The 60,409-nt window shown below is 50.3% G+C and overlaps 2 protein-coding genes across 7 annotated transcripts; one reads left to right on the top strand and one right to left on the bottom strand.

Annotated features, from left to right (window-relative positions):
• Positions 1-1,218: 1,218 nt before the first annotated feature.
• Positions 1,219-21,628, bottom strand: Dhcr7 (7-dehydrocholesterol reductase). Of its 3 annotated transcripts, none has more exons than XM_038314906.1 (8): positions 21,563-21,628; positions 14,053-14,144; positions 12,729-12,951; positions 10,904-10,994; positions 10,040-10,253; positions 8,283-8,487; positions 6,276-6,407; positions 1,219-2,599 (listed from the first exon to the last, which is right to left on the bottom strand). In XM_038314906.1, the coding sequence occupies exons 2-8, from the start codon at positions 14,136-14,138 to the stop codon at positions 2,135-2,137; spliced, it is 1,416 nt and encodes a 471-aa protein (XP_038170834.1). In that variant the 5' UTR covers positions 14,139-14,144; positions 21,563-21,628; the 3' UTR covers positions 1,219-2,134. The 3 variants fall into 3 exon arrangements, with proteins under 3 accessions (XP_038170834.1, XP_038170844.1, XP_038170850.1); XM_038314916.1 differs by having other exon boundaries at positions 21,465-21,571; XM_038314922.1 differs by lacking the exon at positions 21,563-21,628 and adding an exon at positions 21,528-21,551.
• A 5,580-nt stretch (positions 21,629-27,208) lies between these two features.
• Positions 27,209-54,781, top strand: Nadsyn1 (NAD synthetase 1). Of its 4 annotated transcripts, XM_038314872.1 has the most exons (21): positions 27,215-27,390; positions 29,104-29,164; positions 30,882-30,998; positions 33,432-33,485; positions 33,977-34,066; positions 37,555-37,606; positions 38,148-38,236; positions 38,396-38,513; positions 39,944-40,075; positions 41,638-41,712; positions 42,250-42,374; positions 42,894-42,942; positions 43,374-43,476; positions 44,694-44,862; positions 46,288-46,423; positions 47,102-47,208; positions 50,714-50,845; positions 51,552-51,621; positions 52,051-52,179; positions 52,609-52,785; positions 54,501-54,781. In XM_038314872.1, the coding sequence occupies exons 1-21, from the start codon at positions 27,306-27,308 to the stop codon at positions 54,549-54,551; spliced, it is 2,121 nt and encodes a 706-aa protein (XP_038170800.1). In that variant the 5' UTR covers positions 27,215-27,305; the 3' UTR covers positions 54,552-54,781. The 4 variants fall into 4 exon arrangements, with proteins under 4 accessions (XP_038170816.1, XP_038170808.1, XP_038170800.1 ...); XM_038314888.1 differs by lacking the exon at positions 52,051-52,179 and having other exon boundaries at positions 27,209-27,390; XM_038314880.1 differs by lacking the exon at positions 30,882-30,998 and having other exon boundaries at positions 27,213-27,390.
• The last annotated feature ends 5,628 nt before the right edge of the window (positions 54,782-60,409 follow it).

The following is a 60,409-nucleotide window of genomic DNA, read 5'->3' as shown; positions in this document are numbered from 1 at the left end:
GAGACAGCAGGGTAGATCCTGCTTTTATCTCAAGGGACACAGAACAAATGATCACCCCAGCCACTGTGATCGTGCTCATGGTTTCTAACACTCAATGTGTCTGGGTCTGTCGAATGCCTGATGGGATGTGAGGAGCCTGTCGGGTGGTTCCATCCAGAGCACAGTTCAGCTGGTCCCACACTGGAAGAGCCATGAAGAGCCTGGTTTGAAGCCCTTACTGAGAACTGTAGCAGAGGAGTGGCAGAGGCTGACACGGTTTAGGTCCTGGGCTCTGTGGCTTGTCTTCATTTCAGAGAGCCAAGTGTGGGCTTCATCTGCCGACGGCAGGGTAGGCAGGACAGACAAGCCCACACAGCAGACACGCCCACAGCCCAGCAGTCTTCAAGCGCAAGATGTGACGGCACCACGCACCAAAGCCCCAAACCACAGCTGGGCTCCCAGGCTAAAACAAACTAGAATCATAGTCAAAAGACAAGCACTACCGACATTCCAACCCAGGCCTCCTGTCATATGAGCTTGAAACCTTTCTCCAGCAATAAGGAAGACTGAACTCTGACCTTTAGCCCACACAAATGCAAATGTTGAGGCAATGGGAGGGTGGGTTACCTACTCAAGGCTTTAAAGCCTTCAGAACACAGAGCCAGAGTTCCCATGTGAACAGTGGGACCTGGTATCTAAGTTTACAGCCACCACACCCCAGCCTCCAGTTAGGACTCTGTTCAAGGGACAAATGAAAGTGCCAATGTGTGGCCAATAGAGATGCCTGAAACCCCCGTGTCCACATTCTCAGACAGGCCAGGAGAGCACCAAGTTAGGGTGGTGGAATCTCCGGCTCTCTCTCCAGGAACAGCTGCCAATGTTTAAGCAGCTCTAACCGGAAGCAGATCAATTGTGCCCGGGCTGTGGGCACTACTCACCTCTGCTTCTCCAGAAACAAAAGTGCAGGCTCAGCTGTGTGGCTCCTCCACTTGTTTGGGGCAGTAACCATGCTGGCATTCTGTCACTGGCAAATAGAATGGATTCCTTACCCCAACAAGCAAATGATCCGGGAAGGGGAAGGGATTACAGAGTACAGACATTCACCCCAATGTCAATGAAGCTTTGATAGTGCCCTATGCACCAGCTCTAATACTTCCTGGGGTTCCATCCTATACCATATAACACCCCTACCCCTACCCCTGAACTGGTCAGGCCCATTCAGGAGACAGCACAGTGTGACACATTTTAAAAAGCAGATTTAATACAAAGAATTATCCGCAAGGTGAAGAGGATCCTATCCAGTTTTACAGAATGCCCTGAGTTTGGGGGCCAGTGTCCCTAATGAGACTGGGTGCCCTTTCCAACACTGGAACTCCTGTTGGGGAAGGTGTGGCTGAGGCCACTGGCTGGTGATACATTCTGGGTTGTCTAATCCAAATCTGTTTACTCCTGAACCAAGTGTCTTGGGGTAAACAGAAGCACCTTCTGGAAGAGGGCAGGGGGCGGAGCTGCTAGGTGGGTGGGTATTCAGGGAGTCCTGTACTAGAAACTCTGTCTTACGTCACAAAGACTTTAACAGATTAGCCAGAGACTGTGAAGTGGGCAGTGCCCCTGGATAACCCAGTCCACTGCCTAGTATTCCTGGGGTTAAGAATCAGAAACAAGAACCCAAACAAAAAGCCTTCCTCCTACAATGTCCTCTGAGCCCTTTGCTAATCAAGACTACACACGCCTACAGACAAAAATGGTTTAGGGACCCAGCCCAGCATGGCAGAACAGAAGGGGAAGGTGGCATTATCAAAATCCTTAGATCCCACATTGTCTCCAGTTTAATAGGTTGGCCCAATCCTAGGAGACACGTGGTAAGCCTAAGCCATCTGGGCAGCATAGATTGTGGGCTCCCAACATGAAGACAGACATGAAAGGGCCACGGCTGTCTGCCCTCAGGATGCTGAATAGAGAAAACAGTCAGTCTGCTGGGGACTCAGTGTGAACTCCGCTCCCTAGCTGCCACCAGTCAGACACTGCTGGGCACCAGGCTCTCCATTCTCCAGATGAGTAAACTGATGCCCCTGCAGGGGAAGCCAGGATGCCAGCCCCCCATGTATTCAGCTCCACACTCAATAAAACCTCCCTATGCATCCCAGGATGGTCCTCAAAAGATTCCAGGCAGCAGGCGGTAGGGCACGGCAGCCGTGTATCGCTCCCAGTCGCGGCCATACTTGTTGGCACAGCGGTGTTCATCACGAAGGCAGCGGTGGGTGAGCAGGATAGTCATGTAGATGATGTAGAAGTAGGGGAGAAGGTGGCCGCCACCGCAAGCCAGGCAGTAGGCTAGGCTGCCCATCAGGTCACCAGTGTAGTTGAAGTGACGGGCCACACCCCAGAAGCCTGACACCAACAGCTTGGTGCGGTGTTTCTGCCCATCGGCTGATGTGTAGGAGCACTCGATGGCCTTTGGCTTCTTGCCCCAGATGAGGCAGCGCCCATCTGTCCTGCGGAACAGGTCCTTCTGATGGTTGGTCATTCGGAAGATATAGTAACCCACCAGGCCGAGCAGCAGGATGCCCACAGCATTGGGAGTGGAGAGCTGAACAGGGTGGTACACCAAGTACAGGCCCTGTGGGGAGAGAGGGTAAGAGGGGAGGTGTCACACCAGTTTCCTTTTCTGTTAAGTCACACACAGAGCCAGGCATAGTGGCACACACCTGGAATCCCAGGACTCAGGGGGATGAGGCAGGAGGACCGCAGTTCAAGACCTGCTTGATCGGTTTACTGAAACAGCATCAGACCCGGTTTCAAAATGAATAAAAAGGGAGGGTAGAAGATGTGGCAGTTGTTTAGCAAGCACAAGGTCCAGGGTTCAACTCCAAGGACTGGCAAGCAGAAGGAGACAGGGGGAGGGGAAGGGAGGGAGGAGGAAAACAGGCTGAATACACCCAGCCTCCAAACACCCTTCCTGGTTACAGGGTGTACTGTTTTCTGATTCACTGGGTTCTGCAGTTGCTGCATTCTGGGCCATGAAGACAACCGTGTTTGTATCATCATAAGGGCTAAAAACTGTCTTTGGATCACCATTGGTTGGAGTTGGTAAATCACATACTACTGTACAAAAGTAAACTACATAACACATAAAATAATCTGAATATATCGCAACAACAACTGATTCTATTTATCAACTTGGGTAGACCACTGCACTTATATTTGATCAACCCTAAGTTGTGAAGGAGACTAACATTTACTTGTTTATTTGGTTTTTTTTGTTTTTTTTTTTCGAGACAGAGTTTCTCTGTGGCTTTGGAGCCTGTCCTGGAACTAGCTCTTGTAGACCAGGCTGGTCTCGAACTCACAGAGATCCATCTGCCTCTGCCTCCCGAGTGCTGGGATTAAAGGCGTGCGCCACCACCGCCCGGCCTTACTTGTTTATTTGTATGTGCATGCATATGTACCTGAGCACACATGAAGCAACCAGACAGAAGAAAGCGTCTGGTGTCTTCCTCTGACACACTCCACCTTCTCCTTTGAGGCTGAGTCTCTCCCTGAACCAGGGGCTCAAGTTTCCTTGGCTAGGCTAGGGGTTGAAAAGGCTCAGTCATCCTTTTGTCTCTGCTCTACAGTTACAGGGATGCACGGAATTCCCAGTTTGTCCTCTGGGTGCTGAGATCTGAACTCTGGTCCTCCTGATGGCGCAGTACATCTTAAGCCCTGAGGTTACCTCTCCAGCTGAGATTAACATTTAAACAAGCACTGAGCAAAGCAGATGAACACCCACAATGTGGGGGGACTTTATTCAAAACATTCAAACCAGCTCCCCTTGGGAAAAGGGGGTGCTGCCAGTATGCAGCCTTTTATTTTGAATTGCAACAACAGCCCTCTCCTGGCTTCCAGAACCCCACTGAAAAGCTTGGGGCCTCCCAGGCTCCATGCTCCTCAAGAGACCCCAAATACAAATACAGAATAAGAATACATCTGTATATACACATCTCGAAGCCATATGCCTATGCCCCAGAACACAAAGGCTGGGTTCCAGCATGCCCACATGAACACCAAAACTCCATAGTGCTCAATCCCTTCATATGAGACAGGTATATAGACAGATGTGGTATCCCATACTCAGGCTGAGGCAGGAGGATCGTAGCTAAAGGCCAGCTTCATTTCATGGTGAGTCCCGCCAGCCTTGGCTGCAGAGCAAGACTACCTCAAAGTAACAAAAACAGGTCTGGGGAGCCGGCTCGGCAGTTACAGAGGACCAGATTTGGTTCCCATCATCCATGTGAGGCAGCTTACAACTGCCTGGAACTCCAATGCCAGAGGTTCTAGCGCCCCCTTCTGGATTCTGGGGACACCTGTACTATAGGCATAAACATACGCAAACACACTGACAATGAAAAAGAAATCTAAGATAACAAAAGAACAAGAGACAATGTAGTATTCGTTTACACTACACAGGTTTGTGCACATCCTCCTATAAATGTGGTCACCTCTAGATTAAGGAGATGCCTCATTATCTACAATATACTAAATAACAGAAATGTGTAATTGTGTATGTGAAGCCTATTAAAATGTAAACGCTGGTCAGGTGGTGGTAGAGCAGGAACACGCCTTTAATCCCAGCACTGGGAGGCAGAGACAAGAGGACCTCTGTGAGTTCAAGACCAACCTGGTCTACAAAGTGAGTTACAGAACAGCCAAGGCTACACAGAGAAACCCTGTCTTGAAAACAAAATGTAAATGCTCAGCAAATGATTGCTGGACCACACTATTTAGGGAATACTGACATAGAAAAAACTCCATATTCATTCAGCACACAGTTTTTTATGTTTTGATATAGTCTCATGTAGCCCAAGCTGGCCTTGAGTTCATCACATAGCTGAGGGTGACTTTGAACTCCTGATCCTCCTACCTCAACCTCCCAAGAGCTGGGATCACATGGGTGTTCAAGAAGGCCCAGCAGCAAGTTTTTTAAAAAATGCTTCCAATGCATGTTTGTCTTAATCTATGGACCATTCTATGCAGAAGCCACTGTATCCTGAGGCTGAAACAAGGCCTGCTAGATGGAAAGACTTGTGTAAGCGCAGTCTCTGCCACCAGTTCACACACTGGCACTGCAGATACAAGGGGGTGACCCATGAGCGGGTACCCAATCAGTGGAAACCCTGACAACATGAGCTGCTCAGAGTTGGTGAGGACCTGCAGTCAGAGTAAGTCTGGGGCTGGCACCTGTCCAAGCCCTTACCCTCCACCCCTCCCCTTCGCTGGGAACAACTGCTTTCCCAGCACCCCTGCACAGGTAGCCAGGCCACTTCCATAGCCCATGTCACCATCAACTCTGTGACCAGCTGCCAGAGGCCCACCTCACCGATGGCCACCTGGAAAGACCAACAACAGCCTTCTGTGCTGCTCTGAACTCCTTCCGACCTCTGATGTGCAGTTGCATGCACTACTACCACGGTGCCAACATAGCCAAAGGGTGGGGATTAAGACATCCAGCCCAGCTAGAACGACTGATGGCCACCCTGATGGCTCCATCTTGTCTGGTTGAGTTGGGGGTTCTGCTCTGACTGCAGGGATGACTAAGGACATGCTCACATGGGTGCAATCCCAGGTCATCCCAGGCCAACTACAGGTGGCTACAATGGATCAGCCTAAGATGCTTCAAAAGCCATTCCACACACTCTGCTGCTCAATTTCTGTACAGTTCTCAGCAGTTCTTCAAGCCTTACGTGGGATAACTTTGTCCAGCTGTGACCATGTGTGCATTAAGGAAGGCTGAGCTACAGTTGTTAGGCCAGGTGTGTTAAACACACTTTTAAAAAATGTACTGTGTTCTTGAAACACCACTGAGTACTTTTTCCTAAGATTTATTTACTCATATATTTTATGTATAGGAATGGTCTGTCTTCGTGCACACCAGAAGATGGAATCTGATCCCATTACAGATGGTTGTGAGCCACCATGTGGTTGCTGAGAATTGAACTCAGGACCCTGGAAGAGCAGTCAAGTGCTCTTAACCTCTGAGCCATCTCTCCAGCCCCCTAAGTGCACTTTGTACTTTTGGTACTTCCAATAGAGAGTGGGTGAAGTGGGAACCAGATCCCATGATGGGTCAAGCATATCTGTGACACAAGGAACTTCCCCCTCATGGGAGATGACACCGGTCCAGGGAGCCCCAGGGACTATAACACCCTGGCAAGCTCAGCACGTGTGTCTGCTCAAGGACAGCCAGGAGCAACTGAAGACCACACAGGCAGTGCCCATGAGGCTGGTTGCCCTGTCCCACCACCCTGGCTCCTCACCTGCAGCGTGTAGAGGTAGGGCAGCCATACGCAGTCACCCCAGCCCAGGTACCACCCAAAGTGGTCATGGCAGATGTCGATGGTCTTCAGGTACCAGGTTTCGTTCCAGAAGAAGTCTAGCACGTAGATGGCCTGTGAGACAGAGCCACCACTGTTACCACTTCAGCCCCATGCAAGGGAGGGATGGGGGATGGGCAGTCGGGATACTGCTAAGCAGCTTGGTTACAGAGGGGTTGGGAGCAATCAGTGGGGTGGAGGGGCCACTGCCCATCAGCAGGAAGGGCTCCCACCTATAGCTCCCATAGGTGACATGAGATGTGGAGTTCAGCAGAGGTGACTCAGGATGGAAGGACTCAGGGACTATCCCTGAGTGGTAGACACCAACAAAGACATCCACAGGGTGAGTGTCCCAGAACCATGACACACCTATGGTGTCCAAGGAGACTGAGCTCCATTCACAGAGATAGGCAAACAGCAAAGACCCTGCTCTTCACTTCCCACCTCAAGGGCACATGAGACCATATAAACCTGAGACACAGAGAGTCTTCCAGAGACTCGACTCATTGCTAAAGTGGTAGCCACAATTGCATAAGCAACAGTGTCAGAGCACCCTGCCCTAGCCAATCCCTTATAAAGGGATGTGGCACCTCACACAGGCATGCTGGGATTTGCCCACAACATTTGCCTAGCACAGTCCCAGCATTCCGAGCCTTGGCTGTGACAGGAAGCTGGCCTGAGATGCCCAGACCCCAGTGCTCTGTGGAAAAGTGGGTCTCTTCTGCATCCAGCTCTGTGCCCCAGCAAAGGAGGGGCTTCATGGAGGACCACAGAGAAGATTCCTCCCTGAGGCTATGGTCCTGGCCACTTCACCCACTCCTCGGGTCCACAAGTGCAAATGACCAGAGCCCACCGGTGGGAGGCAGGGACCTACCCCATCCAGTCTGGTCCCACCCCAGCACAGTCAGCCAGCCTGAGCTGTGCCCATGGCTTCCTGCTGGCCTCATCTTCCTCTGCAATCATTCTCACCTGGCACCCTGTAGCCCCACTGGGCATTTTTCTCACTACTTGTTTTAAAATTTTTTTTTTCTCTTTGCACATATTTTTATGTGGTACATGTGTGGGCACATACATATGCAGGTGTATGTGCCTATCTGTGATTGCGTGCGTGCACAAGTAAGTGTGTGTGTGTGTGTGTGTGTGTGTGTGGCCAAAGGTTGAAGTCTTCCACCTTATTCATCGAGGCAAGGTCTCTCAGTCAAACCCAGAGCTCACTGGTATGGTTAGTCTCATCAGTCAGCCTGTTCTTGGGACCCCCTGCCACTGCCTTTTGAGGCAGGATTACAGGTGGGGCCACCAGATCCACCCAGCATTGACTTGGCTTCTGGGGACCCTAACCCTGGCCTTCATGCTTTTAGGCAAGCGCTTCAACCAGAGTCATCTTCTAAGTCTTGTTGCTGTTCTTAAAATAGGATCTCACCTCCTGGTCCAGGTAGCTCTCCAAACTAAATATGTAGCACCCAGGCAGTCTTTAACTCACAACAATCCTCCTGCTGCAGTCTCCTGAGTGATAACTACTTAGAAGTGGATGGAAATCCCCAAAGGGACCTATGTTGGTCCCACCTGGCCACAAACTCCCCAGTTCTCGATGCTCCGGACAGAGGCCTTTCTTCAGTGTCTTAACCTCTCCCACCACACAGACTACACAGGCCACTGTGTACCTGGAGCATATCTATGGTGCCCCTTCTCTAGCTGGTTAACAAAGCCCCCGTACTCCCAGATGCTGAGTGCAGTCCGTAAGGGAGCCCGACTGCAGGCCACACTGTATTGTGTCTACCCTGTCCCTCCTGGGGCTAGCACAGGGGCACAGGCATCTATGTAATGGTAGATTCTCAGCATGTGCCCACTGTTACCCGGAACCAGCTCGGAACAGATGGCATGCTGGGAACTTTCCCAGAGCCCAGCAGGTGCAACGCCCCACCATCCCTGGCTGTAAGCACACTAAGTTACCTGCAGGATATTGACCAAAATCATAGAGTTGGTCACATGGCCATAAAGCTCCTGTTGCTTGGCAGCAAAGGACAGGTTGATAAGGGTCCAGGCCACGATTCCCGGGCGTCCATTGAAGAACAGCTTGAAGTCAAACCACTTCCCAATACGGGGGTTGAACTCAATGCCCATCATAAAGTTGTAGAAGAAATTGCCTGTGAATTTGCTTAAAAAACATCAACAAAAGACATATTAAAATTTATTCTATCTGTATGAGTGTTTTACCTGCATGCTTATGTGTACAGTGTCCTCAGAGGCCAGAAGAGGGCATGAAATGCCCTGGAACTGGAGTTACAGACAATTGTGAGCTGCCATGTGAGGGCTGGGAAATCAAACTCAGGTCTTCTGCAAGAGCAGTCAGTGCTCTTAACCACTGAGCCATATCCCCCTGCCCTCCAAAGACACATTTAGTCAACTAGCGCATCTTGAGACATGTGGCCCATCCAGCTTTATGGACACCAATGTTCAGGTGCCAGCAAGTGAAGGAGGCAACATGGATGTAGCTGTGACCACAAAGTGCTCACGCAGGGAGAACATGGCAGCCCCGCCCTCAGCCCCACATCTGCATTTGTTCTCACGCACAGTGCACCGTGCTCAGCAGAGACACAGAATACAGGCTTAAGAAGCAAGTGCCCCGTGCTCATAGCCTAAGCTCCAAGGCCCATGTTTCCAGCTGCTCTACAAGTTCAGTGACCCCTCTCAGTCTTGGTCACCCGGCCCCACAGCAGACCCCAGACTGGGGCAGAGAATGGGCTGAGATAGTCTGGATGGTGGCCCTTCCTAGGTATAGCCTACTGTGCACACACAGGGATTATTGCTAGCTAGGATAGCAGGTTCTCATGTCTACTTCCCACAGTAGGGCTAAGCAGAAAGAACTAAAACATCACATCTGCCAAAGCAGTGACAGCTCTGGGAGCCACAAAAGGCAGTACAGCAGTAACCTCAGGGAAACATAAGTCACACCGCATTCTCATCTGAGGCTGGTTCCCCAAAGTCAAACCAACAGCTCAGGAGGAGATGCACTGTTCTCATCTGGATCCCCAGATTAAGCTAAAAACTCCAGAAGACCTCACCGAATATCTGTCTATGGGTGAATGGATGGGTGGGTGAGTGGAAAGATGGGTGGAAGGGTAGGCAGATGGATAAATAGATACATGAGTGGGTGTACGATAGGTGGATGAATGGACGGGTTGGCAGGTAGGTGGATGAATGGATAGAGGGGTGGATAGATAGGTGGGTGTATGGGTGAGCAGGTGGGCAGATAGGTAAGTGGTTGTGTGGGTAGATGGACGAGTAAATAGAGGATAAGTGGGTGGGTGGATAGACAGATGGACAGATAAGTAAATGGATGGGTAGGTAGACAGAATGGAACTGGATGGTTGGCCTCTAACTCAGTTTCCCTGAGACTGCTTCAAGCAAGCAGGGCTCTCCTGGGAAGCAGCTACAGTAAAAATAACAAGGCTAAGGCTGTTTCACAAGAGATAATCCAAAGAAAGAGACAATGATCTACCTCTGCCTCAGTCAGAAGTTGTCCTTCTGGTTTAACTGCTCCCATGGTAGCCTTGGTTACCTCTAAAGCAAGAAAATCCAGACTTCCAAATGGCTGATCCCAGATCTCCCGGCTCAGGGCTTCTCCACTTGTCTGCAGAGGAGCAGACAACCCTGGGTGGAGGTATTCACCATCCATTCTAGGCTTGACCAGCCGCTGAGGAACTTACCAGTCTTCAGCACTGGTGGGGAACAGGTAGCCCTTGATCATTGCAAACGTGGACACAGCATAGCCCAAAATATTGGCACACCACAGCAGTGGGATCCAGTTGTCAAAGATGATCGTGGGGGAGAACCAGGTTAGGAGGTAGGCATTCAAAAACCAGAGGAGGTGAGTGATGAGCCAGGCTTGCAGCCCATTCACTTCATACTTGTTTACAATCCCTGCAGAAGGAGAATCACACAGAGCATTCTCGGTGGGTCACATGGCCTGGCTGTGTACCTGCCTCATACCCTACCTGCTCCTTGGCCTCTGCCGCTGTAGACCCCTGACTGGAGCCCCCAGGTACCACTCCAGAAGGGGCATCTTCTGTTCAATACCAGTGGCACCCCTCACACGGTGAGAAAGTGGCTGTTCCTACTAAAGCCAGAGTGGGGGACCTCTACTCTGTAAGGTGTTGGGAAGGTCAATCAAGTGGCAGGTAAGGCAAGGCCAACCCTATGTCCTCCCAGGCTCCACTTGTGTTTGCTGCAGTACCTCTCTGAGACCTCCCTGCTAGAGAAAGAGGTAGGATTCCAACCCATGACATTAGTGTATGAAGTTGGGCTCCTTGAGGATTCTTAGAGATGACCCATGGGTTAGTGGTAAGGCTGGGTTTGACATATCGTTATGAAGTAGTGGCACGCAAGACAGCAGAGTCAGGGACGGCACTCCTGAATGAGGAAGGTGCCATGTCTATAATGGCATGGATGCCTGGTGGATCACATCCAAACTAAATTAGTTCTTGTCTAGGACGCAGGATGGGAGAACTCCGAGAGCCAGGGACACGGGGTGGCTAGGGCAAGACAGCTAACAGCTCAGGAGCAAAGGTTACCTGCTGGAGTTATGGCGCCTTCTTGGACACCTCCCACATAGCCTGGCAGAAATCTGTGGCAGAAGTCAGGAAGCCAGGAGTAAAGAAGCACCTGAAACAGAATTTTAGTTCGAAAGATTGGCAGCCTGCAGGGGATAGCTGTGTGATTTGACCTGGTCCGGTTCTATTGTACACATATGAATACAAGACACTGAGCTTACTGCTCCAGGAGCGAGGCAGGCTTCCCACCAAATGTGTAAAATCCTACCCCTGGCTGTAGCCTTGTAACCTTCTAAGTCGAACACAAGGGTCCTCCCAACTCCTTTTCAAAGCCGTTTAAAAAGCACTGAGATTCCATCCACACCCCATGAGCCCCCCCCCCCATTTCAACATCATGGTTCAGATCATGTAATATGTTCACAAGCCCTGGCAACCATTACCACAGTCTGATCTTAGGATGCTACCAAAGAGAACCCTAGGATGGGGGAGAAACAACTTGGCTGTTAAGAAAGAGCACTGGTGCCGGGTGGTGGTGGCGCATGCCTTTAATCCCAGCACTCGGGAGGCAGAGGCAGGCGGATCTTTGAGTTCGAGGCCAGCCTGGTCTACAAGAGCTAGTTCCAGGACAGGCTCTAGAAACTACAGGGAAACCCTGTCTCGAAAAACCAAAAAAAAAAAAAAGAAAGAGCACTGGTTGCTCACCCAGAGGATATTGTTCGATTCCCAGCACCAGCACCTACATGGCAGCTCACAACTATCTGTAAGCCCCTTCCCAGGGATCCTCTGCCACACTCTTCTGTTTTCCACTGGGTACTACACACATGTAGGAAAAACACCCACACACATAAAACAAATATATCTCTTTTTTGCGGGGAGGGGGGGTTGACGAGCAGGCATTGAGACAGGCTTTCTCTGCGTAGCCCTGGCTATCCTGGAACTCACTCTGTAGACCAGGATGGCCTTAAACTCAAGAGATACACCTGCCTCTGCCTCCCAAAGTGCTGAGATTAAAGGTATTTACCACCACCACCCAGCAAAATAAATCTTTACTAAAAAAAATGTTTTTAATTTTAAAAAAGGGGACACCCTGTTCCCCTTGTCAACTGCCCCCAGCAGTCCCTGGTAACCACCAATCCTTCCAGCCTGTGAGAATGAAACATCTGGATGTTTCACATCAATGCAAATACTCGGTCTGGTCTTAGCGTCTGGCAGCTGTTTCCAACACTGGTCCAAAGAGAAGCCCGTACCAGAGCTCATCCTTTCCACAGTCTAATGGTACTCTACCTGTCCTCTACTGGACAGCTGGGCTCTTTCTATGCTTTGGCTCCCATGACTCGTGCTATCCTTCTCACCCAGAGGACCAGGGGAATGAAAAGGAGGGGGACCCTGGAGAGAGAGACAAGGAGTCTCCATACAAAATCCCGCCTGGGAAAAGCAAGTTGCCCCGTGTTTCACGCGGTTCCTTAACAACGCTGTCCTGGGTGTAGACTTAACAACACACCCTGCCCAACGCCCAACCTGTGAAGGCTGCTCTTGCTTAGTGACCTAGTTTAGGTTAAAGAGGCTGTATCACAGACAAAGACACCATTGACCAGGACTCTCTGGCAACCTGTGGAAGCAGCAGCTTGGGGCTCCTTCACTGCCTGGTAGGGCATGCTGTTGATCTACAGCCAGGGGCTAGAAACAAACCATGATGGATACAAGGTGACACACAGATGTTTCCTGCCCTGTGTAACTGCTACTAGGCAACTGCTCCATCCTGAGAATGGGAGCACCACCGGGTTAGAAGTCTGCTTCTCTGACAAGACCCGATCCACTGCACCCAGCCCCAAGGCAGAGGACCGACCTGGAAGCTGACCCACAAGGTGTACAGTTGGACAGCTTTAGCTGTCACAGGTGGTGTCTTGGCCCAGATGTCTGCCAGACTAGCACGACCGGTGGCTATGTCCAGTGCGGGGGTGGTCAGCGAGCAGCTGTACTGGTCACATGCCATGACGAAGTAGTACACGATGAACGGTGCGAAGAGCAGCAGGAAAATGATGCTGGCCAGGGAGAACCAATCCACTTCCCTGAGAGAAGGACAAAGGGCGGTCACCATCAAGCCTCCTGTTCTCAAGCCCCCCAGGGAACGTACAAACTTCCTTCCGTCCTTGGGAGCCCATGATGGAGGTTTCTAAGACACCCTACCAGCCCTTGAACCTCACAGGGGTCTCTGAAATGTCCCTTTCATTCCTTGGGCCCTACGGAGGACTCTTGAGATTCCCCTTTGTCCCTCAGACCCCATGGCGGGGTACCTAAGACACCCTTCCATCCCTTTGAGACTTGCTCTGTCCCTGGAGCCCTACAAGGGTCTCTGACATGCCCTCCAATCTCCTTGGGCCACATGGGGGTCTCCAAGGTGTCCTTGTATGTGTGGGACTCTCCACACCACTCAGAACCTGATGGGCAAGGGTATCCATTCAGCAAACTCTCCAGCCAACACGGGTCACTCATGCTGCTCCTGTGTCATCACCAGAAGGTGTCCTATCTGTGGCCACCAACAAAAAGCCCAGACATGAGGGCAGGGGGCTCTTCATGACCCTCAAGGTCAGTAGCTTTCCTGGTCCTTAGCCAGGGAAGACTCTTTAACACCCAGGCACTCACATGGCTCAATGGCAGAAAGAACACCATGACACCAACACAGGGCCCCTAGTTTGGTGGCAGGGCTTCATCCAGATGGCCCTTAGACCATCTGAAATACCTAGAATCCTGGCAGAGCAAGGCAGAGGAAAGTCGCACACCTGACCTCAGGTGACAAGTTGCATTTAAAACATAGCATGCTGAAAAGACCTCAGTAAGTTACCTTCAGGCCATGAGCACAGGTGCTTATGAGTCTTCTTCCTAAGATAGCTCAGGATATACACCCGGATATCTCAATATACAAGGGGAAAAAACTCAGACATGAGACTATTTCCAGCCCCAAGAACTTCAGACAAGGGATAGTCTACCCAAAATGGTTTCAGGGTCTTCGTTCCAATACTTTATTTTGTAGGATAGGAAACAGCTTATCTTTCATTTGTCTTTAAATAAAATAATGATTTTTTGGTTCTAGGTTCATAACATCCCTGAGGCTGAAACCCTTGAGATCACAGTTCACCCTCCATAGCTAGTAAAATACGTGAGCCCCTTACCAGGCACGGCCCCACTGGCCTTGAGATTCAGCTTTGCCATTCAGACTCTTGGTTTTGGGGGCGCTGTGCTGTGATTTGGAAGCCATCAGGTCCTGAAGGAAGAAGAGGGTCTCAGATTGTCTCAGAAAGCCAGACCCCCACCAGGACTTGAACAGGCGCCCTTTACAGCTTCTCAGCACCTGCTCACCCACACCAGATTTGAGGATGGGGGGAGAAGGTGCTTTAGGCTCCTCCCTCCAACCAGGCCTTCCCACCTCTGACCCAGCTCATTAATTCCTTTCCCAGCTGTGGTAGATGTCCTTCTTAGGCAAGGACTCACTCTGTCTGCCACAACCCTGCTCCGCCAGACTACACAAAGAATCGTCACCATCTTTGAATATGTCTCTCGGCTTTCCTGTAGTGCCCACTACGTCCTCTGCTCTGAGCATGCTCAAAGGGTTCTTGTTCAGCACTAGTATGAGAGGCCCCCTTCTCAGTAGACTATGACCATCTAACGGCAAGCGGCTTCCCTCCTGGGTAACTTGTTCCTTTAATTTAATGCTCACAGTGCAGACATGTTTTATTTGGGTTCATGTATGTGCACTGTCCGCCTCCCTCCAGTAGAAGGCAGCTCCCTATTCATCCCTCTGCCACCAGGGCCTAGAACAGTAAGCACCTTGGGGGACACTTCATAGATAAGGTCTCCAGGTATCTCCCCCACTCAGCGCTTCCCCGTCACCTCTAAAATAAATCTAGTTTGTAAAGTTTTTAAAAGCCAGGGATTTAAAATGGTATCTTAAAGCCCACAGAGGGACTTTAAGTGGAGAGAGCCCAGTCAGTAAAGTATCTACTGTGCAAGCATAAGGACCCGAGTTCAGTCCCCAGCACGCACATGAACCAAAGTTCAGACTCGCAAGCAGAGGCCCTGCAGTCCCAGTGCTGGGAAGGAAGCAGAGACAGGAGGATCCCTGGGGTTCTCTGGTGGGCAGTCTAGCCAAACCAGCCAGCTGCAAATTCAGTAAGAGATACTATCTCAAAAGCTAAGGTGGGAGAGCCAGGAAGAACACCCAACATTGACTTCCAGTGGCCTACACATACACACATGTGCACACATATTTGCATACATGCAACTACACACTCATAAAAGTCATCAGAGAAAACAGGATTAGAGTCATAGCAGGGCTGGCAGGATGGTTCAGCAGATTAGGATGCTTGTCACCAAATCTGACAAACTGAGTCTGATCCACAGGACTACATGGCAGAGAAAAACCAGCTCCCAAAAGTTGTCTTCTGGCCTCCACTCATACTCCATGGCACATGTTTATACACACGCACACACACGATTTTTTTTTTTTTTTTTGGTTTTTCGAGACAGGGTTTCTCTGTGGCTTTGGAGCCTGTCCTGGAACTAGCTCTTGTAGACCAGGCTGGTCTCGAACTCACAGAGATCCGCCTGCCTCTGCCTCCCGAGTGCTGGGATTAAAGGCGTGCGCCACCACCGCCCGGCTCACACACGATTTTTAAATGTAATAAAAATTTAAAGGGGAGAACAGCAGGCTTAGATGTCTTGAGAGTCAACTGAATGAGAGGCAGTAAGTGGAAAATTCTATAACAACTTTTTTTTTTCTTGATTAGAATTCTGTTCCTTCCTGGGTTTGGTGGCACAAATCTTTAATCCCACACCTTTAATCCCAGCACTCAGGAGGCAGAAGCAGGTGGATCTCTATGAGTCTGAGGCTAACCTAGCCAACACAGTGAGTCCTAGGCCAGCAAGCACTAAATAGTGAGACCCTGTCTCAAACATTAAAAAAAAAAAAAAGCTCATTATAGAATAAAACCGGCATGAGACCTAGAAAATGGATTCAAAGAGCTGTTAAAGGAGGTTGGAGACATGGCTCGGGTTAGGAGCATTGGCAGCACCCACATGACAGCTCACAACCATCTGTAGAATGGATGTAGGGAAAGAGAATTGCCCCAGACGGGGAAGAGGACTGAGATTCGAGTGCTTGCCTGCTCAAAAGCCTACGGACCAGAGTTTGGATCTCTGTGACTCACACAAATGCCCAATAAGCATGGCAGTTCATCTGTAATTCTAGCCCCAGAAGGCAGAAACAGGATTCCCACAACAAGCTGCCTAGTGACACTAGCTGTATAAGAGCTCCGGGTTTAAAAGAAAGACTGCCTCCTGCCTCAAAGAAAACAGAGAGCCACTGACAAACTCCAAAAGCATGTGGTGTATGCATGTGCGTACAGGCACACAAAGTACACTCAGAAAACGAAAAGCCAGCCTGCCTTTAAGAAGTCCTTGCTTTCCAGCAGTTCTTGCCTCAGAACCTGTGCTGCCAGGATCTATCAGCCTGCTTCTGACAGCCCAGCCCCAGCAGCTGTCACATTTTTTCTTGCCTAGCAGCACACATAGTGCACATGGCGTATGACCCCATTTGCAGTCCCATGAAGCAGCCAACAGTGCCCCTATCTCCTCTATCTCTGGTGCCTACACTAACCACAGCAAACCCAGGGCCACGTGCCCACATGCCTTCCAGGAGGCTCAACAGAGGAGAGTAGCATTCTTCTGGCCCTGACTCACAGATAAGCCCCAAGGATATAAAGCTTGGCACCAACATTACTCTCTGATAATCTAACATGCTAGAAAATTGCGAAAGCCAATGAGGAAAGAACTTCAGACCTTGACACTAAAGGCACTAAACAATGCTGCCCACAGAGTGCACCATCTTCTGGTTTGGGGGAGACAGGGTCTTACTCTGTAACCTAGACTGGCCTAGAACTCACAACAATCTTTCTGTCTCAGCCTTCCCGTCACTGTGCTCCACCATACCAAGCAATAACATGCATCTTCTAGGATGAAAAAAAAAAGAGCTGATAAGATGTTTCAGTGGGTAAAGGGGCTCACTGCTGAGGCTGACAGCCTGAGTTCAATCCTGGGACCCGGGTGGTAGAGGGAGAACCAACTCCTAAAGGCTATTTTCTGACCTCTATGCACAATGGCATACCCCCTCAAACACACACACACACACACACACACACACACACACACACACAAAGTAAATAAAGTGTAATTAAAATAGCCAGCGAGGCTGGTGCTGTGGCTCAGTTGGTAGAGTTGGTATATGCACACAGTCTTGGGTTCCATCCCCAACAGCACATAAACTGGGCATGGTAGTGCACACCTATAATCCCAGCACTCGGGAGACAGAGCAGGATTAGGAGTTGAAGACCAGCTTGATCTACATGAGACTCTGAAAAAATATAAAAAAATATAAAAAATATAAAAGTAAATATTTTGAATTTATTTGGAGGGCATGTCTCTGGCCACACCTCTGTTGCAGGCTCCAGTTCTATGGAAAAGTACAGCCTCTGCAGGGCAGCTGGGTAGAGGGGACCAAGGGTAGAAGGGAGTCCCTTCCACTCCCGAGCCTCGCAGAACAACCGACATGTGACCGGTGCACTGATTCTTCATTTGGGGTCTGCTTTGTAGAGATTTTATTTTTATCTTATGTGTGTGGGGTTTTGCTTGCATATATGTCTGTGCGCCATGTGCATGCGGTACTTACGGAGGGCAGAAGAGAATGTCAGGTCCCCTGGACCTGTGGGAGTTACAGTGAGCCACCACATGCGTGCTGGGCAGCAACCCCAGGTCCTTTAGGACAGCAGCCAGTAATCTTTGCCACCTCTCCAGCCCATTCTTCAGTTTTTAAAGCAGCGCCCCACTGTCGCTGCCCATGCACACAGGCATTGTGAGCGACATAATCACCTTTGACCTCTGGGCCAGAGGTTTCACAACAAGAATGAAGTTGTTTTTCTTAGAAGTGGCTCTTGACATGCCCAGGCTCAGAAGTCCCCCAAGGTCTGCTCAATCCTCATCCGTATACAGAGATACACCTTCAACAGAGGCTACCAAGTCACCAGGGAGCGGAAATGTCAAGTCAAAGGCAGGTAAGGATCCACACTGCACGTATCAAGTCCACTGCTGATATCAAGCAGAGGACAGGATCAGGGCTTGTCATTCAACGTGCAACAGAGTCCATCTGAGCACAGGGTGGGGGCGAGTGGAGATTTTCATAGAGGCTCAAAAGTGCTGAACCCAGCACAGGTAGGCCACAGATGTTTAACAGATTCCTCTAGGATGCTGACACTGCACCTGCACATGTACAACCATCCTGGCACTCCCGGGAGTCGTCCGTCCCTTACCCTGAAGCTGGCACATTCCCATGTGGCACATTCTAGAAACCACTGAGATGCCAAAACACAGTAGCTCAGAAAACAACCTGGACTGGGAACCAATCTCTACAGGAATGCAAGAGAATCGGGGACAGATTCAATGTCCTATGGCACATAAGTCTATGGCCCCGAGGATTTGTGTTGATCATCATTATAAAGACAGATGAAGGTGGTTCCCTGGTGTTCCACATGAAACCAATGGACCAGGCACACTGATGCTCATCTTTAATCCCAGCACTTAGGAGGCAGAAGCAGACAGCTCTCTGAGTTTGAGGCCAGCCTGGTCTACATAGTGAGTTCCAGGTCAGCGGAGCAACAATAGCAAAACAAAACAACAAAACAAAACAAATAACAACCTCCCCCCCCAAAAAAAAAACAAAAAGAAGAAAAAAGGAAATAATATGACCCAGGTCAAGAAAGCCAAAGGCAGGAGACAGTCAAGGGACACACTAAGCCACCATCCACAGCCACACAGCAACTGGAAAACATCCGTCACATCTGGGGCAGTGGGATGATTTCAATGACACTTCGAAAAACAAAAGCAAAAAGTGCTCACCTACCTCCACGAAAGGTAGATCTGAGGGGAGGGGCCTCTCAGGGGGCCAACATCTGAGATGGAAACAACCTGTAGAGAAACTACTGCTCCCAGCATGGCTGGTTCTAAAAGCAGGATGCATGTGACCTTGAGAGGTGACACCCAGGACAGAGGAAGGTGGCAGATCTGTCCTTCTGAATGGGCATGTAGCCTTAAACTTGCTATGTAGCTGAGAATGACCTTGAATTTCTGACTCTAGCCTTCACTTCCTAAGGACTAGGGTTATAGGTGTATGCCACCACAGCTTTTAATTATTATTATTTAGTTAACCTGTGAAGGGAGCATGCGTGGAGGTCAGCAGACAGCTACCAAATCAGCAGAAAGCACAAACCTGTGATGCTGAGCCATACAGACGAACCATCCAGTTACGGGGCCATGGCAAACCAAAACAAACCTTTTGGTATCTCTCATGGTTTCTGCAGGTCAGAAATTATGGGAGGATGGGCTGCAGGGGAGTGTCATGGTTGTTGCCAGCTGGACATTCGAGCCTCAGGCAGTGAGCACACTCCCAAGGGCAGTGCTGGGGGAAGGGGAGCCTTTCAGACCTCGCCTTGGAGGGTGTGAGACATCACCAGACCTTAGTGGCCACAGCTCAGTCATTCCACATCCTGAAGGTGCAGAAGGAAGGTAGGACTAAAGGAGCTGCTGCTGGGGCTGTCACAGGGTGACACACCCCATCACCAGCAGCTACCAAGAGCCAGGTGCCCAGCCCACCTGAAGAAGGAGCAATGTCACACCCGCCTACTTCACAGACAAGACACTGGGGAAGGGAAAGGCAGGGCAATACGCTGACTGCTAACGCGGCCTGGGATGCAAGGCTGGGTCTGAGGCTCCACTTCTGGCACACTGGGGTGCAGCGGAGTAATGATGACATGGCTAACTCTGCATATCAGACTCCAGGGACCTTCCACGTCACTGGAATTTTCCAGAAGCAATAGGGTGTCCCATCTGGAGATTCGTTAGCCCAGGTATGGTGCTGTATTTTAAGACAAAAAGGCAGCGAATCCTGGAAATGGATGAGTGGTGAGAAGCATGTCCACCTGCATGTACTGAGAGGAAATTATCCTGGGAAACACGCGGGGCGGTGCCAGCAGGCAGATGCAAGGATTTCCTGCAGTGCCTTGTATGGACACGAAAACTTATGTCACACCCACTGACAATCACCAGAGAAATCAGATGCTCTGGCACCCAGTGCTACAAAGAGCCGGCTCTGCAGGTGTCAGTCGAGGCCAGCCCCTCCCCTATCAAAGAAGGACTCAGAAGACGAGGGGTTCCACTTGGATCCTCCAGGAGCATTACAAATGGGGACAAGTTGAGCTTTCCTCTCTTTTTCCAACAGACGAGCTTCTGTAGTTAAATGGCATCTGTGAGTCTACTGGGCCCCACCACTTTCCCCAAGTCAAGTGAGGCTACCTTCTGGAGGGACCCACGACTGCAGAACTCTGACCTGACTTGTCTTGAAAGCTTGGGGTCCTGTGGAGGAACGGCAGTTCCTGAAGCCCCCCAAAATAAACATGATCCCAACAAGGGAGGAAATGACCCGCCCCCCCCATCTTTGATTCTTTGGAATTTCTGGTTCTAAACAAAGCTACAGGCTCTCTGCTTTACAGAAGTTCCAAAATAAACGCCAGACGTGAAACAAAGTGTTTTCTCCTCCCTCAAGTCCATCCCAGGCCTCATTCCCCTCCCAGATTGTTCCACGGATTATCCTTTACACACCTACTGGGCCACCTTTCTGCTTTCTGGTTTTTTGTTTTTTTTTGTTTTTTTTTTTTTTACCAAATTTTCTGGCAGCATGGCTTTACTGTACCCTGCCCGGTGCACCTCTTCCTGGCATGCAGACCCGCTATGTCCTTCAGCTACTTTCAGGAAGATTCTATCAGAAGCAGCTCAAAAAACTGAAGATGTCCTATTGTTTGAATTCTTCCTCTAAAAACCATCTTGATCTTTTAGGGCGACGGGGAACTCTCCACAACCTGGGGAGGCCAGATATGCCTAGAGATTCCCAGAACCCTCATGCCAGCAAGCAATCCATCTGTCTCGTGAGAGACTAACTGGAATCATTCAGATTCTACTGACGAGATTCACTAAGATGTATGTACCCTGGGGTAGGAGCGTGGGCCAAGGGGTGTATCTACATTTGCCCCTATTACGCCTGAGCATTCGCAGGTCCCCCAGGGAGCTGGGTCCTCATCCCACAGGACATGGCTACCTCTCCTACCCACGGGCCCCAGCTAAGCAAAGTAAAGCAAGGTCCACCGCCATACTTGCTCGCAGGTTCACCTACCTATCTGAGCAAGCACCTTCTCCCCACCCACCCCCGGCACCGGGCCCACAGTCCTCTTCCCCAAGTACACATCTCTCCAAACTCGAGCACGTGGCCCCCTCTCCTGTGCACATGCCCCCGATCTGCACACTGGTCTCCTAACCTGCGCACACGCCCCCAAATCTGCACATCGGTTCCCCAATCGCCCCAAAACCTGTGCAAACGCGCATGCCCCAATCGACAAAACACATTCAGCTCACAAGCACATCCTCCTATCTCACACACCGCTTCCTTTGCTGAATACTTGCCCCCCCCCCCACAATCTGTACATACGGCCCCTTCTCCTGCGCTCTCGACGCCCCCCGTTTCCCCGTCTGTGTGTATGGTCCCACTCGCGGACTCTGTCCTGGTCAGTGCAGGCAGAACCTCACCTGCTTGCGTAGTCTAGGCGGTTGACCCGCGCTCTCCAGCCGTGCCCCAAGTGTCTGCCTGAAGCTCTGCCCCCAAGGTGACGTAGTGTCATGGAAGACCAATTGGGAGTGAATTTCGCGAGCCGCGCCCGGAGATTGGTGAAGACAGTGAGCTGACTCAAAGCCCACCAGGCCCGCCAGTCGGCGGCGGCGGGCTTGAGATTGACAGCAGGGCCAGCCCCGCCCCGCCCACGCCCTAAGCCCCCCACCCCCGCCCCCGCACACATCCCACCCCTCCCCGGGGTATTCTTGGTGGCCGAAAGGATGCAAATATGGACTCCACCGTGCAGGCTCGGAGCGCGCCCGTCCCAACACCTCAGTTTACCCTGCTGCAAAGCTCCTACCTAAAGGAACATCTGGTGCACAGTGATGGGACCAGGAGACGAGACCAGCCCCGCAAGGAGGGGGCAGCTCGCGGAGGGGTGCAGAAGGCTGAAGCCCTAGCCTGACAGCCCAACAGGCTCCCTGGCAGACAGGACTCAGTCACACCTTGGTCCCCAGGAAGGCTTTTGGGGAAAGCCCAACCTGCATTCAAGGCCCCTGAGCCTTAAAACAGCAACTGTAAACAGCTGCCTAGGTTTCATTCTTTCGTTTCATCTCTTTCCTCCCCGCCACCTGACATTAGTTAGTTGTAGTACCCCCACCCCGCCACCCCCACTCCCTCGTCCCCACCCTCATCCCCACCTCCAGCCAGGGACAGTTTCCTCTGCTGCCACAACAAAACAAACGGAAAACATAAATGACTTCAGCACTATTAGCCACTGTCTGCCTGTTGGTGCCCCAGCTGCCCAACAACGTCCTATATTGCTCTTTTCTCAAACCCCGGGATCGGATCCAGTCAGGGCACACATTTTATAGAATAATAGGTTATGCAGAATATGGGGTGGGAGGGAGCTGGAGAGATGGCTCAGCAATTAAGAGTACTCACTGATTTTCCAGAAGACTAGGGTTACAATCCCCAGCACCCACATGGTAGCTCATCCATCAGTAACTTCGGTTCCAGGGTGCCTGGCCGCCTTTGCTTGCATACATACAAACATACATGGTCACCCCTGGAATTGGAGTTGTTCCAGCCAACCTGTGGGTGCTGGGAATCGAACCTGAATTCTCTGCAAGCACAGCCAGTGCTCCTAATCTCTGAACCATCTCTCCACCACCACCCATCCCCCCACCCCCCACCCCCCCACCCCCCCCTCGCCGTCTCTTGATTAATGAGTAAATAAGTGGATTGATACTTTGAGACTGGTAAATACAAAGTTCCCAAGCATTCTTTGACCCTGGTGACATAGCATTCATTGCGGACACTTGGGGGCATCGGTTACTTTTTGGTACAAAAAGTTGACTTGATTTCATCATTCCTTTAACCTTATTATTAAACTATTATTTATTATTTGATAGTTTTCTATCTATCAAGAATTCAACTCTTTAACTTTTGAAAATTTTTAAGAATTAAATGGTGGTGCATGCCTTTAATCCCAGCACTAGGGAGGCACAGGCGGGTTGATCTCTGTGAGTCTGAAACCAGCCTGGTCTACAGAACAAGTAACAAGACAGCCAGAGCTACACAGAGAAACCCTATGTCAAAAAGACAGAAAAATATATTTCTTATTTATTACTTTAGTGCAGTGGTCCTCTTCCTTCCTAAAGCTATGATCCTTTAATACAGTTCCTCATGTTGTGGTGACCCCAACCATAAAATTATTTCATTGCTAGTTTGTTACTATAATTTTGCTATTGTTATGAATCATAATGTAAATATATGATATGCAGGAGATCTGGTTGAGAACTACTACGTGTGTGCTCATTTGGGGGGCACATACTGTGACCCCTGTGAGGAGGTCAGAGGACAATTCTGTGGAGCCAGTTCTCTCTTTCTACCTTTATGTGAGTTTCAGGGATTGAACCCAGGTAACTAGGCTTGCGCAGCAAACACTTTCCCTGCTACGCCATCTTGCCAACCGAAGCCATTAACTTACTTTTATCGGGATGGACCAGTGGGTTTTTTTTTTTTTTTAACTTACTGACACTGTGTTGTATGATCTCATATTTGACTAGTGCAATCCTTTCAAATTGGACCGTGTGTGTGTGTGTGTGTATGAGTGTGTGTGTGTGCACCTGTGGAAATGAGAGGCCTATATCAAGGGTATTCCCCTATCTTTCTTCATCTTGTCCTTTGAAATAGGGTCTCTCATTGAACCTGGGTCTCGCTGATTGACTAGACTAACTAACTGGCCAGTGTGGCTGTTTTTGAATGACATGTCTTAGCCTTCCTTGAGAGCAGTACCAAACTAGGTCCTAATTGTCAGCTACACAATGTGCCAATTGCTGAAAGGGGTTTTGCAAGGCAGCCAGGGTAGAGCCAGGCAACCGAATCTTCAGTCTACTCCTGCAATGTAGGGTTAATGGAGTAGGGAACAGGGCACTGAATGGCATTCGGAAAGGATGGAGGTGAAATGGAGTGTGGTCTGTGTGTGCATTGTAAAAGCATGATTTTAATGAGAGCATATGTTCAGAATGGTTGTAGCTTGATCTAAGATTGGAGTTTTCAGCCTTCTAATAGCAAAAGGTCACCAATCAGTCGCCCAGGTGGGCCCACGTCAAGAGGTGGGGTGTGTGCGTGTGTGTGTGTGTGTGTGTGTGTGTGTGTGTGTGGCCTATGCATATAGGCCAGAAGACAACTTAGGTGTCATTTCCCAGCACCTGTGAGTTGTTGTTTTGTTTTGTGGCAAGCTCTTACCAGTATGGACCTTGTGCCAAGTCGACTAGGCTGGCAGGCTGGAAGACACCAGAGATCTGTGGTCTCTGACTCCCCACAGCTAGGATTATGAGCAGTTGCCACCATGCCAGCTTTGTTTTGAAACTTGTGTTCTAAGAATCAAACTCCTGCTTGCAAGGCAAGCGCTTGACCAACTGAGCCACCTCCCCAGTCCAAGACTTAAGTGGTTTTGATAAAATAACAACAAACCGCCTTGAAGTCCTTGGAAAGTAATGTAGCAGGCACTAGCCTCATACTGCACATCTCAGAGAGGCCTTCTGTGGCAAAACGAGAGGATACAGTGCAGCTATGTGACCTCCAGAATCAGTCACATTTAAAGTCTGATTCAAGAAAGCCACACAGAAGGATCTTAGGGGAGGGGTGTCTCAGGAGTTAGAGAAGTGGTAAGAACCAAGGTCCTCGAAACACTTCCCTAATACAGGTGTTACAGCTGAGGGGAGAGGCTTCCCCAGTGGAGGCTGTCTTAGAGTTTTATTGCTGTGAAGAGACACCATGACCACAGCAACTCTTATAAACAAAACATTTAATTGTTGGGGGAGGGCTTCCTTATAGTTTCAGAGGTTCAGTCCATTATCATCATGGTGGCATGCAGGTGGACATGGTGCTGGAGGAATAGCTGGGAGTCCTACATCTTGCAGGCAACAGGAAGTCAACTGATTGTCACACTTAGTGAAACTTAAGAAAAGAGACCCCAAAGCAAGCCCCCACAGTGACAAGTGACACAATTCCTCCAACAAGGCCCACCTCCTAATAGTGCCACCCCTTTGGTGGCCCATTTTCTTTCAAACCACCATAGAGGTGTTGCTTCTCTGAGGGGGAATGTTTCCTCAGTGGAGGTGTGGCTTCTCTGAGAGGGAAAGTTTCCCTAATGCAGATGTTACGACCCTGAAGGGAAAGGTATCCTGGCTGTCAGGAGCCACAGAATACCACAAACAATAACCTCACACAAGAGATTTATTGGAAGAAACACATAAGGGTTGCTGTCTCTCCTTGAGTGAGAAGCAGCAGGGAACTGAGCAGGAGATTTCCAGGGTAGGGATTGGTGATATGTCAAGCCAAGCCAAGAACTGATGGGATTTTATGCTCAGAGATTGGTGGGGTTTGGTAGCTTTTCAAAGTGGACTTAGACTTCTTACCCTACAAGTTCAATTTGCCTCAGTCCAGGCCAGTAGAGTTTGTTGTCTGATGGTAGAGACAGACCTTCCCTGAAAATGGTTCCCAGGCTCCTGAGAGTTGTTTCTAACTGTCAAAGACTGACATGTGCAGTCACAGGGTAGGGTAAAAAGTCCAACCTCACTTCTGGATTTTGAAAAACCTACTAATCCCTGAGCTTGAAATTCTACCAATCCCTGGGCTTTTCCCAAACTCAGGACTTGAAATCCCACCAAATGTCACCCTGAAAATCTCCAATCTGGAAAACTCTGCCCCCCAGAAACCCTATATAAAGCCTGCCTCCCCACTCAGTTCTCTGCTTCTTACCTGAGCAGAAGCAGCCACCCTCTTACATCTTTCCCAAGAAATCTCTTATGTGAGGTTTGTTGCATGGTGTGACCTGTGGTATTCCTTGGTTCCCAACTGCCCTGCCAGGATACTTTTGCCTTCAGAGCTGCAACACTTGTCGTGAAGATCCCTTCCCCTCAGAGCTGTAACTCTTAACACACCGGGCCTCCCCTTCACAGGTGTCCAGCTGAGGCTGCACCCCATCCAGCAAGGCTCTGTTCTAAGAACTTTCTTGGAACAGTTTGAAGGGTTTGAATTGGCTTTTGTCTGAGGGAAAAGGGCTGAGGAGGAGGGACCTGACCTGGAGAAGCATCTACCTCGCTTGCATGCAAGAGGTTTAGGGATGAGAAAGAGCTCCCTCCAGGTGACTCGCGTGTAAATACGCGAGTGTCTACCCAACTGTGCTGCCTTGTTTTTGTTCACATGACACAAACTAAAAACCCCTGGGAAGAGGGAACTTCACTTGAGGAACTGTCTCCTTTAGATTGGCCTGTACAGAAGATTGAGGCAGGTTTTGTTTTTTGTTTTTTGTTTTCGATACAGGGTTTCTCTATGTAACAGTCCTAGCTCTCCTGGAACTCGCTTAGTAGAGTAGGCTGGCCTCAAACTCACTGAGATCCGCCAGCCTCTGCCTCCCTAGTTCTGGGATTAAAGGCAAGTGCCACCACAGCACAGCAGGAGGCATTTTCTTAACTGTTTATAGATGTGGGAGGGCCTGGCCCACAGTGGGTGGTGCTACCCCTGGGCTGATGATCCTGAATGGTGTTTAAAAAAAGCAGGCTGAGCAACCTTTGAAGCAAGCCTATATGCTGCGGTCAACCGTCTTTGGGCTCTGCTTCAGTCTTTGCCTCAACTTCTCTACATAACAGACTATATGGTCTATAAAGTGAAGTGAACCCTTTCCTCCCAGCTGCTTTTGGTCATGTGTTTATCACAGCGACAGAAAGCAAACCAGACGCCACCTTTGGTATCAGGAATGAGCCTTTCATGATATATCAAAATCAAACCTGGCAAAAACGTCCGTGGAAGAGGTCCAGAAAAAAACGGTGGGGGCGTGGCTCTGCGCTCTGACTTAGGGTACAGGCGGGGCTTCGAGACAACCTCGCTGCGCACGCGAGCTTCTCTGGCGCTACTTGGCTGTCCCAGAGGCCGGGCCTTCCCAAAGGATGCTTTGCTCAGGCGTGCAGAAGAAAAAGGAGGCGGGGTGTGGTTGAGGAGGGCGGAGGGGCGAGGCTTCCGGGTAAAAGGCGCGTTTCTCGAGGAGCCGGGAAGAAGTTGGGAAATGACGAGCGTAGGGGAGGAGCTATGGCGGTCCAAGGGGCGGTGCCTCTAGGAAGGACACGCTGCGCACGCGCAATCCGGGCAGTAGCGCTGTAGGTTGCAGCGCTGTGTCTGTTCAGCGTCCCTGCCGGGAGCCTGCAAACCAGAATGGGCCGGAAGGTGACCGTAGCCACCTGTGCACTCAACCAGTGGGCCCTGGATTTTGAGGGCAATTTCCAGAGGATTTTAAAGAGTGAGTCTAGGGGTGACGGGAGACCTGAAGAACCCAAAGTCCACAAAGATCAGGGTATGGCACATAAGACCAGTGCACAACTTTGCCCAGGAGAGACTCACAGCGCTGGGCGTGAGAACAGATGAAAGGGTAATGACTTGGCGCTAGCGAGCTTTCAGGGGGACTTCCCAGTTTGGGGGACACGTGGAGTAGCAAGGCAGGAATGGAGATGGGGGCATCCTACCTGGCTGGGTAGACACTGCCCTCAGCCATCCTCTAGGATCGGGTGGGTTTCTAGTGTCTCCCGGGCCAGAGGTGCCCGTCCTTGGAGCTGTTTCCGTGGGAACGGTGGTGTAGGGTCTCTGAGGACTTTCCTGGTAGATGAGCATTGGGAAAATGCATACTGAACCGGGAAAGCGGAGAAACGGTGAGCTCTCAGCTCAGATGAGAGTGTCGCTGCAGATTTTTCACTTCATGTTTTCCGTGCTGAGCTGCCCCTGGAAGAAGTCTAAACTGCAAGAGTCACCTTTAAAAGCCAATAGAACCCCACGTTTATCATTATTTATTGCATGTACGCATGCTTGTCATCGTGGGCGTGTGGTCAGAGGACTGCTTGCAGGAGTCGGGTGTCTCCTTCCACCATGTAGGTCGACGTCAGCAGTTCTCAACCTGTCTGTTGCAAACCCTTTGGGGTTGAATGACTCAGGGGTCACATATCAGTCCTGCATGTTTGATATTTACATTATGATTCATAGCAGTAGCAAAATTACAGTTAGGAAGTAGCAATGAAAATAATGTTATGGCCTAGCAGCATTAGGAAGGTTGAGGACCACTGTTCTATGTAAACTTGGGTTGTCAGGCTTGGCCTCAAGCACCTTTACCTCCTGAGCTATCTGGACAGCCCAGGTGCTTTTATTTTTTTAGTATATATTGACCTGCTTTTCTTGTCAGAGTCTATGTCTTGACAGAGTATATGGGGTGAAGATAGGGTACCTCGCCTGCATGTTGGCAGCAGCTGTCAACCTGGTGTGAGTGCTGGCTGCTAGCACCATACTGGAGTTGGAAGCCTTCACGATCTCTCTACTGCTTTTTCCTAAAGCTGGTCTTGGTGTCTGCGAATTGATTACCTACCACGGTGTGACTTAGCCCTCCCCAGTGCTAAAGTCACGCTACCCTGATGCAGAATACTTGTTTACACTGTGTGAAGATGTGTCACTGTGAGGGGCTTAATCAAGAGCTGAATGCCGATAGCTAGGCAGGAGAGGATAGGTGGGATTTCCAGGAAGAGCGAGAACTCTGGGATGAAGAGAGGCAGGCAGACACCAGCTAGAAGCAGAACAAGTTGGATGTATTATACAGAGGAGAGGTAACCAAGTCACTTGGCAGAACGTAGAATAAAAGCAGGTTAGTTTAAGTTATAACAGCTAGTTTGGAAGTCTAAGCTAAAACGAAGCTTTCATAATTAATAAGTCTCTATGTCATTATTTGTGGACTGGTGTTCCAAGACAGTCTGATGAGAAAGTACTACACTACCCTCCCTGTTTCTGGTCTCCTGCAAATGTGTATAGGTGAGTTCAGGTGCCTGCTCTCCTCTGCTGTTAACAGACCTGGTTCCAGTGGGCTGTGCACACCACAGAGCCTGGCTCTGGCTGTATTGCTGCAGCACCCTGCTTTTCTTGCCTTTGAATGTTCCCAGCTGCTGAATTCTTTTTCCCTACCTCTCTCTCCATATAGGTATTCAAATTGCCAAAGCCAAAGGTGCAAGATACAGGCTTGGACCAGAACTGGAAATATGGTATGGCTAAGCTCACAGGCATCCCACCGCTGGGAGGGCAGGTAGTGGTATCAAAAGATGGGAAGAAGAGGGGCAGTACTAAGAGCAGAAGAAATGCAAACCATTTAGGATGTCAGCAACTTGAGAGTGGGCCAGGGGAGGTGGCAAGGCTGGATGACTCCAGGCTTCTAGTGGGCAAATAGAGGGACGAGGTTGGATCAGGCTGGGGTTGCATTCAAAGCCAGACTGCTTCACCTTCACCGATGCTGTGGTTTCAATGTCTCTCCAACATTCTTCTATAGAAAGCTGTTTCCAGGGTGGTGGTGTTGAGAGGCGGGGCATGGGAGAGGGCATTAAATCACTATGAGCAGCATCTTATATAAAGGTCCCAAGAAGCCTGTTTGCCTCCCCCATATGAGATCACCTGCAAGGTGCCCTTTTTGCAACTGCTCTGAGCCAAAATGCTGAGGAGCGATGCAGGTACGATATTTGAAGCAGGGAGCAGTCTGTAGCAGACACTAGTTCTATAGACGCCTTGATTTTTACAGCTGCAGCCCCAGAGCTGTTTGCAGTGGGCTCCCGTGGTATCTTACATGGCACTGAGACACCTCCCCCGGTTTTCGTTTTCTTTCTTTTTGTAATTAAAAAGAAAATGTTTATATTTGTTTTGTGTGTATGGGTCTTTTGCTTGCACATCTCTCTGTGCAGCACCTTCATGACGAGTGCTCACAGAGACAGGAAGAGCATGTTGGATCCCCTGAAATCAGTAGTTGTGAGCCAGAAGGTTGTGAGCCACCATGTGGCTGCAGGAATTGAACGCGGGTCCTCTGCAGGAGCAAGTGAGCTATCTCTCTAATCCCTTTTTTAAAAGTTATTGCATTTATTTGGGAACCTGCGCATTTTGTGTGTGTAGGGGTGTGGGGGTCTGGGGCCATCAGTCGTGGTGGGAAATGCCTTGACCCATTGAGCCAAGATCTCATTGACCCCATGTTTTCATTTACCTATTTGGCCATAAAGAGGTTTCATCTCGGCATCTTTTAATGGTCCCTCTCTGGTGCCCTTTTTGTGAGACTAGAGAAACTGGTGACTTGATTTCTTCTGTCCTCCTGCTAGGCCACTCCCTTGTGTGGCCATTATCAGCTACAGCCCCTCTCTGGTTTGGGGTACCTGTCTGTCTTTGAGGCTCCTGACCAGCCGTGGGTTCCAGATTGTCCTCTCCTCTTTGTCCCCCTCCCTACTTTACTGTAGTGCAGCAGTTCTCAACCTGTGGGTTGAGACCCCTTTTCAGGGGGCGGGGATGCATACAGATATTTACATTACAATTCATAACATACCAAAATTATAGTCATGAAATAGCAACAAAATAATTTTATGGTTGGGGGTCACTACAACATGAGGAACTGTATTCAAGGGTTGCAGTGTTAGGAAGGTTGAGAACCGCTGCTCTAACGTCTGGATATAAGGGAAGCAGACATGTACTTCTCTCCTGCACTTTATATCAGCCCCAAGGCATCCTCTTCCTTATCCTTCTGGGTTAACCTGCTTCTCTAGTCTAATGTCTCTCCAAAGAATCCTGACTCTCTCCCATTCTATCTGTGCCCCTCATTGAATTTGTTCTTAACAACTCACTCACCTGGAAGGCTCTGGAAAACCTGGTGCCTGACCCAACCATCATGGTATCCCTGGGCCCCTCCTGGCCACTCCTGGCCCCTCACTGGCCTCCTCCCTCTCTCCTCAGTGGCTATGGATGCTGGGACCATTATCACGAGTCAGACACACTCCTGCATTCACTCCAAGTCTTGGCTGCCCTTCTGGATTCTTCCGTCACTCAGGACATCATCTGTGATGTGGGCATGTAAGTGCCAGTGTGCGGGTGCTCGGAAGAAAGGCAAGTTCAAGACACCCAGCGCCCCTTCATCAGGGCCATGGGGTCTGAGTGGGACATTGAAACCTCTATGTTGAATGTCAGTTTTGCTCAGCCCTGTAGCTGCTTAACCTCCCCAAGGCAACAACTCTTGGAAACAGTTTTTTAGTTCTTCCAAGGGTTTCTGGGCACCCATGAGCACACTCTGCACAAATGCAAGCTAAGTGTTCATCCTGCTACACAGTTTTCTTTATGGTGAATTTTGTGGGAGCTGCTTCATGGGGACATGCCATCCATGAAGCTTTGAGTGGCCTGACTTTCTCAAGTATGGCTTCACCCAGCACAATGGCCTAGAACCTTCTAGTGTGTGTCTGACCATAGTGGTCTTACCTCTTTGCTTAGTGCTCCCTGTTGTTGGGCCTCTGCTAGAGCAGCAAGTGCTGTGCACCATGGAGCCTCTTCCCCAGCCCTGATTTGCTCTATTACCCTAGGAGTTCAGCATTTTCCTAGTCCCTAGTCGGTGGTCATTCTGTACTGTTGTAGAGTTGCCTAGTTTGGGAGCTCTGAATACAGCGGTCTCATTTGTTTGGAGAGTTTTTGTTGTTGTTGTTTGGTTTGGTTTGGTTTTTTGTATGTTTGTTTGTTTGTTTTGAGACAAAGTTTCTCTGTAGCTTTGGTGCCTGTCCTGGAACTAGCTCTTGTAGACCAGGCTGGCCTCGAACTCACAAAGATCAGCCTGCCTCTGCCTCCCAAGTGCTGGGATTAAAGGCGTGCGCCACCACCGCCTGGCTGGAGAGTTCTTGTATATGGAAGACCACAACATGCTCTCACATGAAGTGTTTCCTGTGTTCTGCCTTCTGGCTGAAAATGTCTGTGTGGTGACAGTTCTGATCATTATCTGGTGATGTCTGTTCTTGTTTAAATGCCTATCTATCTATATCTATATCTATATCTATATCTATATCTATATCTATATCTATATCTATATATTGTTGTTCATTTTTGTTGTTGTGTTTAGTTTGGTTCTGGATTTTAGTTTGGTTTTCTAATTTTTTGTTGTATTTATTTATTTTGTGTGTGCTTATATACCACAGCATGCGTGTGGGAGTCAATCTCTCTTTCCACCACCTAGGTCCCAGGGCTGGAACTCAGGTCGTCTTCCCTGGCAGCAAGTTCCTTACCCCTTGGAGCCATTTTAGCTCTAAACAGGTTTGGTTTCTTTGAGACAGGGTCTTATATAACCCAGGTTACCCCTGAACTACATGTAGCTGAGTTTGACATCAAGCATCTGATCCTCCTGCCTCCACCTCCAGAGGGCTGGGCTGAAGCATGCTGTCTGAGGCCCTGCTTTATGTAATCATCTAGTATTCCGCACGTCCATTGCACAAATGGAAGCACATCATTCCCATCCTCGAATGTACTTTACTTGGCTTAAGAGAAGACTAGAAGCCGTGATGATACGAGCTGCTTATAGTGGCTGTGCATGAGCCATGGCTAGGGCTAGGGGTGTTGACAGATGAAAGACGGGTACCCCTGCTTCTACCTACCTCTGATCCTGTTTGGAAGGAAGCATTAGGGCAGGTGAGCCTCTTGCTAGGGAAGGAGCAGCAGCGGCAAGCAGTGATGGAAGCAGTCACCCTAAGCTCTGGGACATTTTAGAAGAGGGAACCTTGTTTCAGAACACTTTCGAGCTGAATTTGAAAGCTACAGAAGAACGTTGAGGGTTTCTCTGAAGATCTGAGGGAACCTCATATCAATGCAAAGCATCCAAGGGCTGGGGGGATGCTCTGAGCATAAAGGACTGCAAGTCTGAGGACCTGAGTTGGGCTCCAGCACCCATGTGAAAAACCATGTGCATCAGGATGCCTTTGAAAGCCCAGTGCTGGGAGGTAGGATAGAAGGGTCTCTGGGGTTGCTTCTGTGAGCCCCCAGGATAAGTGAGACCCTGTCTCAAAAAATAAAGTGGAGAGGCTTGAGAGATGGCTTAATGGTTACGAGCATATGCTGCGTACCCTCCGAGTTCAGTTCTTTGTACTTGTATGTCCCAACCACCTGTAACTGCAGCTCTAGGAGCTCTGTACACACATGTACAAGTGTATGTGGACATACATACACATATGCATACAGATTGGTGTATGTATGTATGTAGATGTGTGTGTACAGATACATACACGTGTACCTATGTGTGCACATACACACATGCATGTATGAATGTACACACACAAAATCTAAAGTAAAGTTTAATACTAAAAAACAAAGTGGAGCTGGATAAGGAGGACCTTTGGTGTCCACCTGTGTGTGCATGGGAGTGCACCTGTATACACACAGCAAAGAACACATGACTGTAGTTAGTGCCACTGCCTCTGCTTGCTGCTCTCTTGTGCAGCAAGAGATGCAGACACGCATCCTCCCTCCTGTTTGCAGGCCTGTGATGCACCGGAATGTTCGCTACAACTGCAGAGTCATCTTTCTCAACCGGTAAATGAGGTCACGGGAGGAGGGGGGCTGGCATGCCTGTGCCTGTGCTCAGGTGGGGGATATCTTGAGGGGTGTCCTGAGTGAGCATAGTACACTGTTCCAGCAACTGCTATGAATCTCCATCTCTGGGCCTCAGCCACCCTCTCTCAGGCTTGAGGAGAAAACCCAAGGTTGGGTTTGTTTGGCCTTTTATCCTTGTCGCCTATACAATAAAGGTGAGGGAAGTCTTCTGGCCACCCCTCTGCCAACACATACACACCCACGCATGTGCCAGCTTCCAGCAAAGTACACTTGTTGGCTAATGGAGTCATAGAGACCTTTTATTTTCCCAAGCAGAAAGCTTAAGACTAGAGAAAAAAACACAACAGGTTTTCTCAGGGTCCTGGTCTTGAACCAGCTCAGTGACCTCACCTTATCCTATGGGGCAAGTTTTATGGCAGAGGCATGCTTGTCCCAGGAGGTTGTATGATCAGTCCTTTCACACACTGTAGGAAGATCCTCCTCATCAGGCCCAAGATGGCCTTGGCCAACGAAGGCAACTACCGGGAACTGCGCTGGTTCACCCCCTGGTCCAGGAGCCGGTGAGTGTCGGGTGCTTCGGCTGCCATGTGTTGGGACCACACACCAAGTGTTCACTAGACATCCTCAGCACAACAGCCTCATTTGGAAGATGAACCGCAGAACACTGTGGGGTGGGAAGACTATTCCTGCCATTCAGACATGGCTGATTCCATGCTCCCAGTTCACGTCTGAGCCAGTAGACACCATAAGACCTCAGCCGTCAGTCAGTGGTCACTAGTCACCCTTAAGTGGAGGGACAAGGACAAAGAGAGCAAGGATTCTCACTGTAGCCCATTTGACCTTTGGGAACAGTTCATTCTCTGAGGGGAGGGGTCTGTCCTGTGTGGTATATGGTGGGCAGAGGCAGAGGCGCCCCAACCTGAGTAGAGCTCATTAGCCAAAATCCCCGTAAACTAGGTAGGCATAGTGGTGTACACCCATCATCCTGGCACTTGGAAGAGAAGACTGAAGAATCAGGACTTCAGAGACACTATGGCTACTTAGTAAGCTCCATGTCAGCCTGGGGAACACAAGACCCTATCACGGAGCAAAAACCTATTGTCCCAGACTTTACCAAATATTTCCTAGGGGACAAAATGCCCCCTGTTGGGAAACCCTGTTCTGTGTTTTAGGTTACCGTCTTAGTGTTCTTTTGCTGTGAAGAGACATCATGCATGCAGTTCATATGAAAGAAAGCATGTCATTGGGGCTTACGGTTTCAGAGGTGGCACGCAGGCAGATACGATGCTGGAGAAGCAGTTGAGTGCTGCACTCGGATCAAGAAGAGAGACATTCTGGGCCTGGCTTGGGCTTTCATAATCCAAAAGCCCACCCCCAGTGACACACTTTCTCCACAAGCCACACCTGCTAATCCTTTCAAATAGTGCCACTCTCTAAGCATTCAAATATATGAGCCTATGGGGCCATTCTTACTCAAGCCACCAGTTACCCCATCTATAACTGGCGAGTGCCCTTGTGAACAGGGTCGTAGCAGGATACCTAAGTGGTTGACAGCTGATCTAGGAAAACCACTGGATTCTGAGGGTTGCTGTATGTTGATGGCCTTGTGAATTCTGGTCCTGTCTTGTAATTGTGTTGACTTCCTTCTCTCCTCCGTCAAGGAGAACTTTACGTAATGTGCACCACGTATTCATGTTTCTCAGCCCATCCTCTTCACTTTCGCCAGACGGCATTTCTACAACATTCTAGATTATTCCTAGGATAGAAGGCTTGGCTTTTTGCCTTTCTCCCAACTATCCAGAAATCTCCATGAGTTTCTCCATTTGGCTTCAGACCTATGTCTCACCGTCTCACCACCCTTTGATTTTTACTGTGAATTTTAAAAATATATATATTTCTAATTCTGGGGGGGGTACGTGTGTACCTACAGAGGCCAAAAGAGGGCCACGGATCCTCTGGACCTGAGTTACAGCCAGTTGTTAACTGCCATTCACAACTGCTGGGTGGGAACTTCACTGCTGAGTCATCTCTCTGGCTCTGCCTTTTAAAAATGGAGAATAAATGTTGAATCCCAGTATCTTTCCCATGTATGTCAGGTGAAAAGAGAGAGTAAACCTTTGTGCCCTTCTTTAAATTCAAGTGAATGTGGAATATTAAACTTGGATTCAGCCGATCAGTAATGACACACACTTTTAATCCCAGCATTCACGAGGCAGAGACAGGTAGATCTCTGTAAGTTTGAGGCCAGCCTGGTCTACAGAGAGAGTTCCAGGACAGCCAGGGCTACACAGAGAAACCCTGTCTTGAAAAAACAAAACAACAAACAAACAAAAACTTGGATTGAATTTGTTAAGGTTTATTCAGAAATTGGCTCAGTTTCTAGACTTGTATGCCAGCGTTGTGTTAGAGGTTTCTTTGTTTTGTTTTGTTGGGGGAGGGGTGCGTTTCTTGTGTTTTCTTTTGGTGTTAATATTATAAAGTTGTTTTCTTTGTCTGTGTTCTGGATGTGTTATGAGAGTGCTATACTATCCAATTATAACATGGTTAAAAGTTCCCTCAATGCAAGAATAAGTGACGCACACCTTTACTCCCAGCACACAGGAGGCAGGGGCAGGCTGTGCTCTGTACATTCAAGTCCAACCCTGTGTATTCAAATCCAACCTGTTCTGCCTAGTTCCAGGCCAACCAGGGCTACACAGTGAGACTCTGTCTAGAAAAATAATATTAAATTAAGAATGAGGGGCTGGAGGATGACTCAGGAATTAAGAGCACTGGCTGTTCTTCCTGAGGACCTGGGTTCGTTTTCCCAGCACTCATAAGCGGCTCCCAACTGTCTGTAACTTGAGTTCCAAGGATCTGATGCCCTCTTCTTGTCTCTGTGAGCACCTGCCTCATATACACATTCCTACACAGAGACAGGCAGTCATACACACACGTGCACACACAAATACACATTTTTAAAGTATCCAGAAGCTGGTTCCTGAAGTTGTCCTCTAACCTCTGCACGAGCACTGTGGCATGTGCACACCCGTGTACTTATGCACACAATAAATAAATTAATATAAAAATGAAGTAAAAAGAAATGGCCTTCCTAGCACCTCCCTGACCTTCTGGGACTTTGGATCTGTCCTTAGATGACCCATAAATAGGGCAGCGTGCAAAGAGCGCATTCTCCTATATTGTATGTTAGGCCATTCACCCAGTAGCTTTTTATTTCATGTAACAATATGGGTATTTTGTTAGTGTTCTGTTTTGTGGTTTGTTGAGATAGCAGCTTGTCCTATAGTCCAGTGCTGGGGCAGCAGGCCAGTACCGAGTGGGTCTTTGCATGAGTTGGTAAAGGTGAGGATGAACTTACTGACGGCTCAACAACATTTTGGTTTAGCGACATTGCTGCTTCCTGACCTACAGATGGGGACAGAGGACTCCTCTAGAACGCTGTGGCCGTGAGGAGGTCTGTGGGCATCTTGTTTCTGTTCCCAGTGCTGATGGGTGGGAGAGGACTTGTCCACTCAGCTCTATGACTTCTGGCATTGTGCTTAAGTAGAAGAACCACTGGCAGTGTGCCCATGGGCCACCAACTCTAAGAAAGCACAGAGCAGTCTGCATTTGGCATCTAAGCAGTGTACTGGGTAGTGGCTTGTTTGAGGATGAGACCTCGTAGACCAAAGCCATGTGTGGTAAATACTCTGCCTGTTAAAGACTGGAGTATGACCCTGTTGTCTCATTGGTAAGGTAGGTATGGTTATGTCTGTAGGTAAACATCGCAGGACTTTCCCACAGTTGGGAAGAGCCCAGATTTCTCCCTTGGAACAATGTCCTGATTCCAGTCCCACTCTCCCAAAGTCTCTCAGAAAATAGAGAGGCAGAGACACTCCAGTATGCATGAGTACTACAGTGTCTGCCATAGGTCTGTATGTGAATGGGTGGCTTTGCCTCTGAGGACACAACACTCTCAGGAGCCTGGTATGGTGAGATGCCTGTGCCATGCTTCCTGTGTCCCAGGACCTCATCTCAGCTTTGCCATGCTTTGATTCTTTCCTTCCAGGCAAACTGAGGAGTATGTCCTCCCTCGGATGTTACAGGACCTGACAAAGCAGGTGCATCCTTCCCAGGGCTTCCTGCCAGTGCAGGCTGCGGGTGGGCGGAGTCAGAGCACAGCTGGGTAGATGGGAAGTTCAGAGCGGAATCCATGCTGAGTGCAGGAGAGCTGACAGCAAACCCCGCTGCATGAATCAGCCCTGAGCGGAGGTAGACGGACTCAAGGACCCGTTCTAGGAAACCACCATGAGCTGGTGATGGGCATATCTCTGAGCTTTGCCCCTCTTGCTGCACTGTGGGCCTGGGGTCCTCACTCTACTTGCAGCCTTTGTGAATGGTGACATTGTTGGTGGCAGGAGATGGAGTGGAGGAAAGGACCTGTTGCAGCCGCAGTAAAGCTGTGTGGCTTATGGTTATGTGTAGGGAAATGGGAGAGCCTGGGGTCAGCAGAAGTTGAATATGCTGGAACTGGCACACCCACGGTGAGGAAAGCCTTAGCGAGGGGCTGGAACAGTATGGAAACCTTCAAGATGTCGGAGGCCAGTGTGTAGCCCAGTAAGCAGCCCTGAGATCTAAAGTGGTCTTTTTTCTCCACTGCAGAAAACCGTTCCCTTCGGAGATGTGGTACTTGCCACCAGGGACACTTGTATTGGGAGCGAGGTCTGTGAAGAGCTCTGGACACCGCGCAGGTCAGCTGACTCTGTCATCCATTCCCCATCCAGGGCTGATCAGTGGGAGGACCCAGACTTTGCAGCCTCTTGAGGTCATGGCCTTAACCATGGAGGTCCCCCTAGATAGCTGAGGGGCCACAGGAGCCCAGCTGTCATTCTGCCTGTCTCTTTCCACAGCCCTCACATTGACATGGGCCTGGATGGTGTGGAGATCATCACCAATGCCTCGGGCAGCCACCATGTGCTACGTAAAGCCCATACCAGGGTGGATCTGGTGACCATGGCCACCTCCAAGGTAGGCATTGGGCAGGATGGATGAGCAGTGTCATAAGTTAAGGTTCTGTCAGAGGAACCCCCAAGAGCAGTGGTACCTGGGGCAGGGCTCAGCCACCTCTGGTGCATACCTAAGGCTGTGGTTTGAAGCTGTATTCCATACACATGCTTGGTCCCTCCCAGGTTTCTCTTCCTATATCCCCAGGCCCTAACTGCCATCATACAGAACAGATTCTATAGACACTGCTATGAGGATGTACTCCTGTCCATGGTTGTCATGGAAACACATGCCAACTTGCATGCACCTGCCACTGATCTTGGATACAGTGAAGCAGTACTATTAGTTCTTGGTGCAGATAGACATGCCCCAGGTTGAAGATGGGCACAGACAGGATATAACATCCAAGGCTCACAGAGGTCACTCAAGGTCACCAGTGCTTCTGGTGGCCCTGAAGCTCAATATTGCCCCACCACACTGCTCTAGCTGCAGTGGCCCTGCAAGATAGGGACAGCAGCACTGCACTGAGGGCAGTAAAAGTCGATGTTCTAGGGGTGCCTGACACCTGGTGTCATGTGACATTATTGGGGGAAGACCTAACAGGTCTACTCACTCCAGGTAGGGAACCAATGATAGACCAAACAAGACCACCAGAGTTCAGTGTGGTAAGCCAATGACCAAAGTAACAAGACCACCAGAGTTAAATGTGGTAAGCCAATGACCAAAGGAACAAGACCACCAGAGTTCAATGTTGTAAGCCAATGACCAAAGGAATAAGACCACCAGAGTTCAATGTGGTAAGCCAATGGCCAAAGGAACAAGACCACCAGAGTTCAATGTGGTAAGCCAATGACCAAAGGAACAAGACCACCAGAGTTCAATGTGGTAAGCCAGTGATAGACCAGAGTAACAAGACCACCAGAGTTAAATGTGGTAAGCCCCATGAGTTTATTGGAATTACTCAGCAGTGTGGGTAAGGAGTTACAGGCAGGAGCAGGGATGAGTCAAAGGCAGCTGCATCACCAAAGCCCCATCGACAGCTCATAGGAACTGGAACCCTGGAGCTCCCTTCACAGTTTGCAGGCAGTTTGACAGATCAGAGTCTCAGCCAGGCAGCTTGGCTGGTCTGAGAGCCTCTCAGCAGTTCTTACTGCTTATGTGACCTAGGAGAGGAGGGGCCTTGTGCATCTGCTAAGTTTCAGGAGCTTCCTGAGACTTGTACATTATTGACTTTCTGACTTTTCGGTTTCGAGGAAATCGCAGCACATCTGGCAAGGCCACATTAATTGGCACCATGGGGCTTTGTGTCCCCACCTGCACCTGCTGTCCCTGTCAGAGTCTGGATGCCAATGACAGCTTGGGAAGTCTGATGCATCTAGGTGTCCCACTCAGGACTAGCGGCAGTCTCTGGTTATATAAAGCACTGAGAGCCCTACTGTCTCCTCTGCTTCTAGAATGGTGGCATCTACCTCCTAGCCAACCAGAAGGGCTGCGACGGTGACCGTCTCTACTATGATGGCTGTGCCATGATTGCCATGAACGGGAGTATCTTTGCCCAGGGCACTCAGTTCTCCCTGGATGATGTGGTAATGAGCCAAGCATGGGGATGGGGATCTGCGTTCACACTGCCCAGTCAGTTAACTGCTCATCTGTAGAGTTTCCCCTCCCCTGGCTGGGAGGAGGGATCCCTGTAGGGCAGGTTTTGACTTAACCCAGAGCAGAGAAAAATTTCCATGCTGGGCATGAGCTAGGGAGAAAGACCCCAGGCTATAGTAAGCACAATGGGGCAGATAACCATGGTGTCTGAGACACACGGCTGCCTGGCTTAATACAGGGGCTGGTGAGTATATATTTGACTCATTTTGGAGGCTGGCAGGATAAAGCCCCCCAATCAGGGATTAGAAGGCACTAGGCCTAGTCCTGTTAAAAGGGGTGGTGACCATCAGACTTAACTGGGGACATTATCCTCAGGGACATCTGACCTATTAAAGACCTATCAGTTTCCCCTTGGCCTGGACAGCACACGTTAAAGGGAGACTGTACCCTGCATTAGTAACTGCTCACTCATGTGACAAATACCTGACAGAAGTTCTTTGGGGAGGAAGGGTTTATTTTGACTCATGGCTGGAGGCTTCCAGTCCATCATGGTGGGAAGGTGTTTCTGCGGGAAAGTGAGCCAGCTGGGCACAGCCCATCCATATGGAAAGCACAGATGAAGGCTGGTGCTCAACTCACCTTCTACTTTCTATTCAGTCTGGGACCCCAGCCCACAGGCTGGTGCCACCCACATTCAGAGTGCATCTATGTCAACAAACCCAATCTAGACACTCCCTCACAGACATACCCAGAGATTGGTCCATGGTGATTCTACATTGTATTGAGCTGACAATCACTGTTAACCATCACCTCCCATGTGGGCCCTGAGTGATGGGAAGCACAGAGGAGGGACAGGGTAGCAGTGCCATTACAATCCTTTGGTGGGGGTGTGAGGACATAGAAGACAGCCCTGCACAAATCTACCTCAGGGGCCACACAGTCCTCAGAGGGGCTGGCAAACCGCATGCTCAGCTCCTGGAAGACTGGGTGTGCACTGCCATGTCACTCCCCATGCTGTTCTCCCCTCCATCTTCCTCTGCGTTGACTTCATTTTCTGGTCATAGAATGGCTGCAGTGGCTCCAGCCATTCCATATATAAGTAACTATGTGCAGAGCTGGAGGAATTGTTGCTTTCTGTGTGTCTCTTAAGTAAAAAAGAACATTTTCTGAAACCCCACCCTTACCCCAGTCACTGATAGAATTGTGTTGCCTGCTATAACTGGGGGGGGGGGGTCACTGGGAGATGTCTAAACGTAGCTGGGGTTGTGGTGTCAGCCAGACAAAGATGCAGCTGGAGAGATAGTTCAGGTTACAGCGTCACTCCAGCACCAGGAATCCAGCGCTCTCTTCTGGCCTCTACAGAAACTGCACTCATGTGCACAGACACATATACTCATAATTTAAAATACATTTTTTTAAAAGGAGAAAAGGTTCAGGAGGGTAGTGGTACCTTTTACCTTGCTAGGGGCAGTGGATGCCTAGGGGCTGTGAAAGGTCTGACCCATTCACGTGGGACAGCAGTCCTGTGCTCTCCCTCTGCTTCCCCACTCAGGAGGTCCTCACTGCCACCCTGGACCTGGAGGATGTCCGGAGCTACAGGGCAGAGATCTCATCTCGAAACCTGGAGGTAAGCACCATGGGAGAAACACCAGCCTGAGTGCTCAGCAGGGCCTCAGAGATGGTACTGAACCAAGGGTATACCCGGTTCCTCTCACTATGTATAGCATCCTTGGGGTCCACCATGTGAAAACGTAGTGGGGCTCTGCTGTTTTTCAGGGTACAGTAGCACTCCACCCAGTGGCTGTACATAGGGTGCCCACTGCTGCTTCTCCTGAGTTTTGAGTGAGCATTGCTTCTTTTTCCTGGGTGTATCTGTTCAGGAGTGAGTCCTCCAGCTCACGTGAGGCCCTCATGTTCAGGCTGTTGAAGAACTATCAGACTGCTCTCCTGAGTGGCTGCCCCAAACCCCATTCCTGCAGTACCGGGAAAGGCCGATAACGCCTCTGCCCTTGCAAGCCCTGGTCAGCACCTGTCAGCTTCGATCAGTCCATCCTAATTCCCAATGGGCTTGTCTGTGTCTCCCATGGCTGCTAGAGTCCTGTTCCTTACATGTGAAGGTTCCCGACTGCAGCTGTCACTGTGTCCTGATGTCCTCCCACAATAGGCAAGCAGGGTGAGCCCGTATCCCCGGGTGAATGTGGATTTTGCCCTCTCGGTCAGTGAGGACTTGTTAGAACCGGTGTCAGAACCTGTGGAGTGGACATACCACAGTCCCGAGGAGGAGATAAGGTGGGTGTCCCCTGGCTCTGGGTCCCGTTGCTTTTTGGACACCACTGTCCCAGTGGTTTGCAAGGTGTGGGGTCTGCAAAGAAACCCAAAATCTAGGGTAGACCCTGTGATTTACTGGGGTTAAAGATACAGTGGTTGCCACATCATGAGTTCTAAGACAGCCATTGCTACATAGTGAGACTGACCCTGTCGAAAGTAAAGGACTCACTGTAGCTGATGAGGCCAGGCTGCCTGGTTCTGCTCAGGGTAGTTTCACCGTACTATGTCCTTAAGCTCTGAGGCCCTGTGCCAGGCCTCTGTGTCCCTCTTTCACGTGGGATATCTCTGGGGGTTTCCTAGACTGGTTTCAGATTTGAAATGCCCAGGTTGACACACAGTGCTTGTAGCAGATGGTCCAGCAAGAGCGCAGGCTCTGGGCTGCGTCTCTGGGCTGCTTTCTGGGGACCCCATGCAGGGCCACTCTAGAGATGGAGTGATCCAGGCTTGTGCCTCCAGACTCAACACTAGTATCTCCTGCAGCCTCGGGCCTGCCTGCTGGCTCTGGGACTTCCTCCGACGGAGCAAACAGGTAGGCTGTTTTGTTCCTACCCACCCCCATGTGTCTCCTGGTTGGTGTGTGAAAAGCTAGGATGAGATTGTGGTGTTCTTCTTTGGGAGAATTCACCATCTCAACTGGCCAGAGGCCAGACGGGTGAAGCCCACTTTGAAGCTGTATGATGGTCTATGGAGCTGTTGAAAAGCGGGGATCTCTCAGATCCCCTGATGTACGCTCATCTAGGGCCAGAAAGGCAGCCTGGGCTCCAGTGGCATCTCTGCCCTTTAGGAAACCTGTCATACAAGCGAGTCATTTGTCCCCCCGTCCCCCCCCCGAGAGATGGTGCTGGGCCGTGTGTTCCTGTAGGACTTCTGGGACTCAGAGGGCGGTGCTAGGCTGGAGATTGACTGGGGCAGAGCCTATCTGCAGCTTGGCTCACACAGTACTTGGTTGGCCCCTTCCAGGCTGGGTTTTTCCTGCCCCTGAGTGGCGGTGTGGATAGTGCAGCCAGCGCCTGCATCGTCTACTCCATGTGCTGCCTGGTCTGCGAGGCTGTGAAGAGTGGAAGTAGGTGACATGGTGTCCATTGGTGTGAGGAGGGAGGCGGGTTGGGAACCAGGCACAGAGCAGGGGACAAACCCAGGTCATGGGTACCATGGGTGAGGGAGGCTTACTGGTAGGGCACAGATGGCCATCCTATTCAAGTCCCAGAACTCAGGCCAGTAACAGCCTTTCCTGGGTAGTTAGCGGATATAGTCTTGTCTGCCTGCCACTGCCTGTCAACAGTACAGCTTTGCGGGGAGGTCATAGGCTTTGGGGTCTGGCAACCTAGGTCAAGTCCTTATCTCATCATGGGTGCAGTGGCACTAAGAATAGCCTGAGCAGTGCAGGAGCAGAGGGTTAGCCCAGAGCATAGACCAGCCCAACACAGACCACAGTTAGCCCAGCACAGAGCAGTGGGTTAGTACAGTGTAGGCAGGGGCAGTGGGTTAGTACAGTGCAGGCAGGGGCAGTGGGTTAGTATAGTGCAGGGGCAGTGGGTTAGTACAGTGCAGGGGCAGTGGGTTAGTACAGCTCAGAGCCATGGGTTAGTACAGTGCAGGGGCAGTGGGTTAGTACAGTGCAGAGCCGTGGGTTAGTGCAGAGCAGTGGATTAGTACAGTGCAGGCAGGGGCAGTGGGTTAGTACAGTGCAGAGGCAGTGGATTAGTACAGTGCAGAGGCAGTGGATTAGTACAGTGCAGAGGCAGTGGATTAGTACAGTGCAGGGGCAGTGGGTTAGTACAGTGCAGGGGCAGTGGGTTAGTACAGTGCAGAGGCAGTGGGTTAGTACAGTGCAGGGGCAGTGGGTTAGCCCAGCACAGACTATAGGTTGGCCTAGAACAAATTGGGTAGTTAGCACAGCTAGCCCTGTGGGTACAAAGGCCAGTATTGAAGCACCTGGGAGAGGGACTTGCTCATTTTTTTAGGACCCTGGGCAATGGACCAGGCTAGATTTGTGGTCTCTAGGGTGATCAATGGGACCTAGATACAAAGAAATTTGGGATATGGACTGTGGGAACTGAACATCAACTTGGGGGATAGCTAGGTAGGCGCCAAGAATGGACTGGGGCTAATATGTGGGAGCTGAAGATCAGACCAGGGGTACCTGGTACCTACATGAGCCCCAGGAAGTTGAACAGAGTCTGGCGCCTGGAAGATGTGGGCTGACTGCCCGGGCACTTGGGAGGGAGGCCAGGACTTTGTGCACAGACAGTGGTTCACATCCTGCCGTGGTGGCTCCAGATCAGCAGGTGCTGGGCGACATCCAAAGTCTGGTGAACGAGAACAGCTACACCCCACAAGATCCCCGGGAGCTCTGCGGACGCCTGCTCACCACTTGCTACATGGCCAGTGAGAACTCCTCCCAGGAGACCCACAGCAGGGCCACAGAGCTAGCTCAGCAGATTGGAAGGTAGGACTCCACCCTGTGTTGAGCTGCTGGTGACACTGTGTAGTGTCCTTGTGTGTATCTGGCAGCTGAGTGAAATGCTGCTGTGGGTTTGAGCCCAGACTGTACAGTTCGGATGCATGTATGCATATACACACATAAACATCCGCCACCCAGTCTTGCCCCTAGGTGCAGTTTCAGGGCATATATTCCCATCAGCGGGATACCATAGAGCTGGTCCAGCCGGCTTTGGATGTAGCTCACAGGCTTTGTGGGGAGGATCAAGACTTTTCCAGGAGGCATGACTCTGCCTCATCTAGAATATTCTTTTATTCAGGCTCTTTGGAAAATCAAGAAACTGCCTGTCACATTCCTGGGTACAGCCAAAAGCTTCCCTACCAGCAGGTTCCATACCTGGGCTTACGCTCATAGGAGGTACAAGCCCAAACAGTTACCTCTACAGGATGTTCCTGGTTGTCAGCTTTGTCTCAGTGATGAGAGGAGGAAGTGGGCCAAACGTCCATTGACGGATGGCTAGTTAAACACAATGCCACGTGCCCACACTGGAGTATCGCTCTGATGTGAAAAGGTGTGGGGCACCTCTAAAGCATAAGTGATGCTTAGAACTGTCGTGCTGAGTGAAATCACCAGGTCTCAAAGGCCACGACATGCACCACCCATTCCTGTGAGTCGCTCAGCCTGGCCTACCCACAGTGGATTTATCAGTCCAGACAGTGGACTGGCAATTGTCAAGCTGGAGCGGATGGGAGTAGGGAGTGTTGGTTGCTGGGCAGGATTTCTTTCTGGCCTGGTGAGTTCTGGCACGAGATGGTGAGTAGTAATGGTTTTATAGTGTCGTTACTGTGCTGGCCGTGGTGTCACATGCTCTAGGATGACAGTAGAGGGCCAGCAGGAGGGCTCAGCAGGGAAAGGTACTTGCCACCGAGTCTGATGACCTGAATTCAATCCCTTCGACCCACATCTGGAAGGAGAGACTGACTCCCAAAAGTTGTTCTCTGACATCCACACATGCCATGGAATGTGTGCCCCCCCCATACACATAATAAAAAATATCATTATTTCTAATTATTTATGTAGTGTGGGCAGGTGCATATGAGTGGCAGAAGAGGCCATCAAATCCCCTGGAACTGAGGTTACAGGTGGTTGTGAGCCAACATGTGGATGCTGAGAATCAAGTCTAGGTCTAGTCAGTTAATCGCTGAGCCGTTTTTTTTTTTTTTTTTTTTTTTTTTTTTTTTTTTTTCAGTTTCAGACAGGTATTCTGTGGCTCTAACCTGGAGCTCATAGAAATCCACCTGCCTCTGTCTCCCAAGTGCTGGGATTAAAGGTGTGCACCACTATACCCAGGCCCAAGCAATATTTTTCAGAGGTAATTAAGAGCGTGTCTTAGCACACCTGTGCTGACCCCTCTCACCCCTGCCCTTCCAGCTACCACATCAGTCTGAGCATTGACACCGCCGTGAAGGCTGTCCTGGGCATCTTCAGCCTGGTGACCGGGAAGTTCCCTCGGTTTTCAGCACACGGAGGGAGCAGCAGGGAGAACCTGGCCTTGCAGAATGTGCAGGTAAGTATTTGAGCCTGGCCCTGGTCCTCACAAGGATGCGGAGGGAAAAGCAGTGGAAGACTGGGAGCCTGGGGATGGGAGGGGCAGTGATGTGTTAACCGTCTGTACACCTCACTAGAGACGCTGACCACACAGCCATGCTTTGGGCTGCAGGTCTGTGAGTGTCAGTGCATGGGAAAGTGTGTGTGGAGGGTGTGCCCATCTGAGCCTTGGTGAGGCTGTGTGCTGGAGCATGACCACACTCGGGTATATGTGGGCACCCATGCATTTCATCCAGCCCTGGCCCACTGGCCCTGCCCCACCCCTGGACTACCTGGGTTAGCCTATAGGCCGTGTGTCAACAGGGAGAGGAAAGGCCCCAGGGCTTGTCTGTTGTCAGCGTGCCATCTCTGTTTGCCCCTTGTGTTCATGGCCACCTCTCAAATGGTAACTAGTTTGGAGGGCACTGCTGAGCCTCTTCCTGGCTACCCCTACTCAGTGTCTGCCTCCTGTTACTCTTTTCACTGTGATCCTGCTGTGGACTGGTGCAAGGGGGGCGTGGGAGTCTTCTCCCCAGCACAGGGCAGCTCGATTCAACCTGTTTGTGTTCTGACTTGAATGTTCCTGTGCTAGGATTGCATCGTAGTGCAGCTGCTTCCTGGGTCAGGCACAGGGTAACTGCCTTCTTCCCTCATCCAGGCTCGGATAAGGATGGTCCTCGCCTACCTGTTCGCTCAGCTGAGCCTCTGGTCCCGGGGCATTCAAGGGGGCCTTCTTGTGCTTGGATCTGCTAATGTGGATGAGAGGTGCGTGTGGTTGGGAACTTTCCTTGATGACACCCTAAATCTCTGATGGAAGTTTGGTCTTTTCAAGACATGATCTGCCTGCAATATCAGGATATGCAGAGACTGCAGACCAAGAAACCTCTGTCTGTTCCTGCCTCAGCCTAGTCTCATCCAGCTCAGGCTGCTTCCGCTCCTGACCTGCCTCCAGCTCCTATCACCTCCTCCTCCTCTCCTGTCCCATGCATGATAGGTCCTTTCATTCCAAACAGTTTTCCACTCCAAACAAGATAGCTCTTTTTCTATGGGAATTGAAGACAAATCCCTTTTTCCCTTGCTTAAAAACCATCCAGTGGTCCTCTTGTTTCCAGGTAAAAGCCACCCGACCACAGAGTCAGCAGTGGAGACTGGTAGATCTCTTCCCAGGCTTGGTGAGCCACCACACCTCCTAACTGTCTCACATGCTCCTTATTAGCTGAGGAGTTTTTAAAGTGTCGTGTATTCATCCTTTAGTCTTTCCATCAATCTGTCTATCCGTAAGTTGAGTCATTCATCTGTCCATCCATTACTCTGACCAGCCACCTATCTACCCATCCGCCTGCCACTCTACCCATCCATTCACCCCCCTTACATACATCCACCCACCTATCCATCCACCCACACATCTGTATATTCACCGACGCATTCATCCATCTACCCACCCAAACATATGTACATATACCCACCCCCACCCTTCCATGCATCCACCCATGCATATATACATTCATTCCCATCTACCCACCCATACATACATGCATACACCACCATCCCACCTTGTAGTCACTCATACATACATACATACATCAACCACCACCCATCATATATATATATATATATATATATAGATAGATAGATAGATAGATACCCACCTATTTATCCACTCAGCCACCCACATATACATACACCCCCTCCCATCTGTACTTTCATTTGGATTGATTTTGAGACAGCTTTTTCCTATGAAGCATAAGGTAGCTTCAAACTTACTATGTAACCCAGGCTGCCCTAGAACTTGGAAGAATCCTCCTGTCTCTGCCTTCTGAGACTGGGATTATAGGATTGTGTCACCATATCTAGCAGGCTTTTTATTTGTATTTGTGTATGTGTGCATATGCCCTGGCATGTATGCAGAGGTCAGAGGACAGCTTCTGGGGCCAGTCCTCACCATCTACCTTGTTTGAAGCAAGCTGTTATTGCTCACTGCACTGTATTCCAGGTTAGCTGTCCTGTAAGGTCCTGGGAATTCTGTCTATCTCTGCACAGGAGTGCTGGTATCACAGATGGTATTGCTGTGTCCAGCTTGATGTGGATGCTGAGGGATCCGAACTCAGGTCCTTATCCGTAACAAATCCTTCTCTGTCCTGCCAGCCAACTCCCAGTTAATGACATGGAGACTTCTTATGAAAGCTCAGCCTTAGCTTAGGCTGGTTCCACTAGCTCTTACAACTCAAATTAACCTGCTTCTATTAATCCACGTTTTACCATGTGGCTTTTTACCTTTGTTTCACTCTGCATGTCAGACTCCGTGTCTCACTGTCATCTCCCGGGCGACCCGATTGTCTCCTCGTATTTTCTCTGTCTGCCCGAAAGTCCTGCCTACACCTCCTGTCTAGCTGTTGGCCACTCAGCTCTTTATTATCAATCACAGCAGTGTATCTTCACACAGTGTACAAGTATCCCACAACATTCATCCTGTGTAGAAAATGCTTTCCCTACAGAGCCATCCCCTAGTGCCCAAGACTGGAATCACCGGTGGGGGTAGGGTTGAGTGATGAGACAGGAGCACAGTGGGGTCACCATCCCTCTTCAGCAGCAGCCAGCTGCTGGTGCCCATGCCGTTGGGAAATGCTGGGTAAAGCAGCGGGCGTTTTTGCCAAGAGATGGTGCCAAGAGAAGCCGTGAGTTAAGAACTTGAGGAGAGATGATGAGGCACAGCCGTAAGGATGATAGGTGGGTGCCGTGGCGTCTTGGGCCCAGGGAGTTGTGTGAGAGTGTGTTTGATGACTTGCTAAGAGGACTTGGGACTTGGTATCAGGTTGTCCTGGGGCTGTGGCCTCTATTGCAAACAGACTGGCAGTGAGGTTGGGTAGGGACAGAGCAGCCTTGGCACAGTTTCCCAAGCCTGCTCTCAGTGATGTTACAAGGTATGCGTTTGGTTCCACACCCTGCTAGCGGCTGGTATAAAGGGCCACTTCCTGGGAAGCTGGTCATTCAGTGTTTTGGGTACAGATAAACCCAGGCTGGCAGGCACCTTCTGTTGACACCTGCCAGAAACGCCACCTCCCAGGAAGGATGCAGGGCTTCAGCACCTCAGCTTAGGCCCAGGGACCTCCAGCAGAAAGGGACAGGGGAGCTACAAGCCCAGGTTCCCTACATCAGTCAAACTACTTGGTGGCTGCCTTCTGAAGGAGGGCTATTGTCCCAGGCCTGTGGGTGACACACAGTGAGTGAGGGTGGAGCAGGGTGGAGCTGGGTGGAGTGTTCTTGCTAACAGCAGATCAGGGTGAGGCCAGAACAATGGACAGGAGCGCACTGTAGGCCACCATAGCTGCTGGTTGATGCCAGCTAGTAGGAGGTAGAGGAGGGAAGGCCAGAGTCCTGCCAGGGTCTATGATGCCATGGAGGGTGGTGGCCTTTCCCATGGAAACAGCAAGGAGAGCAGGATGTGTTGTGGGCGCCTCTCCAGGACCCATGTCTCTGCTGGTGGCAATCTGAGTCCCACCAGTTTCATCATCCCTCTCCTCTACCCGAAGACACTTACTGACGCTAGAACATTCGCCACTATTTGCCAATTTAGCTTGGAGCCACTGGGTCAGCAAGAACTTGTGTGTGACCAGGATGGGAATACAGTGGCCTGTGGCAGAGCTGTGGCAGGTGGGCAGGGTTGGAAGGTGTGTGTGCCCTGAGTTGTTATCAAGGTCACTGCAGGGCAGCTGCTCCAAGCTCTCCCCCAGGCCTCTGGGGGCTCTCCCCACACCCACCACCAGCCCAACCCTCCCTGTATCCTCACAGCCATCAGCATCTTGATGTCACCCCTTGGCCTTGACTCTAATTCTTATTTCCTTTGAGGAGACTTGGGGCTGTTTCTCAAACCCACCCTGTAGTCCTGGTCCATCTCTGTGTGGGGTCCTCAGTCCATCTTCAGGGCCCTTGTCGCCATGCGAGGTCGCAGATCTAAAGCTGTGTATTGGAGCTCTGTAGCAGACTGAGTGTGCACTTGTGCAAGCTCCTGCCTCCCGTTCTGAGGCCTCTGTCTCTCAGCTCCACCTAGCTGACCCCGGCCTTCTAGACAACCTGTTCCTAGAAGGCTGATGGTGGTACCCAAGCATTCTGAGCCAAGATAGATGTCCATACGGTGTGCCCAATGTCACCCTGCTAGCCTCCTCCAGGGCCAGGGTTATACTAGGCCTCTCTGAATTCTGGGCCCCTGGAAGAAGGTAACCCTTGGCCATCACTGGTAGACCTTAGAGACACCATCCTTTCTCCCTGGCAGTCTCCTCGGCTACCTGACCAAGTATGACTGTTCCAGCGCGGACATCAACCCGATAGGCGGCATCAGCAAGACAGACCTGAGAGCCTTCGTCCAGTTCTGCGCTGAGTGCATCCAGCTTCCCGCTCTGCAGACGTGAGTACTCCTGTGGCTCCTGGGCCCCTGAGACCACCCTTGCCCTGCTTAGCCACCCTGTGCCCCCACCTTTCAGCTGGAAGCATGAGGTCATGACCTCACCCACTCCTGTTCCTGTACCCACAGTTCTAAGAGTCTTGAGTGACAGTTCCCCCCAGACTGCCTTTTCTCTTGCCGCCATCTCAAGGCAGAGAGACTGGTGCTGGAACTTGACGAGCCTGATCTTGGGGTGTCTGTTGAGGATACCCACAGCCTGTCAGGCTGCTGCAGCATCTCTCTCTACTGGTACCAGGAAAACTGTGCCCCTGTTTTCCTCACAGGGTCAGTCGTGTCCAGGGGACCTCGGACAATGTGTGGAGATCCCTGGGGTTGTCACAGAGTTTCTTCCTGGCAACTTATAGGCACCAGCTGGGGATCCTCCCAACTGTCTTACAGCATGTCAAACTACCCTACCCTCCCATCTCTGTCAAGTGTCCTGACCCCAACTACCAACTGTCCTGCAGTGGAGGCCCCCGGCCTGCACTCTTCACCTCCTTGCTTTCCTTGATCTACTGTCCTTTGGGTCATGAAACCCCAGGACCATGAGCCCAGGCATGGCCCTGCCAGGCATGGCCAGCCCAAATGCAGTTTGTCTAGGGACACATCCTGCCAGAGCTCGTGAGCCCATTAGCAGCCCTGGGGACTGACTCGGTGTGTCTTACTGCAGCATCCTGTCAGCACCGGCCACTGCAGAGCTGGAGCCCTTAGCCAACGGGCAGGTGTCTCAGACAGATGAGGTAATGATGGTGGCTTTGTCATGGTGGGTGTGTCTCCCCTTCTTGCTGGATCCCTTCACAGCATCCTTTCTACCACGGGACCTTGACTCATTCAGGCCAGCAGAATCCCTAACCTCAGATACTCTGACTTAGCTTTCTCACTGTGGTTAGGGCTGACAAGGGCTGACAGGGTGGGTCAGAGGCAGCATGAGGACAAGTTAGGAAACCAGCAGGTTCTCTACCTCAGAGCAGCCTTGGAGTAGAGTCAATCCCCTCCCATGCCTTGCAGGGTTTTAGCCATTTTTTCAAACCTGCATCTCCTGGTATCCAGTGAGTTCTAAGAACCTTGGCTGGGCACCCGCTTGCCTCGCCTCTCTGAACATTTGGTCCCCAACTGTAAGAGGCTGTGCACCACCCCACTGTGCTCTGAACACACTTCTATCCCTGCAGGAAGACATGGGGATGACATACTCAGAACTCTCCGTCTTCGGCAGACTTCGGAAGGTCGCCAAGGCTGGGCCCTACAGTATGTTCTGCAAACTGCTCAACATGTGGAAAGATAGCTGTACACCAAGACAGGTAAAGCCATATATGACATCAGGCTTTGCCACCTCTGGGTGACCCATTGCATACACAGTCACGTTTTATGCTGACATCTTCACCAGCTTGAGATTCCTGGCTGCCCTAAGTTAGCCCAAGTATGGGCCAGCCATGTGGGTGTGCTGGTACTTCAGAATACATTAGGTCTCTGCTGGCTAGAGGACTCACTGGGCCTGTAGACCCACCTGGAGGCCTCCAGGAGCCCAGAACTGGGCTGTCAGAACCAGGACTCTACAGTTCTGTAGCTCAGCTAGTGTCAGCCCAGCTGATGTCTCCATGCTTCTGTCTGCAAAAGCCAGGGGCAGGGCTGGCACCTGCTGGCTGTTTATGTCCCCCCAAAGTAGGACTCTTAGCCCCAAGTCTTTCCTGCCTTTCTCACTTGAAGCCCATGTGTCCCTTGCCCACCAGGTGGCTGAGAAGGTGAAGCAATTTTTCTCGAAGTACTCCATGAACAGGCACAAGATGACAACCCTCACGCCAGCATATCACGCTGAAAGCTACAGTCCTGACGACAACAGGTTTGACCTGAGACCCTTTCTGTACAACACAGCTTGGCCCTGGCAGTTCCGCCACATTGATGACCAGGTGAGTCCTATCAGAGGGCTGTGTGTGTCCTGCCTGGGAGACATTCAAGGGGCTTCTCTTGAGGGAAAAAAAAAATTTTTATATGAAAAATGGTATGGCATGGCTACTGTCCTTGCTTCTGCAATGGGATTATTTTATTATATATGTTGATTAAAACAATATATACATGTGTTTATTTGGTTTGGTTTGGTTTTTCAAGACAAGATTTCTCTGTGTAACAGTTCTGGCTGTCCTGGAACTATGTAGGCCAGGAGGACCTTGAACTCACAGAGATCTGCCTCCTGAGTGCTGGGATTAACGGTGTGCCCAACCACAGGCTTATTATACATATAATATATATATATATATATTATATATATTATTAAGACATTTTCTCTAGGTAGAACTCTCTGTAGAACTCGCTATGTAAACTAACAGGCCTCAAACTCAGAGAGTCCCTCCGCCCCTGCCTCTGGAGTGCTGAGGCTGAAGGCACCACACCTTTGATTAAAGCAAACTTAGCCCCCACCCCAATCCCCACCCCTGTCCTTTTCTGAAGACCACAGTGGAGACACCCATGGATGGCAAGTTAGACACAGCTTCTTCCCAGCTCTGCTCTGCTGCAGACAGGGACAGCTGCTCAGCACAGGGACAACAGTTAAAGATGGCAGAGTGTGGCCAGGACCCTGCTGAGCTGTGGAACCCAAGGGACCGGAGGAACTGTCAGGAACCGTGGCTGGGGCAAGGACCCCCGAGCAGCTGGTGTACACTTTGAGGGTGCAAGGTCTACTTGCCACCTCCGTGTTGCTAGGTGCCTAGCGGGGTCTTCTTGGCGGAGCTGGAGTTAGTGCTTCTGACATCCCGAAGAGAAGGCAGGGATGCTGCCAGATGGTCCCCTGCCCCTAAGAGTCATCTGGTCACTTTGGTCAGCAGTGCCCAGGTCAAAGAAAGTTGGTGTGGGGATGGAAACCCTCTGGGCTTCCCCTTGCAAGGAAGCGACTCTATCCAGCTGACTTTGGGAACCACCCCCACCCCCAGTAACTCAGAAGACTCAGTGGAGGTCAGTAGGAGGTAGAGTAGCCCCTGGGAAGTAGGCAGTGACCACTAGGAAGCTGAGACATGGGTCAGGATGCTATTGTCCTGTGTCCCCACTGGCTAGGCTGAGCCTGCACCCTGTGTAGCTGTTACCCACATGCTTTGTCCCCGAATCCTGCTGTGACTGAGTCACAGGAATGGAACAGTCTAGCCATCAAGGGCAGAAGGTGGGAGCCACATCAGCTCTGATGTTTAGTTTATTGTTGTTCTTGGTAACTGTGTGCGTGGATGTGAATAAAGTGCCTATTGACGCTAGAGACATTGAATCCCATTGTGATCCACTTGACACCGGTCCTGGAAACTGAGCTCAGGTCCCCGAGAAGAGCAGCAGTGCCCTCAACCACTGTTATCTCTCCTCACCAAGTTCTGGCTTCTTCAGTGGTAGTAAAGGGCTTGGTCACTTACCTCCCACCAAGACCCACCTGGCAGCGGTTCTGAAAGATCAGCAAGGGATTTTGATGCTGTGTGTCCTTGTGGTGGGCCTAAATAGAAGCACCCCAAATCTCACCGTCCACGGTGGCCACCAGGAGCTCCCAGGCCAAGCCTTTCCCCGGCACCCTCTGCACTCAGTCCCTGGGTAGTTCCAGCAGTAGGTTGTTTGAAGGGTGATGGAGACAGTTCTGATGGGCTTTTCTCTTTAGGTTCTGCAGCTTGAGAGGAAAGAACAGCAGGGCCCGAAAGACTGCGTCTAGGAGCGGTTGGAAGAGCCATCACCTTTACGGAAGCACCTCCTCCCTAGAGATCCCTACTGTGATTTCAAATCCCCAGTGGTCAGGACCAGAGACCCTGCCACTGCCCTGCTAGAGCCAGGGTGTGTTTACCTTTCAGGAAGAGAGCGAAGTTCATTCTAATGCCATAAAGAATAAGCAAAAATGCTCTTTTTAAAATGTGATTTTTAAAATAAAATATTATTTTATGTGTATGATCTCTTGCCTACATGTATGTCTGTGTGCCCGTGCATGCCTGTTGTCCATGGAGGCCAGAAGAGAGCATCAGTCCATTGGGACTAGAATTACAGATGGTTGTGAGCCATCATGTAGGTGCTGGCTCTGAGAGCAGGCAGTGTGGTTCACAGACATGCATGCAAGAAAAAAAAAGTAATACACATAAAAATAAAATGAATAAAATTCTAAAGACAAGAAAATTTATTTTTGTGTACAAACACGTGTCTATGTGTGTATGCATGGGTGCCCACAGCGGCCAAAAGAGGGTATCGGAGAATCTGGAGCTGCAGTTACAGGCAGTTGTGAGCCACCTGGTACGGTAATAAGCACTGTCACCACTGAGCATGCGCTGACATGCTCGGTCATAGTGCTTTCTGCCATGGCCATTGTGGGTTAAAGGATGCCCCTGTGTGGGCGTGGGCCTGTGTAGGCAGAACTGTGACGTGGCTTCTGACCAAGGCGGGCGTCTAGAGCAGGAAACACATGAGAAACCCTCCCCCTCCCACCCACACCTCCCCCCTCCGGGTTCTGGTGTGATCCTGGATGGTTCTGCCAAGTTTGCTTATATGGAGTCTGGGAGCCAGCCATCCTTACCTTGTCCTGTGGGGTCCTGCATGGTCTGGGAGCAGGGCTGGTGTGGAATGGCATCTGGCCCCTTTCTCTGCCTAGATGACCCTTCAGGGCTTCCCTCTTCCCTGCATCTATACCTCTGCCAAGGGCAGCCACATCTCCCTGGATCATGGACTTGCCTCCTTCCTGCCAGGCTGTGCTCTGGCTGGCTGTCCAAGTGTAGAGTATGGGCCACTCCCTATGTCAGAAACAAAGATGAGCAGATTTGCCTTTCTCCAATGTCAGAATTCATTGAAAACAGCTCACAAGGTACAGCTTTTTCAGGGGTAACAGAATTCACTGAAAACAGCTCACAAGATACAGCGTTTTCAGTAACAATGTTCTGGATAATCCTGCTTTCCTGATAGCATAGCCGAAGCAAACACATTCCAATCTTAATTACTAATGCTATCAGAATACACAGAACACATCACACAGCAAACGTGTGCGTGTGTAAGTCGGTGAGTAACCACAAAGGGCTGACAAGGAGTTACAAAGAGGCCTGAGAAGTCAAAACTGGAAAGACAGTAGAAGGTGCAGGAGTCTCCATTGATAACAAAACAGAAGCTGGGGACACCGTGGCAGCCACTGCAGGTGAAAGGGCAGGATTGGGTCTAGGCAAGAGAACCAGCAGGTGGACAGGTCCAGACTAGAGAAAGGGACGGACAGACAGCAGTTCAAATAGGCTGCATGCAGCGGGGGACAAGGCAAGCTGACTTGGCCCCTGGGAGAGTCAGGCATTCTCCAACAGGACTTCCCATGGGGCAAGCTGATCACTCATTTGGAAGGATCCTAGAGAGTCACAAATCTCCTTGCAGACAGGCTGAAGTTGGGACAGGTTTACTTCAGAGGGGACGGGTCACTGGGGTCCTCAACTGTGGAGACATGGAAGACGGAAGAAGAGGAGGCTGGGAAGGAACTCAGTGAGCCCTTTGCTGGACTTAGGACCTGGCCTTTATTTCTCAGGCAGACCTCACTAACCAGGATGGAGGAGGCAGGCATGAACATAGTATAGATTTCCTGCTAGGATGGAGGCTTAAATGATTAGCCTAGACAGTTGGATGCTATCCCTCTGGGGGAAGCAAGAGAGGGAAGGTGAGGCTTGGAGGTCTTTCGGGGAGGGTTGTGGAGTAAGACAGAGCTGAGGGTGAGACTCAAACCCAGCTACGTCCACTCGGAGTCTGACTTCCAGTGCAGAAGTTCAGGGAGTCTTGCTCTGACACCTTGACTCCATATGTGTGGCATGTGCTCTGCTCCTCTTTGACATGGTGTCCAGCCCCACTTTTAGCTCCTTTATCAATTGCCATCGTTACCTACCTGCCCTCAGTTCCAGAGCTGAGTCCCGTACACCTGCTGTGTACAAGGAGCGCCCTCTTGTGGCTGGTCTTGGGACTGCACATGGGGTCACGTAGAATGTCCAGCTATGTCCATTCTGTTTGGGGTTCTGCATCCTCTTCTGAGGCACAGGGATTGTTTCTCATCTTCTCCCGCTTCTCTGTCTCTCTCTTGGTGATTTTTCTTTATAGTGAACTTTTGCAAAGACTTGTGTGGCAGGCTGGGGTTTCTTCTAATTTCTTGATTTGTTGATACCTTTTCAAACATTGGATGTGTTCACCATTGGCCTGAATCCCCCCCCCTCCACCTCATCTTCCATGCTTCTGGAAGGACAGTAGGGGAGGAGATGGAAGATCAGGGGTACAGGGTTAGAGCCAGGGGTTGTTCCCAGCAACATCTCGCTGTCTAGGGGGACACACTGGGCCAGGTGAGGTGAAGCGTGGGGACGCGTGTGTGTTAAACCCAGCTGCAATCTTCATGATACCCAGGAAGCAGGCCGTGTAAAGTGGGTCCTGCAGGGAGAGGATCAGTTGTCATAGAGACAAATTTAAAAGCTGGAGACCTGGAGTGGAGCCAGCGTGGGGCTCCATATTGAACAATGCCGAAAGTGTTCTCTCCAGCAAGGGAAGAATAGGGAAGACCAGCACTACAGGGTGTGGAGTTGCCCAAGGCTCAGCCTCAGAGGTGTTCTGGGACGTGCAAAAGTTAAAATCCGACCCCTGGGGGCTGGAGAGAAGGCTCAGCGGTTCAGAACATTTGAGAGTGCATACTGCTTTTTGCAGAAGGGTTCAGTTCCCAGCACCCCTTGCAAGGTGGCTCCCAAAATCCTGTAACTCCAACTTCAGGAGATCCAGCATCCTCTCCTGGCCTCTAAGGACACCTGTAATCACATATACAGACACATGTATACACATAATTAATAATATTTTATTTGTTTGTTTGTTTTTTGAGACAGTTTTTTTCTGTATAACAGTCCTAGCTATCCTAGAAATCGCTTTGTAGACCAGGCTGGCCTTGAACTCGCAGAGATCAGTCTGCCTCTGCCTCCCAAGTGCTAAAATTAAAGGTGTGCACCACCACCGCCCAACTTAATTGGTAATTTCTTGAAACAGGGTATTACTATGTAGCTCTGACTGGCCTGGAACTAATTCAGTATGTAAGCCAGGGTAGCCTCAACTCCCAAAGACTCACCTGTTTCTGCCTCTCAAGTGCTGGGAATAAAGGTGTACCACCATGCCAAGCAATTTAAAAATAAAATATTTGGTGGCTGGAGAGTTATCTCAGTGATTAAGAGCACCTTCTGCTCTTGCAGAGGAATCACATTCAGTTCCTGTTACCTGTGTCAGGCAGCCCACAGTCACCTGCAAGTCCAGCTCCATGTGACCCAGCACCCTTTCCAGGCCTCCGGGGCAGCCACACTCAGTGCACATACCCCAACACAAATACATAAGCATACATGTAATTTACTTGTTTACTTATTTTGATTTTTTTTTGAGACAGGGTTTCTCTGTGTAGCTCTAGCTTTCCTGGAACTCACTCTGTAGACCAGGCTGGCCTCAAACTTAGAGCTCCACCTGTCTTTGCCTACCAGGTGCTGGGATTAAAGGTCCACACTACCACTACCTGGCTTACATGTAATTTTTTAAAACATATTTTTGTATTTTTATATTAAAAATTCAGTAAAAATGCTAACCACCAAGCATGGCCACCTGAGTTCCATAATTTTTTAAAACATATTTTTGTATTTTTATATTAAAAATTCAGTAAAAATGCTAACCACCAAGCACAGCCACCTGAGTTCCATATTTGGGTTCCATATGGTGGAAAAAGAAAACCAACTCCCAAGAACTGTCCCCTGATCTCCAGTTGCACACCATGGCACAAGCCTGCCCCACACACAAATAAATAAATGTTGAAAATTAAGATCAGGGAGTGGAGAGATGGTTCCGTGGTTTAAAGTGCTGGCTGCTCTTTCAGAGGATCAGGGTTCAATTCCCAGCACCCACATGGTGGATCGCAACCACCTGTAACGTTAGTCCCAAGAGACCCGACATCTTCTAGCCTCCAAGGGCATTGTATGATGCAGATGAAACACATTAAATAAAGAATACACATTAAAAAAGAATGAAAACCTAATATCCTCCTATGTGTGCCACTCTCTGTAACAACATGTGGGGCTCTTCGCTCCAGAGGGAAGCCAGCCACAGTCCTGGCTTCATGTTGAGGTTCTGGAGCTCTCAAAGCAGCCACCCTAGGGCCATGGATCTCTTGGGATTTCCCCCCCACGTTGTGGGAAGCACAGCCAAGTACTTCAAAAGACTCTTGCTGTTTGTACCAAGAATTTTCTAATATCTTAGAAGTAGATCTGTCACAACATCTGCCATACATGGTCTTCCAGAAGTACAAACAAGGCCACCTCAGCATTTGGGGACACTTCCAAAACGTTCCACGTGGAGCTATCTGCAGCAAGTTCTCGCCTCCTGTTTGTGGCAGGTTAGAGGTACATGGCATTTTAGGCCACAGCCACGAGCCAAGCTGTACCTCACATTTTCTTTGGCATGCCGAAGATAGGGCTGAGAGATGCGGGGAAACCAAAGCAAGCCACACCCGGAATTCCATGGATACTGCATTCCTGCATCCATGGGGGACAAGGGCCCTCTAGACCAGGAACCCTGTCATGCTGAGCCTCTTTATGAGTCTTCACTACTGACCCCAGAACCAGCCGTGTGGGGGAATGCTGTCTCAGCCCAGGCACCTCCTGGAAGCAGACTGAAATAAGGACTTGAGAGGGAATGGTTGCCTAGAAGGCCATCTCGGAACTCAGAAAGAAGGACCAGGAGGATCAAATGAAGTTGGCCACTCAAAAGAGAGTTGCCTGAGTTGCCCAGGCGGTCTCTGCAGTGGGAAATTGAACCTGAGTCTATCTAGAACCTTCTGAGGAGCCTCTGAACCATCCACCAGAGGATAATTAGAAATCTGTATTCATGGGCTCCAGTCACCCATTGCTGTAGGGCCTGAGGGTGCACTGGCCCCTCCATAGCACCTTGGAACACGCACTCCCACAAAGTCTCTTCAGTATCCAGGGCTTCAGATCAGAGGCACCTCCCCAGGCAGAGTGTCCCCTCTCCAGTCTTCCACTCTTGTTCTCTCCACCACACCCCCTCCTGGATGTGGTGGGCTGGTCTCTCCTCCATCTTCCTTGAGCAATTTCATCCTGTTTCCTGGGGGTCTGAGAAGTCCCCTACTCCAATCTCTGGTCTTAAGGCCAGGCTTATGAAACCACGTTCGTGTTGTGTGTCTATACGCTCCCTTACCTGTATCTCTCCCTGCCTTACTCCAAATCCCTGTCATTCAGGCTAAGCTCAAATCTTATGATGACCTCTAACTTGGGGCTCAGACCATGGGATCCTACACAGAAGCTCATATTCTGGTTTTTCCTTCCAGAGAATTCTGGAACCAGGGAGGGTGATCTTCTAAACTAGAGCCTCAGGTAGACTAGGTAGCTGAGCTTCCAGGCCTGGCCATGACACCCCAGTCTACCCCACACCAGCCACACCTCCTCTCCTACCAGCGCAGCTGGGCCTTATCTTCTGACTCCAGAGCCACTAGACCCCCACCAAGAGACCCCCTATCCCCAGCAGCCAGCCTTGGTGGCAGCCCTT

The sequence above is a fragment of the Arvicola amphibius genome, chromosome 1 (genome assembly GCF_903992535.2).
Source record: "Arvicola amphibius chromosome 1, mArvAmp1.2, whole genome shotgun sequence".
NCBI classification, from domain to species: Eukaryota; Metazoa; Chordata; class Mammalia; order Rodentia; family Cricetidae; genus Arvicola; species Arvicola amphibius.
The sequence above is the reverse complement of the archived record's forward strand: the minus strand, read 5'-3'. Positions and strand labels throughout refer to the sequence as shown.

Coding starts and splice junctions, on each gene's coding strand:
- Dhcr7 (XM_038314906.1), bottom strand. CDS start 14,138: ATGGCTTCCAAATCACAGCACAGCGCCCCCAAAACCAAGAGTCTGAAT. Junction 10,995..12,728: donor CCTTGTGGGTCAGCTTCCAG/GTCGGTCCTCTG, acceptor ATTCTGTTTCAG/GTGCTTCTTTACTCCTGGCT. Junction 2,600..6,275: donor CCTACCTCTACACGCTGCAG/GTGAGGAGCCAG, acceptor CTCTCCCCACAG/GGCCTGTACTTGGTGTACCA.
- Nadsyn1 (XM_038314872.1), top strand. CDS start 27,306: ATGGGCCGGAAGGTGACCGTAGCCACCTGTGCACTCAACCAGTGGGCC. Junction 30,999..33,431: donor ATCATCTGTGATGTGGGCAT/GTAAGTGCCAGT, acceptor TCCTGTTTGCAG/GCCTGTGATGCACCGGAATG. Junction 37,607..38,147: donor TACAGGACCTGACAAAGCAG/GTGCATCCTTCC, acceptor TCTCCACTGCAG/AAAACCGTTCCCTTCGGAGA.